This window comes from Staurois parvus, unplaced genomic scaffold (assembly GCF_062004578.1).
Source record: "Staurois parvus isolate SC_StPar_1 unplaced genomic scaffold, SC_StPar_1.0 ptg001506l, whole genome shotgun sequence".
Taxonomy (NCBI): domain Eukaryota; kingdom Metazoa; phylum Chordata; class Amphibia; order Anura; family Ranidae; genus Staurois; species Staurois parvus.
In genome coordinates, this window is record NW_028319302.1 from 727,022 (window position 1) to 799,110 (window position 72,089).

At 43.2% G+C, this 72,089-nt stretch overlaps 1 protein-coding gene across 2 annotated transcripts; it reads left to right on the forward strand.

Moving 5' to 3' along the window:
• Positions 1–12,420: 12,420 nt before the first annotated feature.
• On the forward strand, positions 12,421–44,277 carry ILF3 (interleukin enhancer binding factor 3). 2 transcript variants are annotated; one of them, XM_089662637.1, is made up of 20 exons: positions 12,421–12,577; positions 24,680–24,739; positions 24,832–25,061; positions 25,598–25,778; positions 25,883–26,030; positions 27,304–27,395; positions 27,824–27,919; positions 28,561–28,672; positions 29,437–29,534; positions 29,627–29,744; positions 29,827–29,937; positions 30,593–30,792; positions 30,878–31,015; positions 31,100–31,237; positions 31,342–31,527; positions 31,606–31,747; positions 31,888–31,950; positions 41,077–41,517; positions 42,676–42,801; positions 42,965–44,277. In XM_089662637.1, the coding sequence occupies exons 2-20, from the start codon at positions 24,737–24,739 to the stop codon at positions 43,099–43,101; spliced, it is 2,760 nt and encodes a 919-aa protein (XP_089518763.1). In that variant the 5' UTR covers positions 12,421–12,577; positions 24,680–24,736; the 3' UTR covers positions 43,102–44,277. The 2 variants fall into 2 exon arrangements, with proteins under 2 accessions (XP_089518763.1, XP_089518764.1); XM_089662638.1 differs by lacking the exons at positions 41,077–41,517; positions 42,676–42,801; positions 42,965–44,277 and adding an exon at positions 34,162–34,649.
• The last annotated feature ends 27,812 nt before the right edge of the window (positions 44,278–72,089 follow it).

Genomic DNA, 72,089 nt, shown 5'->3' on the forward strand with positions numbered 1-72,089 from the left:
ATATATCAAATTTCAGCATTTTTGGTTTGATTATATTATTGAATTAAATTTATTATTATATTATTTTTTATAATTATTTATTAAATAACTTATGATTTCATGTTTCAAATTTTATCATACCCGGGATGTTTACTAGACTCTTGTTCGGACAGATTTCAGTGAGTTATGCCTAAAAATTACAGGCCTACAATAAAAAAAATACATATTTCCATGCAAAAAAATGTACCGCTTTCAGCACCAAAAATCTGCAATAATCATACGGCCAGGGAGGTTAAAGCAGTGTTAAACTCAAAATCAAACATTTATTATATTGCAGCTTACCAATTCTTAGATGTGATGGCTGCATTAGCTTCCTTTTTAGGCTTTCTTCTTTTTGGTTTGGGCTTTAATACCACTTTAACATGTTAAACATTATGTAAGATTTTATATCATCATAAAGTACATGCACACCATTGGATGGATGGATGGATGGGAGTACGCATTAAATTTTGTTTTTCTTTCTTTCTATAGATGTATTGTATACAATTCAGGGTAGAAGGGCCATGGAGGTTGGTAAATGAACCCAAGAAGACTTTATGGGATTCGCTAAGTGTTGCATGCACGGTACTCCTCTTGCAAGTCTTACCAACACCCCCCCCCCTTTTAACCACTTGCCCTCCAGAGGATTTACCCCCCTTCCTGACCAGGCCATTTGTTGTGATACGGTACTGCGTTACTTTAACTGACAATTGCGTGGTCATGCAACATTAACTGTCAATTGCGGGGTCATGTTACTTTAACTGACAATTGCACGGTCATGCAACAATGTAAATAAATGAACTTTATGTCCTTTTTTACCACAAATAGAGCTTTCTTCAGTGGTATTTCATCACCTCTGCAGTTTTTATTTTTTTGTGCTATTAACAAAAAAAAACGACAATTTTGAAAAAATATATATATTATTTATTTCAGGTACTTATATAGTGCTGTCAATTTATGCAGCACTTTACATATATATATTTTTGTACATTCACATCAGTCCCTAACCCTCAAGGGGTGTACAATCTAAGGTCGCTAACTTATGTTCATACATACACATAGTAGGGCCAATTTAGACAGGATCCAATTAACCTACCAGCATGTCATTGGAGTGTGGGAGGAAAATGGAGTACCTGGAGGAAACCCATGCAGGCACAGGGAGAACATGCAAACTCCAGACAGGAGGTGCTGTGGCTGGGATTTGATCCAATGACCCTAGTACTGCCAGGTGGAAGCGCTAACCATTTAGCCACTGTGCTGTCCCATATTTTTGACTTTTTGCTTTTAAACACGTCCAGTAAAAAATAAAAAAAAAATTAATTTCTTCATAAATTTAGGCAAAAATGTATTCTGCGACATGTCTTTGCTAAAAAACATCACAACACATGTAAATGACTTGGTTTATGTGAAAGTTATAGCGTCTACAAATGGTGGTGTATATACTGGAATTTGTATTTATGTGTTTATTTGTTTTACTAGTAATGGTGGCGATCAGCGACTTATAGCAGGACGGCAGGACTGCGGCGGGTATTCTGACACTGGGGGGAAACTGACTGTCACTGATATCCCCAGTGACACTAATACAGTGATCAGTACTAATAAAAAGCACTGACACTGGACTAATGACACTGGGCAGGAAGTGGTTAACATCTGGGGAGATCAAAGGGTTAACTGTGTGCTGTTTATGTTTTGCATAGTGTGCTGTGTGTGATTTACTAGGTAGACATGCTGCTTTGTATTGTTCTGCCATGCAGAGCAATACAAAGCAGCCTGTTCATGCTGACAGGGGAGAGATCTGTGTTGTTTACATACAGACCTCTCCCCTGTCAGGTCCACCGACGATCACTGAGTCCTGGCACTGATGATCAGTGCCCAGCAGTGTCACCCACCTGTACCCAGCAATGCCATCCACATGTGCCCATCAGTGCCACCCACTTCCATCAGTGCCACCCACCTCTGTCAGTGCCACCCACCTGTGCCACTCAGCAGTGCCACCCACCTGTGCCACTCAGCAGTGCCAACCACCTGTGTCCAGCAGTGCCACCCATCAGTGCTGCCCATCAGTGCCGCCCATCAGTGCCGCATCATCAGTGCCAGCTCATCAGTGCCGCCTATCCGTGCCCATCAGTGCTGCTTATCAGTGCCCATCAGTGCTGCCTATCAGTACAGCCTCATCAACGCACATCAGTAATGGAGGAAAATTACCTGTTTGCAAAATTTTATAATAGACACAAAGAAAAACATTTTTTTTTCAAAATTTTTGCTCTTTTTTTGTTTATAGCGCAAAAAATAAAATACCCAGAGGTGATTAAATACCACCAAAAGAAAGCTCTTTTTGTGTGAAAAAAAAAGAATAAAAAATTCATATGGTTACAACGTTGCATGACCGCGCAATTGTCATTCAAAGTGTGACAGCGCTGAAAGCTGAAAAATGGCCTGGGCAGGGAGGGGGTATAAGTGCCCGGTAGGCAAGAGGGTAAATGATCTTTGCCCTCTGAATAGCGATCCGCTGTGCATTGGATAGGCAGTACAATAAAAGGGTCTCGTTCAAGGGTGGACTGACCATTTGGAAACTCGGGCACTGCCCGAGGGCCCGGGGTCAGTAGGAGGCCCCATGAGATGCCCCTGTTACCTTTTTCATAGGCTTTTTTGAGTTTGGGCAAGGACACAGGGGCCCCATGATCCCCTATTGCCCAGGGGCCCCATGAGTTGTCAGTTTGCCCCTGGTCTCATTTGACCGACAGTATTGCAATGGGGAGGATAATCTTTGCAGCACCACAATGTGAAGCATCACGGCTACTATCTGCTACCTTTGTAGCGTAAGGAGCAGCTCAGCCTGGTTGCATGTTTTTACCTCCCCCCCAACTGCAATTGTAAACATAGTCTTACTGTCATGCAAGAGCAGACACACTCAGACTGCCAGGGGAGACATTGGGATGAAAAAGACATAAATATACATAATTGTACCAGTCTGGCTGAGAAGGACACAGTGTGAACAGTGCAGGCATTGCAGATACAACAAAGGGCAGAGAGGTGACAGAAGCCCATCTGAATGGAAAATGCCTGGAGACAAAGAACACAATAGACTCTAGGGGAGCACAGAGCACACGCTGCCCCCCCCCAGCATTGTATTACTGCCAGCAGAGAGATCACACAGGCGGAGATGTTGTGCCGAGGATGATTTCTAGTAGTGATGTGCGGACAATCTAACAGTCTTTAGTAATAGCTCAAATATCATTTAAGGAGAACCTTCTGTTCAGTTGTATCAGACTACACATGCTAGATCTCCCCAACCATCCAATGTGCTGAGTGCTGGTAACCCGTGAGACAAGCAGCACTAGCAGGGTCTGCCTCCACCACTTTCCCTATGCCCTATCTATATCAACGTTCCGAGCTGCCAGTGCGGCCTTTGTGTCTCTACAACTTGTAATTGCCAGCTCTTATGCAGGCCATAGACGGATCGAAAACTGGCTGTTTTTAACCTCCCTAGCGGTATTCCCGAGTGTAGCTCGGGGTAAAATGTCAGTACCAAAAGCGGTAACCACGAGCTACACTCGGGCTTACCATGCGGAGCTGCATAGGGAGTCCCTGCAGAGCTTACCTTGTCCTTGTCTCCCGCGATGTGTCCCCTGCAGCGTCCCCGGCCATCTCCTCCGGACGATGCCGGCATCCGCCTCCTGTGTTCCGGTCCCTGTGACGTCGGGACGTACGGGCGGCGCCGGCGGCGGGAGATTTGAAAATTTTAAAAAATGTCATTTTTTTTCAAAACGATTTTACATAGTAAAACATTGCTGTTTCAACCCATTTCACATACATTTTGTCCCGAGTGCTTTGTCCTGTGCCCTGTCTGCATTTTGACTGTTCTTTCTGCCTGGAAACTGAGAAACGTCCATGGCGTCCAAAAAGCATCCCTTTAGGTCAAAAGCGGGTTTAGATCAGCTAGAGAACAGCGATAGTAAATCAGAACCACTTGCAGAATTGAGTGATAATGATTCGTGGGGGAAATTCGTCATCAGACACTGAAAACGATTTTGCGACTTTGCTCAGCGATGTGCGAACTTGGCGCTATATTTCAAATTTCAGTGTTTTTGGTTTGATTATATTATTGAATTAAATGTATGATTTAGACTCTTGTTCGGACAGATTTCAGTGAGTTATTCCTAAAAATTACAGCCTACAATAAAAAAACTACATATTTCCATGCAAAATAATGGTACCGCTTTCAGCACCAAAAATATGAAATAATTATACCACCGAGGAGGTTAAAAAAAAAAAGTTTGGAAGAAGACATTCGTTCCTGTAGTACAGCTATAGTAAGCGTGTCCTCCTGTTCATTCATAGTTCTGGAGTACCCCATCCAGTTCCCTATACCTACCCAAGTTACCCCAAAAACAGTAAATACCTCTAGACTGTTCATTGAGCCAATTGGAGTGACTGTTGCTGTTTGCCTGGCTGCCCCTGCACTAATCTGGAAAGAACCTTAGGACCAAATCAGCGGGCCCTTTAGGGGGTGAGCACTACATCTGCTCATGGATACATCTGCCTATAAGTGAGTCATGTCAACGCTTAAACAGTGTCACTATCGGAAAATTCCCCTTCTGTTCCTGTTCTGGTGACAACTGAAATTTTCTCTCTTTTATTCCTAGTGATATTTATCCTCAGGTTAACTTTTCTAGATACAGAAAGGAAAACGTAGATGACTCATCACATGATACAAAACTAAAGAAAAAAAGGTTTCATTTTTTTTTTTTTTTTTAATATCTTTTATTACATTTTATTTCAATACATAAGTCAGCAATATACAATTATCTAAACTCAAACAATCCAACTAACTTTTTTACCCCTCCTTCCATCCTTCCTTATCCCTCCCTCTCTAATAAATTACCCGTCCAAATACTTCTTTCCATTTCTTTCCTGACCTGTTTACCAATCACAGTCTAAGGCCCCAAGTACACGGGACATTTCTGAATGATTGAAACTGACTGCTGGAAAACGTAGGTTAAAAAACATCTGTTTAGCCGCGTTTTGATAATGCGTTTATGCGCATTTGTGTTTAGAAACGTTTTTTAAAGATAAGCACAAGAGAACCTCCCAAATGCCCAGAATGCACTGAAAAGTGGTAAATTATTAACTATTTCAGACAGTTTCAGAGAAATACAGAGAGTAGAAGCAGAGACAGCAGTATGTGTTGAGATAATTAGGTGTGAGTTACTCAGTAGCCTCCCTGGCGGTATTCCCGAGTGTAGCTCGGGGTAAAGTTTAAGTACCACAAGCGGTAACCCCGAGCTACACTCGGGAATATCATGCAGCGTTGCTCCGGGATCTGTTCTTCTCTTACCTTGTCCTTTGCTCCCGCGATGTCCCTACTGCAGTATCCCCTGTAATGTCCTCCGGCCGATGCCGGCATCTGTCTTCTGGGTTCCGTCCCCTGCTAGTGTCCGGATGTACGGGGGGACGGAACGGCGGGAAATTTGAAAATGACAAAAAGTGACATTCACTAAATTATTAAAATCACATAGTAAAACATTCCTGTATCAACCCATTTCACATACATTTTGTCCCGAGTGCTTTGTCCTGTGCCCTGCCTGCATTTTTACTGTTCTTTCTGCCTGGAAACTGAGAAACGTCCATGGCGTCCAAAAAGCGTCCCTTTAGGTCAAAAGCGGGTTTAGATCAGCTAGAGAACAGCGATAGTAAATCAGAACCACTTGCAGAATTGAGTGATAATGATTCGTGGGGGAAATTCGTCATCAGACACTGAAAACGATTTTGCGACTTTGCTCAGCGATGTGCGAACTTGGCGCTATATTTCAAATTTCAGTGTTTTTGGTTTGATTATATTATTGAATTAAATGTATGATTTAGACTCTTGTTCGGACAGATTTCAGTGAGTTATTCCTAAAAATTACAGCCTACAATAAAAAAACTACATATTTCCATGCAAAATAATGGTACCGCTTTCAGCACCAAAAATATGAAATAATTATACCACCGAGGAGGTTAAAAAAAACAACAAAAAAAAATCAGTCGTTCAATAGGTCGACGTTACCACCAACAGTAAAAAAAAAATCGTCCGATGGCCGGCATTTAATTACTTCTGTCCCTGCAGACAGCTCCACTATTATATTTGACATGAAAAAGTCTTGCGGTTGCAGCAATGTATCTATTTGTATCCATTTCAGATACAGATGGTTTTATTTGGATACAAATAGATACATTGTTGCAACCGCAAGACTTTTTCATGTCAAATATAATAGCGGGCTGGAATTCTTCTTCTTTTTCTTCTTCTTCTTTTTCTTCCTCTTGCAGGTCACTGCTCATGCGCAGATTTTTTATTGGTAAAAAGATTGGCCGATTTGCCCATCATTGCCAGCAAAATCGGGCGATCGGCAAAATCGGCCAATTTTTTTCCAACTTCACCGATAAAAAAAAATGTGCCAAAATCCCATAAAACGGCTAACAGTGTGAAAATCGGCCGATTTTTTTTTCGGCTGAAAAATCGGCCGATTTTCGACCCATCTATTGCCTGCATTAGGCTCCATTCACATCTGAGCGTAGCTTTTTTTGTGGCGCATATTTTACCGTGATATTTGCACATTTATACAGCATTTTTAGCCATGTTTGAGCTTTGGCATTTTTTTTTTAGCCAACAAACAAAAATATCATCTGTCGCATCATTTGTTGCTAGGTTTGTCTGCTTCAGCTTTGCCATCAGCTTTTCTTTCTTTTTCTTTTTTTATTGATATTAGGGTAAGGAGTTAGAATTAAGGTTAGGGTTAGGATTAGGGGTTTGGGTTGGGACTAGTATTTTATTTATTATTTTCTTATTATTTATTTATTGTTAGGGTGATAATAATAATAAATTAATAAATAAATGTAAAATAAATGCACAGGTAAATAAAAATAATCATAAATAAATATGTGTACTATCTCCTGATAAGACATATCGTGTGGAGACACTGCACATGCTCAGTTTGGTGTGTATTGCTAGAGAGGTTTATTTTTTTTTCTCGGGAGAGTGCATGTCATCAGCACAGGACCAATCAGCACTGTCATGAAAGAGGTCATTGGTTCTGCATCCTCCTAGAGCAGAAAGAAAACTCCTCCTGCAAGTTTTAACCAGTGCTCTGTTGGACACTGATAGCAGTCACAAGACTGCTCTAACTGCTGATGGGAAAAGGTATTTAGCAATTTATATTTACTAAAATAATTGCACTTCCATGTTCTGTGTACTGTGGGAGACCAGATATAGTGAATTCAGGGTCCAGGGAGACCAGATATAGTGAATGCAGGGTCTGGGGAGAGCGGATATAGTGAATGCAGGGTCCGGGGAGACCAGATATAGTGAATGCAGGGTCCAGAGAGAGAGGATATAATGAATGTAGGGTCCGGGGAGACCAGATATAGTGAATGCAGGGTCCGTGGAGACCAGATATAGTGAATGCAGGGTCCAGGGAGACCAGATATAGTGAATGCAGGGTCCTGGGAGACCAGATATAGTGAATGCAGGGTCCGGGGAGACCAGATATAGTGAATGCAGGGTCTGGGGAGACCAGATATAGTGAGTGCAGGGTCTGGGGAGAACGGATATAGTGAATGCAGGGTCCTGGGAGACCAGATATAGTGAATGCAGGGTCCGGGGAGACCAGATATAGTGAATGCAGGGTCTGGGGAAACCAGATATAGTGAATGCAGGGGGCGGGGAGACCAGATATAGTGAATGCAGGGTCCGAGGAGACCAGATATAGTGAATGCAGGGTCCTGGGAGACCAGATATAGTGAATGCAGGGTCCGGGGAGACCAGATATTGTGAATGCAGGGTCCGGGGAGACCAGATATAGTGAATGCAGGGTCCGGGGAGACCAGATATAGTGAATGCAGGGTCCTGGGAGATCAGATATAGTGAATGCAGGGTCCTGGGAGACCAAATATAGTGAATGCAGGGTCCGGGGAGACCGGATATAGTGAATGCAGGGTCCGGGGAGACCGGACATAGTGAATGCAGGGTCCTGGGAGACCAGATATAGTGAATGCAGGGTCCGGGGAGACCAGATATAGTGAATGCAGGGTCCTGGGAGACCAGATATAGTGAATGCAGGGTCCGGGGAGACCAGATATAGTGAATGCAGGGTCCTGGGAGACCAGATATAGTGAATGCAGGGTCCTGGGAGACCAGATATAGTGAATGCAGGGTCCTGGGTTTAGTAACACTTTAAAAATTAACAAAATCACAATTACGGTTGGTAGTGCTCAGATGCAGTGAAGTTCCACTTTAAACTACTGGGCCATGGAGCAATAAACAAATCTGCATCTAACACCCCATAATCAACCAAGCTTCCTCCAGAGGTTACTAGAGGTTCCCTCAGCAATCAGCCACTTTCGCCTCTCAGATACGTTCCCACTGACACCATTGATGTTTTACAGTATCTCCCAGAAGTGAGTCCACCCCTCACATTTTTTTGTAAATATTTTATTCCATCTTTTCATGTGACAACGCTGAAGAAATGACACTTTGCTACAATGTGACGTAGTCAGTGTACAGCTTGTATAACATGTAAATTTGCTGTACCTTCAGAATAACTCAACACACAGCCATTAATGTCTAAACCGCTGACAACAAAAATGAGTCCACCCCTAAGTGACAAGGTCCAAATTGGGCCCAATTAGCCATTTTCCCTCCCCAGTGTCATGTGACTCATTAGTGTTACAAGGTCTCAGGTGTGAATGGGGAGCAGGTGTGTTACATTTAGTGTTATAGCTCTCACTCTCTTATACTGGTCACTGGAAGTTCAACATGGCACCTCATGGCAAAGAACTCTCTGAGGATCTGAAAAAAAGAATTGTTGCTCCACATAAAGATGGCCTAGGCTATAAGAAGATTACATGGTACAAGCCTGTTGTGAATAGCCTTGTACCATGTGACCTCTGTGATCATTCACAGATTTCACACGTAGTAAGCAATGATATTAGGAAGTGACATCTTGCTTACTACTGTTCCTGTGATTGGCCAATCTGTGATCACATGAATCGGGACCTCACACAGAGGTCCCGTACAGTGATCGGTGTCTGGACACAGCGGGCACCGGATCGCGGTGCAGCACGTTCCCAGGGAGCGCGCACAGGCAGTGAATGTGTGGACCGTTTACAAACAGCCACCAGCTCCTGCACTGCTCCCATCCGGGCCATTTATGTACATGGGCTGGACGGGAAGTGGTTAATGTATGTTCATATACACATGTGCACTTATTTGTGTGCATATGCGTGTACTGGTGCAAAATACTGACCGGGAACACAGATTTTTTTCTTCTTTTTTTTTTAACTCAAGAAGACGCAGCGCTTATTTATGCGTCTGTGTGTACAGGCACATTGTAAACAATGGCCTGCATTTTATATCAGTAAAAAAACACTGTACTGAGCTTTATTAAGCTGCACTGTGTAAGAGGACTTGGTCATTTTTCACCTAGTGATCTGGCCAGTAACATCCTTCCTATATTAGAGTGCACCAACTCTGGATGAAGGAGCACAGGGGGCACCTTAGGACAGCATCATTGTCAGTCTGGGGGGAGGGGAGTGTTGGATGTACTAGCAGATTTCATGACACTAACAATTTAAAGCCAAACTCCAGCTAATACTTTATAAACAGTTACAGCAGTTTTTTTCTTTATTCTGGGATAATGGCTTTACATAAATGAAAGCTGATCATTGTAAGCACCCCCTGCTAGTGTTAAATGGTTTGTCTCATCTGTGTAACTGATGCATTCTGATGGAGAGATTGTTCTTTTGAAAAACAATTCTCTTTCTTACACAAATGAAATGTATACATTTTTCACACAAATAGAGCTTTCTTTTGGTGGTGTTGGATCACCACTGGTCTTTTTATTTCTTATTATATAAACGAAAAAATACCAAACATTTTGAAACCCCCCCCCCAGTATTTTCTACTTTTTGCTATAAAACATATCCAATCAAAAAAGTGTAAAAAATAAAATTTCTTCATAAATTTAGGGCAAAATGTATTCTGCTACATGTCTTTTGTATTAAAAAAATCCTAGTAAGTGTATATTTGCGTGAAAGTTATAGTGTCTACAAACTATAGTATAGATACTGGAATTTTTAGTTTTTTGTTTTTTTTTAATACTAGTAATGGTGGCGATCAGTGACTTATAGAGAGACTATGATAGTGCGGTGGGGAATCTGACGTTAACTGATGCTGGGGGAGGGGGACTGACTAACTGATACTGACATGCTCAGTGACACTAATACAGTGATCAGTGCTAATAATATACACTGTCACTGTACTGGCTGGGAAGGGGCTAACATTTAGAGGCAATCAGGTGGTTAACTGTGTACCTAACAATGTTTACTAAGCCTGGGTTCACATACATTATATTGCCAAAAGTATTGGTCGGTCGGCCGGCCTTTACACGCACATGAACTTTAATGGCCCCCCAGTCTCAGTCCGTAGGGTTCCATATTGAGTTGGCCCCGCCCTTTGCAGCTATAACAGCTTCAACTCTTCTGGGAAGGCCGTCCACAAGGTTTAGGAGGGTGTCTATGGGAAGGTTGGACCATTCTTCCAGAAGCACATTTGTGAGGTCAGGCACTGATGTCGGGGGAGGAGGTCTGGCTCACAGTCTCCACTCTAATTCATCCCAAAGGTGTTCTATCAGGTTGAGGTCAGGACTCTGTGCAGGCCAGTCAAGTTCCTCCACCCCAAACTGGCTCCTCCATGTCTTTATGGACCTTGCCTTGTGCACTGGTAATTAGTCATGGTGGAACAGGAAGGGGCCATCCCCAAACTGTTCCCTCAAAGTTGGGAGCATGAAATTGTCCAAAATGTCTTGGTATGCTGACACCTTAAGAGTTCCCTTCACTGGAAGTAGGGGTCCAAGCCCAACCCCCGAAAAACAACCCCACACCATAATCCCCCCTCCACCAAACTTTACACTTGGCAGTTGGGCAAGTACTGTTCTCCTGGCAACCGCCAAACCCAGACACATCCATTGGATTGCCAAAGAAGCGTGACTGGTCACTCCAGAGCACACGTCTCCACTGCTTAGAGTCCAGTGGCGGCGTGCTTTACACCACTGCATCCGACGCTTTGCATGGCACTTGGTGATGTAAGGCTTGGATGCAGCTGCTTGTGCTTTGCAGGGAGAAGAAACAAAGAGATCGTTCCCTCTGTACAGAGCTGTCTTGATTGTCAACACAGGCTCTGGGCTGTGATTGGACACAGCCTATCAGCAGGTCCCGGCCACAAATCAACCACCTGCTGGCAAAATCCAGCATGTCTAATCACAGCGGTAGTCATTGGGCGCAAGTGTGCACGTTCACCCTGAACTCAGGAGAGCCCACCGATGTACAGGTAGGTTGCTGTGCCTGTACTGGCCGCAGTACATTGTGGGCGGGTGGTCCTTAACCCCTTGGCGTCGGCGCCTCCCGGCCCTTCAAGGGGTTTAGGGTCATGTGACTGCCATGACATGCTCAGGAAAGGTCCTGATCGAAAGAGGAGATCGGGACCTTTCTGTGAGTACTGGACATGTATACTGGGAGGCTCTCAGCACGTTTTTTTAAAATAGAATGCAAATGTGCGGCCGCTCGGCGTGTAGACCCAGATGCTTGGAGGGCGCACATTTGCGTTTGGCCAGCACCAAGAGGTTAAACAGTTCTGATCGCCCAATTGAAGGATTGGTGATCAGGTGACCACTGTCACATGATGGGAAGCTGGTCCTGCTGCTCCCGATCTTTAGTCTGGACCGAGATCTGGCTATGACAGCTCAGTCTTCGTGCTGGGAGCGCAGTCTCCGCACATAAACATGGGTGCCCCAGCAACACATGTGCAGCGTGAGGACGTTAAAGCCCATGCTGTATATGTTGGCCCACCATACAGGGGTTAGGAAACATTTGGGCAGTATTTTTAGGATCCATGGCATGCTGGCAATATATACGCACCATGGGACGCCATTACATGTCAGTGCCATTTTTTCAATGGTTTTCCACTCGAATTTTGAGAATTTGCCTCCTCCAGTCAGAGACACGTGAAAACCATGGTAACTGACTGACTGCTGGGGGTATAAGCTTTGTGTCGGGCTGACATGCCGGCCTCCTTCTGCCTTTTATTTTGCACCGTCCATGTGGCAGTCCTAACAATTGTGTCATATCCTGTAATAAAACACGCATGGAGCCTACTCTCTCACATTCATTGTTCTCAAGGCATCACTACAACACAGCCGCCATTTTACTCCTCCCCCTTCGCTCTGCGTCGCGAACATTCCCAGCCTATCACAGCCATTCAGCGTTCCACGCCTCGTTTTGCAATCCCCCAGCAGCCAATGACAGCCCGGTACGTTCCAGACGGTAGGCGGATCCCACCGGCTTCTATATAAAGCTCTGCAAGCGGCGACAGCGTTCTATCCCACCTTGCCGGGCGCTTCCATCCTTTTGCGCCGGAGACTCGTACCACGTGAGTGGGAACAGCAAATCAGCTCGCCCCTCCCTCCTTCCTTCCTCTCCTCCATCGAGCTGCGCAGTGAGGTCGCACGTCGTCTGGCGGACGCCGGTAAGTCTACCATTTCGCCGCGTCTTCTATTTTTATTAAGTTCACGCTGCGTTTTCCTGTGAGCGGGATGTAATCAATCACGGCGGGTGACTTAGCGGGGTTCTCGCTGGAGCGTGGTTGCACCTGAGCGCGGCCGCCATTTTCTCTTTTATTAGGCCGCCATTTTGTTGAGCTGCGCGGCTGGTTGTTGCTCTTTGTAGTGTCCGGTGTCGCTTTCTAGGCCGTGTCGCTGCCTCCGTATTTCCTGCGCAACCAAATGACTCTTCTATCCCTCATTTGATTGATTCGGCGGCGTGCTGAAGATGGCGGCTGTGAATGGCGGAGTACGGGGTTTCCCGGGCCAGGCCGCATGGGCTCCATCATGGCCTTTTGTCCTGATGAATGGGGAAGGGGCCTCCTCACCGCTTCGCCTGTTTTTTTTCTATTTACAATTTTCGTTTTTTTTTTCTTGCTATAAACTTTATAACAAAATACATTTTTTTTTCGCTTTTAAATCTTAAAATGGAATTTTTTTTCACAGCAGGTTTGAGAAATGTGGAGAATATTTTTTTGGACTTTTTTTGCCTGTCTATACAGAAGCCTAGTGGTAGGGTTGGGCCTGAGGCTTTGTTTCAAGGTGAGCTGGTTGCTCCTAGCAACCCAAGCATAGCAACTGCCTTGCCATAGCAACCAGGGCTTCTTTGGTTAACCCCCTCCTCCCCACAGGTTGGCTCACACCTGATGCTGGTTTTTTTAGGCCTCGTTCACACTTGCTGAACAAAAGAGTGTAGTTTGATGGGCGCGAGTTACAAATGTTCTGCCCATTAAACACCCTAGAGGCCCATTTTATTTTGGCTGTTGTGAACAAGGCCTAACATGCTGTGAGTGCATCACAAACGTGTGCCGGGTACCAGAGGCTTGAAGGGTCCATGAGATGCGTCGACTCCTAAGGAACCCCACAGGTGGTTTGAAGGGGGCAATGTTGATGCTTCATGGGTTTGATGATGTGAATAGCTCTGTGCTGTCCGTATTCCCAACTGCAGATGGCTTTACTAGAAGAGATGGGCCTAGTTCACACTGGCGTTTGAGGGGTGATTTACGCTCATCTAAAGCCTATGGGAATAATATGGACAACAGGGCTGTTCACATGAGTCCACGTGTGTTCGCTTCAACAGTGAAGCATCACATGGAGTTTGAAGCCTTTCAACGTCTCCTATTCAAGTGCATAATAACGCTCCATGAACATGCTGCCAGGGGTTGCAGCACGTTAGTTCCAAAGGCTCAAGGTTTTTAACCCCTTGCCTACAGGGCACTTATACCCCCCTTTTTTTTTTTTTTTTTTTTTTTTTTTTTACAAGGCCAGTTTTAAGCTTTCAGCGCTGTCGCACTTTGACGATTGCGCGGTCATGCAAGATTGTACCCATATGAAATTTTTATCTTTTTTTTTTTTTTCTCACAAATAGCTTTCCTTGAATGGTATTTAATCGCCGCTGTGCGCTTTACTTTTTGTGCAATAAACAAAAAATGTGGAAAATTCTATTAAAGTTTTTCAAACAGGTAGTTTTTCTCCTTCACTGATGTGCGTTGATGAGGCAGCACTGATCGGCGGCACTGACTGCCACAACTGCTGGGCACTGACTGGCGGCACTGATAGGCAGCACTGACTGCCACAACTGCTGGGCACTGACTGGCAGCATGTCACTGCTGGGCTCAGGTGGGTGGCACTGACTGGCAGCATGTCACTGCTGGGCTCAGGTGGGTGGCAGTGCTGGGCACCAATCAGGGCACAGACCATCAGTGCCCTGATGATCGGTGCCGATCCCTGCTCTGACAGCTGCCGGCTCTCGGCAGTACTTTCCTCACACTTTGACAGCATGAGGAAAGTGCAGCGGAGAACATGCAATTGCGTTTCCCGGTGATCAGTGTGTCATTGGACACGGCTGATCACGTGGAAAAAGGCCGTAGGGCACGGAGATCGCCGGGGGCGCACAGGAGAGCGTGTTCTGGGAAGACTCCATATGACGCCCTCCCAGAACTGGCCGGCCGCAGTGTAGCCATCATTTCGGTTGGCAAGTAGTTAACCTTCGTGTATTATATGCATGAAGATGTGTTTAAAAAAAAAAAGAGAATCTTGTGTGCAGGAGCTGCACTGTGCTCCTCCGATGCAGCAATACTCATCATCCTCTGAGGACTCTTCCTGCTTATTGGCTCCCACTGCTGCCAATCATGGCCATTGAGCATGGTGGGGGAGCTGTTGTGGACACAGAGCAGCGGCTTGGGGACAAGCATGCAGCAGTGCCTCCCAGGGTGAGCAGCTTTCTCTGGAGGCACTGCTTGAGGGGGAGGCAACGGCAGTGCCCGCAGGTACCCAAACAGAGGATCAAGGCTGCTCTCTGCAAAACTGCACAGAGCAGGTAAAGAGACATGTTAAATGCATGTCATGAATGCACAAAGGGCATTTTGGGAGCGTTTTTAATGCACCTAGCAGGGGCGGACTGACAATTTGGAAACTCGGGCACTGCCCGGGGTCAGTAGGGGGCCCATGAGATTTCCTGGTACCTTTTTCATAGGCTTTTTTGATTTTGGGCAAGGACACAGGGGCCCCATGATCCCCCTATTGCCCGGGGGCCCCATGAGTTGTCAGTCCGCCCCTGGCACTTAGTGCACTGTGCATGAAGTCAGCATTTTGCGTCAAGTGTGAACAAGCCTTGAGGGCTCTAACTTTGGGCTTGGACTATTACAGTAGAGTTCCACAAACTGTAGCTGCTGACTTTTAATTAAAATAAAGCCACTTACCTGTCCCTCGGTCCTGCAGTGTCCTCACCACTGCTGGTTTCACTGGCCGTCTTCTCTCCCCAGTGCCAACATCTTCAGTGTGGTCACCTGGATGTGACTGCTTGCAGCTTCACAGCCTGGTGCCCACTGCGCATGCGTGAGAAGCACTGGACTTTGTGAATGGGCCCCATACTCATCTGGGACCTGTGGGAAGGACAACTTGAAATGAAATGGCCTGGAAAGATGTCAGTCACATGTTCAATGGTTGGCCTTGTGGTGTGAGGCAGTGTGTTGCCTCTTACTACACTGATGTATTGTGCCCACATACCGCCACAATGCAGTGCTGGTAACTGGGCACATAGGAAAGCAGGCCTTTTACTTTGTCCATGTGGTGAGACTGACCTGGAATAGCTGCCCAATGCAGTCCTACCTTATCTGGTGTGAATGTACCCTTAATGCAGTGTTCTCCACATATTCCATATTGGTGTGCCATCAATAAAAGTAGCTTTTTTTTTTTTTTTTTCCTCTGGTGTGTAGCAAAACATATGTAACATACCAGAGAATATGTAAACTGAAAAATGATTACCTTAACTCGGAAAAAGGTGTCTTGAACGTCCTATTAAAGAGAAAATAAAGCACTGGAATGCATCTGGAACACAAATTGTCCTTTCAGTGTCAGTTCACATCTGCCCTGCACAGGAACACTGTCTGCCTTCTTATGCAGTTCCTATGTTACCATGCAGTGCAGTTTTGTAGCCTATTCATTTGAATGGGAGGCAAATGGCACCAGAAGGCAGAACAAGGCTGTGCATGCAGATAGTACCATGTGACCTGGTGCCCACAGATGTACTGTTAGCATTACATTGGCGCCTGCAGCAGATCAGTGTTGGCACACGGGAGATGAGGCCCAATGCCCCGTGGTGGATCTGTGCTGGAATAGCAGCCCAACACTTCCACCGCATCTTGTGTGAATAGGCCCTAGAGCAGCCTGCCCATCTTATTGCTGCTGCTTATCAAATGATGGGGGCATGCTACTGTCTTAGGGCTTTACTCCACAATTCCTGCTGTTATCATGGATTTGCAGGGCTTGTTTTGCACATACATGCTTTCACATGAGAATTTTTTTTCTATGCTTGTAAAAGCACTCCAAACTTTTCTTATTAAAACACTCAGTTTTTTTTTTTTCTTCTTTTCTACATAAATTCATTTAGAAGATGTTTGACTGCATCTGGTGTAAACAAGCCCTTTATAGTGGCTTATTGCCCTGTCACATCTAATGAATGTGAATGTCAGTGTCTTTGGCATGTGCCGTTTGCTGCGGCGCAATTTCTGCAGTAAATCTCGCATTACTTTTTTTGCAGTTTTGTTGCAATTACACATACATAGAATATAATGAAAATTGCAAGAAATTGTTAAATCTTCACAAGTAACAGTCTTCAGAAATTGCACCTGAAACTACACGCAAATCGCAGCGCTGTGACTAAATCTGAACAATCCGTATCTGAGTCCACAGTTGCGTAGGACGTTTAGCAAGACAAAGATGGTGTAGATGAGCGACAGCAACTTCACCCAAGCTGATCTATTTCGGTGGAAAGTCAGTTGTACCGGGTTCATTTGTGTTGCACTTTAGTATAGTTCTGTCAATTTACGCAGCACTTTACATATATATTGTACATTCACATCAGTCCTTAACCCTCAAGGGGTGTACAATCTAAGGTCCCTAACTCACATTCATACATACACATACTAGGGACAATTTAGACAGGATCCAATTCACCTACCAGCATGTCTTTGGCGTGTGGGAGGAAACCCACGCAGGGAGTACATGCAAACTCCAGGCTGATAAACACTATGCAAATTGCTTTGTCTGGCACAGCCAACCAATGGTCACTGTTGCTCATTGCTTGACCAAGTCCACTCACTCAAATCAATTTGTTTCATCGGCCATGTATGCTTGTTCACCTTTTACAGAAGAGGTAAACTTGATAGTACAGGCTCTTCCCCCGCCCCTTTGTCCCCGCTTCACTTCCTGGGTTCTGACCTGTCAGTCCCTCCACAGTTGGTCCAGCAATCCTGGGATATGCAGCCCCCGCTCTTCTCTCTCAATCGTGTGGGGTTTTTTTTTCTTTTTTGGCGGGGGGGGGGGGAACAGTGAGTCGCTGTGCTGACACTGACTGAATCTCTCTGATCTGTCCCAGAAGTGCCGCACTGAGTGGGATTTCAGATCTCTGGACAGTTTTGTATGGACACTGACTGCTGTGTCCCCGGAGATAAGTATAGTGGGGACCAGGGGGTGGGGAGGGTGTACGCTGTTCACCTTTATGCCTCCTGGATACTGCCGCTCCTAAACTCCTGTTTTAGGAGCTTTTGGATTTTTTTTTTTTCCTTTTAAGTCAACTCAGATGCCTGTATCTGTGCACACACAGGATTTACCAGAGGAGTTTAGGAGCAGAAACATTCAGAGGCTGTAAAATGCTCCCCTCCCGAATGCAGGAGAATTGTGTTTAAGAGCAGTGTTTTGACTGTTATTGCTAGGTGCGTTTAGGCAGTCTTTTTTTATACATTCTGGCCATTGAAATGGGGAGGTGGGGGGGCCAAGCACCTGAGGGGGTAAATGTACACACTTGCGAGAGTCAAGCGTTTTTTTTTTTTTTTTTTGCCAGAAAGGAACAACTATGGTGGCTGCTGTCAGTGTCCAGTGTGTGAGGCCTTACAGAAAGGTTGAGCTAGTACTTTGATCAAATGTGAAGTGATTGTGTGCAGCACAGATCTGTCTATCGATCTGCTCACTTTTCTGGAGTAATCCGATTTGTTTCAGCCTAACGTGCTGCCGACGGCACCGGATACGACTTTATAAACTATAGTTATGGGGCAGGGTAGGGGAGCAATTCTTTTGCTTTCCCCATCCTCCACATTCTACCAACAATACCCCATAATCCCTCTCTGTTCTGTGGGCCTGGCTGTAAGCAAGAACGGTGGGAAGCAACTGGTAGAATTTCACTGGATGTTGGTATTTACAGGCACGGCTGGTATTTCCTCACCAACAGCTAAGAGGTCCAGTGTGAGCAGCTCATTCAGCTGTGAAAGCAACTCGGCTCTCCCTTGTGCTGTGTGTTTGTTCTGAAGGGTACAGTCGGCTTGTAATGTTTGGATCTCTTGGTGCAGTAAAGAGGTCTGTTTTTATGAGGGGTCCCCCCCCCCCCCGAGCCTCAAGTGACACTTGTTCTCTTGACCCCAGTGTAGCAGATTCCCCTTTATTGTGAGGTTCATGGTACACCACAATGGGAATGGGTAGGTGCTATATGTCCTGAATCTGATCACCCCAAAAATAACCACAGGACAAGCATGCCTAAAGTAGGAATGTACAGTTAGCTGAAGGCTATTTTATATATAGTGTGGAAAAGGATCAACATCTGTCAAGCATCTTGTTTAACACCTGGGTGTTGTGTGAAAGTCATGTTTGAGACCACATTCATACACGGCAAGCAGACATATGGCTTGTGTGTAGAATGCTCAACAAATGCGTAAAGCGCAATGACCAAAACTACATTAGCTACACTGGTACACAAAGTAGATCTAAACTCTTAAAACATCTTGCACCCTACAGTTAGTTTTACAATGTTGGTTTTGTGTTCTTTGTTTGGTTTTTGTTTTGGTTTTTTTTAGGTGAAGAATATTTTCAGTACATAAATTGCCCATTGAGTTTTACCACTTCTGTAAGCTGAGAAGCCATCACAAACATCCTTGGCTTTTCTGTGTACTACTACCCCCACCAATTCACCCTGTAATGGTGCAGGTGAAGTTGGCCTGTGTGACCACAGCTGATCAATACAATGGAGCAGGAAGTGTAGTTGTGAAGGGAAAGTTCCAGTGCTGCAAACAAATGATGGGGATGCCTTAAAAAGAAACTAAAGCAGCTGCTACATCTAAGGACTTATAAACTGCAGTTTAACTTTTTGGGCTTACACATAGAACATGCATGTTAGTCAACCTATTTCAATGGGTATGTTGAAGGGACTTTCAACTGTGTATGACTCTGAACACGCTGGGTAATGGGGGGAAGTCCCCACAGCAGAGTGGGGACTGGAGGACTGTCTGGATGTTGTAAGTCAATACAATAAAACCTTACAGAAGCAAGAGCTTTAAAACTTTTTACTTTTTGCATGAATATTTGGTTAAGATGGCACTGGGGACCTATCTTCTCATGGCAAGGCAGTGCTAAACAAGGGCTGTGAGGCAGATTTATTATAAAATTGTAGCCCATTAGTGACTAATTGTATTGCTGCTTTGAAGTGGTGCTATTCCCCTCTGACTGCTATTTGGTTGTGCATGCATGTGAGTAAAAATGCTCAGGTGACACGAGTAACAACTCTCCAAATTTGCTAATTGAGACATCGCCTGCTTTACCATGATGTCCATTTGCTTGATAGATCTCTTGTGATTTGGTACTAGTACATAGAAGAGCAACTTCATAAGTGAGTTTGGCAGTTGAAAAAAATGGCTAATGCTATCCATACGTGGATGGATTGACAATCAGCCGGTTCCCCATGGTTCACATTAGTGCGGCCTGTGTTTGTGCAGGCACAGCGGCACATTATCATAATTATTGTACAGGATTTATATAGCACAAATAGTTTGCTCAGCGCATTAAAATATATAAAGGGAGACAATACGGCAATAATACAAGAGGGTTAGGAGGGCCCTGCTCCCTGAGAAATCATTGAATGATCCCAGTGGTGGGCATAGAAATGAGTGAAGGAAAGTTGGCCTCCACTCTTCTCTATACCCTTGGACTGGAGCGATGTCACTTCTGGTTCCCATGCCTTGTAAATGAGGCCATTTTTAAAGCACTTGAGTAAGGCTTTTTATCTAATGCTTTACATTGTAGAGGAGAGATGTGGGGTCTTATTGACCCCCATATCTCCATAAAGAGTATCTTCCACCGCTTGCAGTGCATCCAGGAAGGTATTCACAGAGCTTGGCGTTTGCCACATTGTGTTATGTTACAGCCTTATTCCAAAATGGAATAAACTAACTTTTTTTTTTTCCTCAACATTCTACAAATACCCCATAATGACAACATGAAAAGTTTGTTTTGAAATCTTTGCAGTTTATTAAAAATGGAAAAAAAAACATGTACATGAGTATTCACAGCCTTTGCCATGACTCAAAATTGAGCTCTGGTGCATTCTGTTCCTTCTGATCATCCTGGAGATGTTTCCACAACTTGATTGGAGTCCACCTGTGGGGAATTCAGTTGATTGGACATGATTAGGAAAGGCATAAACCTGTTTATATAAGGTCCCATAGTTAACAGTGCATGTCAGAGCACAAACCAAGCCATGAACTCCAAGGAATTGTCTGTAGACCTGAGACAGGATTGTATCAAGGCACAGATCTAGGGAAGGGTGCAGAAACATTTCTGCAGCATTGAAGGTCCCAGTGAGCAAAGTGGCCTCCATCTGTAAATGGAAGAAGATTGAACCACCAGGAATCTTCCTAGAGTGGGCCGCCTGGCCAAAACGAGCAATCGAGGGAGGAGGGCCTTAGCCAGGGAGGTAACCAAGCACCTGATGGTCACTCGGAAAGAGCTCCAGCGTTTCTCTGTGGAGAGAGTAGAACCTTCCAGAACAACAATCTCTACAGCACTCCACCAGTCAGGTCTGTATGGTAGAGTGGCCAGACGGAAGACACTCCTCCGTAAAAGGCAAATGGCAGCCCACCTGGAGTTTGCCAAAAGGCACCAGAGGGACTCAGACCATGGGAAACAAAACTCTTGTCTGATGAAACAGATTGAACTCTTTGGCCTCAATGCTAAGCGTCGTGTCTATAGGAAACCAGGCACAGCTCACCACCTGGCCTATACCATCAGTGAAGCTTGGTGGTGGCAGCATCATGCTGTGGGGATATTTTTCAGTGGCCTTTACTGGGAGACTAGTCGGGATCAATCAAAAGATGAATGCAGCAGTGTAAAGGCATCCTTGTTGAAAACCTGTTCCAGAGCGCTCTGGACCTTAGACTGGGGTGATGGTTCGTCTTTCAACAGGACAATGACCCTAAGCACACCGCCCACATAACAAAGGAGTGGCTACGGGCCAACTCTGTGAATGTCCTGGAGTGGCCCAGACTTGAACCCGACTTTGAACATCTCTGGAGAGATCTGAAAATGGCTGTGCACCGACGCTCCCCATCCAACCTGATGGAGCTTGAGAGGTACTGCAAAGAGGAATGGGAGAAATTGGAGTATGATGCTACAAGCTTGGCACACCTATTTTTGGCCAAACGACTTGAGGCTGTAATTGGTGTTAAAGGGGCTCCAAAGTATTGAGCAAAGCCTGTGAATACTTATGTACATGTGATTTTTCTTATTTGTAATAAATTGCAAAGATTTCAAAACTAACTTCGTCCTTTTGGGGTGTTTGTAGAATGACGAGGGGAAGAAAACAATCCATTTTGGAATAAGGCTGTAACATAACAATGTGGCAAAGCGCTGTGAATACTTTCTGGATGCATTGTATTTCTATCACAAGGGATTCCTGCATTCCTTGTGATGGGGAAGAAAAGTGATTTAAAAACATTCAAGTACTGGCGTGTAGTGGTGAATGCATATGTAGGCCACGCGCACATATGTAAACTGTTCAACCACTCATGAGGTATGCAGTGAACGTTGGCAATAATTCTAGCACTAGACCTCCTAATCTTAAACTGGTAACCTGTAGAAATTTTTGAAGGGTCACCCATGGAGATTAACAATTCGCTGCCCGGCCAATGGCCTTTGGCGGCTTCAGAAGTGCTTCTGCATTCTGGGTGCACGCCATTTGGCGTGCAACCGCACATGCGCAGTTTGCGACCCTGCAGAGCCGCGCAGCGGGGCGATCTGTCACTGGCCGCGTACCTCGGACACAGCCGATGACAGATCTGAGTACCAGCCCCTGTAGCTGGTACCATGTGACCTGCTGTGACCAATCACAGCAGGTCACATGACAGTTGTATACAATGGATGGCTTCATTCATGCCATCCATTGTATACTACTGCCTAGCTGTGAATGGTCACAGCTAATCACATGCACGTCATGTGATTAGCTGTGACCAAATCACAGCTAAGCACAAAAAAACCTGAATGATTTCATTCAGATAAATGATTGCTTATAGCAAAGTAATTCTTTGCTATAAGCAAATTGTGTAAAAAAAAAAAAAAAAAAAAAAAAAAAAAACCTGATCACTTCCCCAAAGTAGTACAATGTTACTATGGTAACATTGTACTACTTTGGTCATAGTAAAATATGAAAAAAAAAAAATGTAATTAAAAATATTAAAAAAAATATTTTTTTTTCATACGGTCACCAGTCAGTGTCCCTGATCACCGCCATGCCAGTTATATGATAACGCTGTACTGCACTGGTGACAGTATGTAAAAAAAAAAAAGTGAAATAATTTTTTTTTAATTTTCAAAAAAATTATGACAAAAAATACAACTTCAAAAAACTCGCCATGCCTCTTATGAAGTACGTCGGACTGTCTACTCTGCAAAAAGGGGTCATTTGGGATATCTGTACTATTCTGACATTCTTGGACCTCAAGAAATTAGATTGGCTGTCAGTACTTCAGGATTGATCAATATTCAGATCTATACCATAGTTTGTGAACTCTATAACTTTCCTACAAACTAAATAATACGTCCTAATTTGGGTTATTTTCACCAAAGACATGTAGCAGAATACATCTTGGCCTAAATTTATGAAGAACAATTATTTATTTGTAAACTTATAACAAAAACAAACGCGTTTTTGTTCTTTTTTTTCAAAATTTTTGGTCTTTTTTTTTTTAGCAAAAAATAACCCCAGCAGTGATTAAATACCAGCAAAAGAAAGCTCTAGTTGTGTGAAGAAAATGATAAAATTTTAGTTTGGGTATAATGTTGTATGACCGCGCAATTGTCATTCAAAATGTGAGCGCTGAAACCTGAAAAATGGCCTGGGAGGGAAGGGGGTAAAAGTGCCCGGTATGGAAATGGATAAGTACCGTAGTTTGACACATCCCACAAGTGTGCTACATTTTAAAGCATGACCTGTTGAGAATCTAATTTATGCAGTAGAACACCTTTTTAATGATAAAAACAAACTATATACCCCAATTATTTTACAAAACATGAGTTTTTCCACATTGTGTTTGAGAAATATACATTTTTTTTTTTTTTTTTTATAACTATCCATTTCGGTTTTTGGCCAAATGCATCCTGAAATTTTGGTTTCAACACCACAATTTTTCATTTTGGTGCAGCACTAGTTTTATGGGTGGAGCTGGAACGTTGGATCAATTTCTCCTTATTACCTAGTAGTCACTTGCAGTCTGCATACTTGAGCTTTTCCTGCTTGGTCTTAGATGTCAAGTCTACATTCCTGTTCTTTCAAGACTGAAATGTTAATTCTTTGAGTTTAATACTGCTTTCAGTTAAACACTTGTACTGTTTTGGGTTGCTGCATCTTCCCCTTTTTTATATAAACCTAAAACCCCCAATCTGTTCTCCTGGTTTTGCAGGCTTGTGCTAGGACTTTGGTTTATCAGCTAAGCTTAGGTATTGAGTCTTGTTCTATATATAGTACTCTGTAAGTCTCCTAGATTAGCTTCTAAATGTATAAAATGTTTTCTTATGTAAGCTGCAACAGATGTGGATGAATTTGTATGGCTTGGAATGGTCCTGGCTAATGAGGTTTTGCCTTGCTCAGCTATAGGATATGTTTGGGATGGAAAGCATTCCTTGCAGGTTAGAATTACAAACTAAGGAACAGTTAGTCCATATTGACTAGTTAGAAACCAGCTGGGTTTTTTTGGGGGGAGGGGGGGTTGTTTTTGTGGGTTTTTTTTTTTTTTTTTTTTCTTCCAAACTCCCCATCAATCTGACCTAAATATGGCTGAGGATTCAGATATAAATGACTAAATTCTGTCTACTTCTGTGTCAGTGATGTGATCTCCGTTCCCTGTGCAGTTATCCCCTTCCAGGTTTGGGGGTCATCTGCCATCTTGATTGGTCAGTGTGGGATCACAACACCCAAGTATATGCATGGGAGTGAGTGTGGTAGATTTTGTGATGGTACACTTAAGCTTTGGAAACACAGTTCTGTATAAATAGGTGGGGGGAGAATGGTAAGAAGCCTTGATTGCAAAATTTTAGTCTCCCTCACATTTTCATGAAGACTGCTCCATCTGATACAGCCTGGTGCAGGCATTCACGTGCGTATGGGTCCTGGCAAGCTCTTGCACGTGAATGCTATCTCCCCCCCCCCCCCCCCCGGTGTGCTGCTGTTTCTGATAACTGTGTGCTAATGGTTTTTTGTTTTGTTTTTCCAGATCATTTTACCCCTGGGGAACAATTCAATTGAGTGTTACAACATTTAAAAGACCATAATGGTGAGTTGACATGAATGGTGAGTTAGGAATATTTTGCTAGGTGTACTGTCTTCTACTGAAGATATTTGACCTAACTTCTCCCTTTTTTTTAGCGTCCAATGCGCATGTTCGCAAATGATGACCGCCATGTTATGGCAAAGCACTCCGTGGTGTATCCAACTCAAGAGGAGCTTGAAGCTGTCCAGAACATGGTGTCGCACACAGAAAGGGCCTTGAAAGCTGTGTCTGACTGGATTGACCAGCAAGAGAAGGTCCAAACTGGAGAAACTGAACTACCGGACATTGAGACCCCAGAAGAGACTACAGAAGAGGGAAAGGACGGGTAAAACGTTAAAGCAGACTTCATTTTAATCCTTTTGTTTGACAGGCCGCATCTGTAGCACTTGGCATTCAGGCCTTTTGTGAAGGCATAGTATAGTAACTCAACAAATCTGCACCTTAAGTCAGCTGCATTTCTGATAGTTGCACCTCACCTTGTACATGAAGGGTTTTTAGTGTGGCTTGTTTGGTATTGCCTGTTCACCTGGTTGAATCCTAACCAGGAGTATGATTGCACTGAAAATGTAATGCTTGAGTCTTAGAATGAATAAACTGTAGTTATATTATCAATTTTTCATTTTAAAGTGATTCTTGTCCTCCAAACAAGGTAATAGTTACATCACAAACATTATGAAGTTAGTTACAGCCAGGATTATCTAAACCCTGAGTTTTCATTCTCAGTTTATGTTTGAAAGAATCACTTCTCCACTTCATGTTTTTACATGTCTGTGGACATTAAATGTTCAGTCATGGGAATCTTGCTTTGCATTGTCTGGAGAGTGGACTGTATCACTTAACTGCCTCTTGACCTGTTTTCAGTGAAGCAAAGGCTGGAGCGAACTCAACCAGGACACTTCGTGGTGTGATGAGGGTTGGCCTTGTTGCCAAGGGACTTCTCTTGAAAGGGGATTTGGATCTTGAACTAGTTCTTCTGTGCAAAGACAAGCCCACAATCTCGCTTCTGAAGAAGGTGTCTGATAACCTTATTGTGCAGTTTGCGGTAAGTTGTTGTTTTTTTTTTTTTTTTAAAAAAAAAAAAAAACAAAACAAAAAACGTGGCTGATGTGAGCTTATAAATGGCTAACTGTCTGACTTTGATTGCAGACTGTGTCTGAGGAGAAGTATGAAGTCCTACCTAATATCAGAGAGGCCACAATTGTAATTAAAAACACAAAGGAGCCCCAACTTACACTTAACATTCGTCTGACCTCCACTCTGGTTCGGGAGGAGGTTGAAAAGATGAGTTCTGGAGGTACGGAAGGCAGAAAACGGCCGATAAGTAACACTGACCCCCCTTGAAACCCTCTTCATTATTTCCCCCATTTCCTCTTCCTTTACTGTTGTAGGCTTCCTAATAACACGTCTGCTCCCTGTCTGATTTTATAATACACTATCAGCATTGGCTAATCAGTAAATACTGCAATTCCCCACCTTCTAGGCTTTACTGCCAACTATATTAAATTGTGTAAATTAGCGACCCCATCTGTGGATATTAGTCTTGTTATACAGTGTTACAGGGGCCTGCTAAGCGCTTACCAATTGCAGGCCCCTGTGATGCTGTATCACATTAGATGTTAGATACATGGTGTTGTTTTGCATGTATTTGATGGGCAGTGTGTGTTGCAGCAAGAATGACAGCCCCTGCCCTTATTGGAAAGGGACTAGTCAGCATGTGAAGCACCAGGAAACAGTGCAATGTTTTGGATAAAGTTAGACTGGCTCTTAGACGACAATTTGTCAAATTTCTAAATTTTGTCCTTATCACCTTGCCATAGGTAGACTAGCCTTATCTAAAACCCTGGGCATGAGACATGGTCTTGCTGCAGCATAGACTCGCTCTTGATCTGTTGTGCTGCTCTGAATATTTTGCAATATGGTTCTGACAACTGATCTCGTATCAAGACTTCTAGTTTGTCGATTTTTAGGGACGCTGGACCTTTGACCAACAGGACTCTCTCTGTCATGGGCTGTGGCCAGGGCAGTCGAGCTGGGTGGAAGGTTTAGTGCAGAACTGTAGGCTAAGTTGATAGCTGCAGCTCATCTGTCTTTTGCTTTTTTTTTTTTTTTTTTTTTTATTTCCTCTTGGGTCTCACATGTGACTTTAAAGCAGCATTCTGTCATATTTGTCTCTATATTTAATGATAAAACTTGTGCATTGCATGAAATTTTTTAATGCGAGGTCTGGACTGACCAAAATTATCTCTATCTAGATATACATATTTTGCCTTCAGTTTCTTGTTATGCAGACTGCTGCTTTATTTTATTTTTTTTCATGTCAGCATAGGCTATGTATATAGTAGAGGTTTTAAAGGTTGTGTTTTTAAGTGATTTGGGGATGGGGGAGCTGAGGATTATTTTATAAATGTATTGTAGTTGTTGTCTTAGAGCAGTTTAGCAGATTCCAGGGTAATATGTGAGTGGTAGTACAAGAAGCCCCACTGCCCTCTGGAAGCTGCCTCATCCCCTGTCCACCTGACAGACAACCCCTTGGTCAAACCGTGCCTTGTCTTCTTATCCATGAATAGAAACGCTATCAGTCAGCGATCCACCGGACGTTCTGGACAGGCACAAATGCCTTGCTGCATTGGCGTCGCTCCGACACGCCAAGTGGTTCCAGGTTTGCATTTTATTATTTCTGTCTTAAGTAGTAAATGCCATTTTTGTAATTTTTCTTTTGTACATCCACTTTAAATTAACACAGTCCACATGACTTAAGATATTTTAAGCAAACACGAGCAGTAGCTGTGCTGATCTAGCTCCTGTCGCTCCCACAGGCAGCTGAGGAAGCACACATTGAAAATGCACCTTTTCAAAAGGTGCTATTATGCTTAGTTCATAGTTGCTGCTTTGTTTTAAGAGTAATTCTGCCTCTGCTCTACAGTAATTGCTAATGTAACATAAGGCTTATCCTTAAACATAGTTCACATGTTTACCCTTGACAAAGTAGCACTACAAAATATGGCTTCTGTTTTTTAATTTCCTTTCTTTTTTTCCGGCTTGTGTTGGGGTAACATTGAAAACTAACAGAATTTTCCATTGTCTCAGGCTAGGGCTAATGGTCTGAAGTCATGTGTTATTGTCATCCGTGTCTTGCGTGATCTTTGCACTCGTGTGCCTACATGGGAACCCTTAAGAGGATGGGTAAGTGCCATGTGTGGGTTTTTCCCCTTCCAATAACTTTCTATTTAGTTTTTGTAGTTTGGAAAAAAAAGTTAGACGAATCAAAGCAAATCACAATATATGGCAAGTACTGCAGTCCCGTAGTACAAGTATATAGTGTAGCAATCTCTGCACAAAAACCCCATGCTTGAAAAACTGGCTGGTTATCAGTAACCTTTTAAAACAAGGGTTCTTTCTTGACCTTGATGCACATTCAACACTATTCAAATCCCTCTGAGCTGAGAAGCACAAGGGGGCGCATTAAGACTAATTGTCCCAACACAAGGGAGTAGAGAAGTACCCTGTGCAAGGAACAATGGATATAGAATGTCTGCCTTGGCCACATAGTGTTGCCATATGCATTAATGCCTCCAAATCACAAACTTTCTTATGGTCTGGCTTTTAATGAAATCACAAGTGACAAAACAAGTTCAGTCTGTATAATTTGCTTGTTCCATGCAATGCTCTCTGCTATTCCTTTAGAGTGGCTCTTGGATGTACTCAACATGCTACTTGCAATTCAATTGCCCCTTTGGTGGGGCTGTAGTGAAATCTTGTCAGATTTTTTTCCAAGATTTAGAAGAGAACTAAGTTTGCTTCTAACACTAAACTTCCTTCCGCAGCCTCTTGAGTTGCTTTGTGAGAAAGCCATTGGAACAGCAAACAGGCCCATGGGAGCTGGTGAAGCCTTCAGAAGAGTTCTTGAATGCCTTAGCTCTGGAATACTTATGCCAGGTACATGTCTGACTGCTTTTAACACTTTCACTGCTGCTTCTGCTATACTGCGTTCAAGGACCCAGATGACCTGTAGCTGTGCCGTCACTATTCCTTTAGGAAAGTTAAAGGAATTTGCGCATCTTAAAAGGACATGCAGTATTGCTAAATGCAGTGGGCAGGCAACATTTTATAGCTTGGTTAGTAACAAGTGTCCTTATTTTTGGGATGCAGTGCTAGGATTTTGAGGTTGTCATGCAGTTTGTTCTTCAGCTGTAACTTGTTCTGTTGGATTAGCTTTAAGTGTAACGAAAGCAAAACTTTGACATTTTGGTCAGTGGAGATGGGATTGGAACACCTGGCAGGCTTTTATTGCTACTTCTGCCCGTTTGGGAGATTCACCCTCTTTGTCCAGTTTACCCTTACTGAATGTTGAAACTCCCAATAATGGTGGTCTTCATATGGGGGGGGGGGGGGGGTTTCTAGTGTCCTAGGGCCCTTGCTGGCAATAGCTGGCATTTTGTTCTAACACCTTTCCATGTCCACAACATACAAATTTTGCCTTTTAGTCAACTTTTCGGCAGATAGGTAATTGTGTGGAGTTATTTGGTTTCTGGGCAGCTCTGGTGTAAACGTGTACTGCTCTTGTAGACTATTCAGAGTGATCAGGGCTGTGCCCCATGTCCCCTTTTTTTTGGAAGTAAAAAAATGTCTGCTGCACTTGGCAAGCCATTGAAGCTCATTCTTCAGTGATCTATGAACTGTCTTGAATCTTGTTTTTATAGATGGTCCTGGCTTGTATGATCCATGTGAAAAAGAAGCCACTGATGCCCTTGGTCACCTTGAAAGACAGCAGCGTGAAGATATTACCCACAGTGCACAGGTATTGTTGCTGTGTAATTTGAACAAAACCACTGAAGTCTCCTAGTGACAAAGGAACTACAATGGGTACTGAGGGATTTCTTTCTTTTTCAGCATGCTCTTAGATTGGCAGCATTTGGCCAGCTTCACAAAGTATTGGGCATGGATCCCCTGCCTCTGCCCACAAAGTTGCCAAAGAAGACCAAACCTGACCCACCCATTGATTACACAGGTATATATTCTTGAAGTAGATTCTGTTAAGAGCTGTACTTTTGTAAAAATTCTTATTCTTGCTGGTTTTTGTTTTTTTACAGTCCAGATTCCTCCCAGCACCACCTATGTTATGCCAGCTCTGAAGCGCCCCATTGAGGAGGATGGAGAAGACAAATCGCCAAGTAAGAAGAAAAAGAAGATTCAGAAGAAAGGTATTTGAGGGCCATTAGGCAAGGTGTAACTTTGTGCCAATGTACAATTCATACCACCTTTCATTGTGGGACTGTTTGGTTATCGTCACTGCCAATGTTGCAGTCAGATCCAGAAGGTACAATGCTGTTCCCCTGGTATATATTGGCTCTCAACTGCTACAGGCGCTATTGCTACCACAATCTTTGTACAGTGTTTGACAAGGGAATTTAGATGGGTAAGACTTTTTTTTTTTTTTTTTTTTTTTTTTTTTGTTAAGAACTAATATTTTGACTCAAACAAACAACAAATGGATCTAGCTTTTTGCCAATTATTTCATGAAATGGCTTAGTTACAGCAACTGAAGTGTATGAACTTTAAAAACACAAAAATCGATTCTTTTGGCGTTCCAAAATCTTAGTCCTCAAAGGGTTAAACTAGTGCAGGGTATATCTGCTTTAATGCTGTATCCTCACACTCTTCTCACCTGCCCAGGGATTTAAGGTGTTATGACGTAGGGAGTATTTAAAGATGTGCTCTATAGGTCGATGAATCTATTTAAAATCAAACTAACTTGATATCTCGGGAAAGGACATTTGGTCTCCATTTTGTTCAGTAACATGTATTTTGAGTATTAAACCAAGATTATGTTCAGTGGTAATGATTGACCCTTTGCAGATGACAAGTCTGAACCACCTCAAGCTATGAATGCCCTAATGAAATTGAACCAGCTGAAGCCAGGCCTCCAGTACAAACTGATATCCCAGACTGGACCAGTTCATGCTCCCATCTTTACAATGTCTGTGGAAGTGGATGAAAAGAGCTTTGAAGCCTCTGGGCCCTCAAAGAAGACTGCAAAGCTTCATGTTGCTGTTAAGGTGAAAAAAACCAAAATAATAAGGCAGTTTGGTTTGCCCAACTAATTTTTTATTTGCCGAAAACTTACTTGGTTTTTAATGGCAGGTCTTGCAAGATATGGGCATTCCTACTGGAATGGAAGAGAAGGAAGAAGCTGCTGAGGAGACTGAACAGAAGCCTGTGGTCCAGACTCAGTCTCAGCCAGAATCTGCACAGGGTGATTCTGCCACTGGAGAGGCAGAGGTGAGTGACAAGTGGAGCTGAGATCTTGTGCATGTGTACAGTGCTGGGTGTTGCATTATAACACTGGGGGTGTCTTGTTTCTAGAGTGCTAAGCAGCAAGGACCTATTCTCACCAAGCATGGAAAGAACCCAGTTATGGAGCTTAATGAAAAAAGGCGAGGACTGAAATATGAGCTTATATCTGAAACTGGTGGCAGTCACGATAAGAGATTTGTAATGGAGGTATGTCAGACTGACAAGTGGTCTCTAACATGGCCTGTGTTGCCCTAATCCGTAAAACTTTATCCTTTTGAGTCTGAATTTGATAAGGTTTCCTTCACTTGTAGGTCGAAGTGGACAATCAGAAATTTCAAGGTTCTGGCTCTAATAAGAAGGTTGCCAAGGCTTATGCTGCACTTGCTGCCTTAGAAAAACTCTTCCCGGACTACAACATGTACTCTGAGGCCCCCAAGAAAAAAAGACCACCAATGATGCCCAGGGGTGGTCCCAGAGGTGGAAAAGCTGGCTATGACGTAATTGACTTACTATCTTTTATCTTTTATTTTTCTTGGTTTGGTTATCCCTTACTGACAGTGTGACCTTCTCTGCAGCATAACCAAGGCTTTGGCATGATGTACAATGAAGCTCCTCCACCACAACCCATGCGTGGACGTGGAGGCAGAGGAGGAATGAACCGCGGCAGAGGACGGGGTCGAGGTTTTGGTGGCGGCAACCATGGTTACATGAACTCAGGTATAGGCTTTAACATTTTGCTATTTTACCCCCCCCCCCCCATGGTCAGTCTAATTCCATTAAATCTGAAGAAAAAACTTGGCATTTGTAAATTTAAAGATTTTGTGTGGATGGATTTCTAAAAGTTTTTGTTCATCCAGGTGGCTATGGAGGAGGCTATGGTGGAAACTATAATTACCAGACTTCAGCGACAGCTGGATACAGTAAGTAAATTGAGCTACATATTACGTGGGTGTATGTGGTCAAAGTAAGACCCTATTATGTCCAACTTGTTACAAAGTGTAGTCCCTATCTCACACACGAGTGAGCTCATTTAAAGTGTTACTAAACCCACAACAGTAAGGCCAGTCTGTATATGCAGTAAAGCATGCTAGTTACTCTGTGGAATCTAAGGGGTTAATCCTCTGCATTCTGTAAAGGCTTTTTTGATCCTGACTTCTCTGATCCTTCCCCTCTTATCTCCTGATAAGATATTGTGTGGAGTCACTCTGCACCTGCTTAGTTTTGTGTATTGCTAGGAATTTTTTTTTTTGTTTTTTTTTCTTGGGAGTTGTGATCAGCATTGTCCAGAGGTCAGGGGTTCCTCATCCTCCTAGAGCAAAATGAAAACTCCTACTAGTTTTTTTTAACCAGTGCTTGGCTGGACACTGATAAATCACAAGACTGCTATATACTTCTGATAAAGGTATTTAGCAGTTTATTGTTACTAAAATTGCATTTCCATGTACCGTGGGAGACCGGATATAGTGAATGCAGGGTCCTGGGTTTAGTAGCACTTTAGGGTGTGGGCTTCTTTTTTTCTCTTTTTTTCTCTTTTTTTTTTTTTTTTTTTTTTTTTTTTATAAAATGTAGTTGGTACATCTGCTTGCTATAGAACGATCACAAATGGTCAAATTGCTGGTATAGTATTTTGCAATCTAGCTCAATCGTCTGGTCATCGTATAAATGCCTCCTGCAGGCAATTTTTTGTGGCTTCACAATTGCAATTAACCAGGAAAAACAAAGATAGGAATGTCTGGTAACAGAATCTTAATCTGTAAATACTTGTTTAAGCTGTGATACATTGTACTGCCACTGCTATGCACTAAAGGTTTCCTATGAACGGTCAGGTATTTGTATGTGCGTGTGCCGTGGCCTGATTAGAATTCTAATCTTTACTTGACTGCCTAATTACAAGTGTTCTGCCTTCTGATCACCATGCACTCCAGCTGCACACTCCTCAGTATACCATCTTGCTGAAACAATACAGGATCCTGATGAGGATGCTTCCTAAATGTAATACCCACTTTTTCCTCCTGCAAGAGGATGGGAATCCTTCTGGAAAGGCCACTTGAATAGAGGACCACCGCTACCTTTTTTGCCCAGAAAGTGGACGTGTTACTGCACCTTATTACAGCAAATGTTCATGCATCACTATTTAAACTCTTTTCCTTTGCATGTTGCCGTAATGGCCCACTGTGCAAACTGAAACCAGTTTAATGTTGACCAGCTAAAATAGGCTGCTTTTCTGAGAACACTGAGCGACTCTCTCCAAACATGTCTTAAATGTGGTGGTATGTAAGGGCCATCTTCCAATGCAGATCATTCTCTCTGCACTAACTTGGTGCATAGAAATTGACCATTGAAGCGCCATAGCCATCCTCACCTGTGACTTCTTGCTTACTGGCATCGGTCCTCTCAGTTTAAAGCAGTATGTAATTTTAGCTGGCTTTTATGAAGTGTACCACTTGCCTATACATAGTGGAGGCAGTCATTTTATGACTTGGAATATTCATCCTATTCACTAGGAACTGGGCTCTCCCCACTCATCCTTGTGAATTGATCGGCTGCCTCGCCTATTTGTAGGTATTGGTACATCTTAAGGATCGCTCCATCCAAATGTGTTAACTTGGTTCTGAGTGGTGACTAGGTGACTCCTTCATGAAGTTCTCTCCATGGCTCTGACTAATGTTGATTGAAGTTCACCAGCCAGCATTATGTTGCTGCTTTGCTGTCATCGGTGCCATTAAATTGGGTTGTCTGACACCTGACAGCAAATGGCTGAACTTCAGTTGATTTCAGGCCAGAGCTCATTTGGGAGATGTAAGGAGGGTTCATTATTCACCTTCATCCAGAGCCAACTTGCTAGACTTGGGTGGCATTCCTTGAATTGATAAAGTAATAATGTGCGTTAATTCTGTCAGTCATTTTACATTTCTCTGCTTTAGTTGTGAGGAAACGACTCACACCTCCAATTTTTCACTCGGCTTTCCCCCAATTCCCCTGTCACCACCAGGAAGATCTCAACAAACTTTTTGTTGTGGGGAGACAGGAGCAGAGAAATCTAAAAGAAATCTAAACCGATCTGTGGCACAATGGCCATTCTACAGAGGATTCTAATTTTATTTCTCTCTGCTGTCTCCCCCTTTTTGTAGGTGACTTTTTCACAGACTGCTACGGTTATCATGATTTTGCCTCTGCTTAGAACATCTCTAGCGTATTGCACCCCACCCACTCAAAACCCACAATCAGCTCTTTACTCCTGTCTGTCTTAAGCTCTGCAAGACGAACAATTCTTCATTTTTGTTTTCCACATGCATTTTTTTGGACTGTTCACTTCAAGCTTTCAGACTGTAGCCTGCGGCAATGTATTGTGGAAGTGTCAACCTTCCTCAGGATTCTTGATGATCACAAGTGGAACTTTATGGTTAAACTCTACAGTTGATTTTATCTTTTTCATTTGGACAATTTTTCTGTCCCTGAACAGTGGAGGCTGCCCTGGCAGTAAAGACTTTGTGGGCAAAGATCTTCTTTTTTTTTTTTTCTTTGTTTTGTTTTTTTTACCTAGTGTTTTTATTGTTGCAATTTTTTTGCATTTTACTTTGCGTGATCCTGTTTTAATAAATCTTGTATAAACCATTAATGTTCTGGAAGTCATTGAAACATTGCAGAAAATCCTCTGGACTTGGTAAGGAAAAGCAAGTTGGCAGTGTTGGTCAGAAGTCCTTTCAGGTGGATGCCACCTACAGGTTGTGTGCTATCTGCAGTTGAACGACCCTATTGGACAACGTACATCAAAACGGTGGTACTTACTCAAAGTATTAGAGGAACTTGGGCAAATCAGATGACTTCTACTTGGGCCCAACACATTGCTTGCTATTCAGTGGTCAAAGTTAAGTGAGCTGTGAGGGGCTGAAGGCATGGTCCCAAGCCCTTTCCCTTAGTGAGCAGAGAACCCCCTCCCCTCAAGCTTCCTCTGTGTAAAGTTCTTGTGAATGTACATGCGAGCACTTGGTGTCTGTGCTGACACTGTAACTTCAGCTTTATAGATTTTCCAGCAAATGAACATGAAGAGCTTTGCTGGGTGTTCAGCCACTGGCACATTTCACACTGCTTTGTATGGCTGTTCTGCTACACAAATCCAAGGATGCTAGTGCAGCTTGCCACAGACTTGGGATGCCCGTCTGCATAGTGTTTGTGAGGAAAAAGTAGGACAATGGGAACCTTGGATCTTGCAGAACCTGTCCAGTAAAAACAAACTCAGTGGTGTCTTGGGAAGAGGAACACTGGATGATCGTGCAACTAAAATAGCTGGTAAAGGGTTGGTTACCTTTTTACAGAATATAAAGGTGACCCAACACCAGACACTCCTTACTGTACTTGCCCCCTAGCCATCCTGAGCTGTCGGGGGGGCAGAGGGCTAGTCCAGGATTTGAAATGCCCATTGTTCTCCCTCTTCATCAGTGCATCAAAGATATTACATTCTGATTGGTCCGCAGCCTCATGTTGGAATCCATCTTGTCTGTCCTAGAAGCACTGATGGAGAAGAGGGAGAAGCAGGCATTTCAAATCGTGGAATGGCTATGGGGCCCCTGACAGATCAGGATTCAGGAATGTACAGAGGGGGATCTGGAAGGACTTGAGTTCCACTTTAATTGCCCTCCAGTATTTTCATGCCTCTTCATTAGAGGTCCCTGACACAATAATGGTGCAGACACCTGGCCAGCATACTGCCATTTTAGCAACTCTTAAGATGAAAGCCAAAAGGGAGTCTTCCTTGCAGCATGCAACTAGCCTTTTTAGAATGAAAGGTCAAATGGTAGCCTCACTACAGTAGGCATGTCAGATTTGACAGGATGAATAGAAGCACATACATGGATACATAACAGTTCTGTCTGTTGCTTGCTATAGTGTTATCCTTTTTGCTATACTGATAGTCAAACTGGAGTCGTTTTTTTTTGTTTTTTTTTTTCTTTTTTCTTTTTTCTTTTTTTCCCTTTTCCTCTATAGGGCCCCAGTAAGGTCCATGCCACAATAGAAGTCCTGTTGCTTGCAGCAAGAGTACTACTACAGCAATGCTTTTGTTGGCTGTTAGGCTATGTTCACACTAGCATTGTCAGCAGGTGTTTGGGGAGCGCTTTTAACACTTCTCAAACGCCTCTGAAAATTCTGCACATGGCAGCACACAGTGCTGTTCACATGGAAGCGTTGGCATCGTGGCAAAACTGACTCCTCCAGTCAAGTCAGGAGTTGAAGCCTCCCATTCAAGTCTATGGTGCCGCACCGCAAACACCTGGCCAGCTTTTGCGAGGTGTTTGCGGAGCGTTAATACCATTTAAACTTCATTATAGGAGTTTGTGGTGCGGTTTTAACATTTGGCAAATGCCTATCAACTGCCTCAAAACCAAGAATAGGGCGTTTTGGGAGCATTTGCGGAGCGTTTAAAAACACTTCACAAACGCTATAGGGGCGTTTACCAAGAGTTAGAAATAAAGTCAAGTGTGAACGAGCTCTAAATGTTGCTTTCTTGCTGTGGTTTGCTCTACAGGAGTGGATGGGTAGTCTCAGATCTTGCTAGTGTGACGGTCCATTGAAGATCCTCAGTGGTGCACGTTTCTGAAGCATTTTGGGGGATATTTCAATACTACAGCTACATGTGAATGCTAACAAGAACTGACAGCCATTCTTTTACAGATGGGTATATTGGTAGCAAAACTAGAATGAAGTCCTGGCAAAAACAAAGCACAGTTGATACAGGAAGGTACAACAGCAGCTTGCCTTGAGAATCACTCTGGTGTAACTGTCCAAATGTCTTCCTGGAGCTGCACTGAGTGTTCTAGAACAAAACTCCCTTCTCCAAGCTAAAACTTGCTGCTTTGTAAGCTCGAAGGTGCCAGATGCCATTGGCTTCCTCTAGGCTATGCCAGACCATTCTAAATGTAGACAATGGGTGAGTAGAGGACAATGCTTAGGAGAAGGTGGGTTACATTTAACAGAAGCCTTGTACAGGCATATCAAGCTTATTACAGGTACTTGTACAGCGCTATCAATTTACAGCGCTTTACATATATAGTACATTCACAGCAGTCCCTCGCTTTCAAGGGGCGTACAAGCAAAGTCCCTAACTTTCATTCATACATACTAGGGCAAATTTAGACCGGAGCCAATTGACCTACCAGCATGTCTTTGGCGTGTGCGAGGAAAGAGTACCCAGAGGAAACCCACGCAGGCACAGGGAGAACCTGTATTATGAACTGGATGCAGCCCTCTTGTTGTGACCCTCAGTGGGTTTAAGAATAAAAGATTGAATGTTCTAATTTGAATGCTTCCATAAGCATGCAGATAGACTTGGGACCCTTTTTGTCTTGGTATAGCTTGCTTTAATTTTCAAGTGCAGTCTGTCTTAAAATTGGGTAGGTGCAGCCCCTTGAACATTTGGTGCTCTATGCAGCCTACTGTCAAGTTTGATATGCCTATTGTAGTGAGACAGACTGGCAGTTCTGACCTTTTCATTCTGAAAAGGATAGTTGCATGCTGCAAGGAAGACTCCTTTTGACTTTCATTTTAAGAGTAGCTAAAATGGAAGTATGCTGGTCAGGAAGTCTGCACTGTCAGGGACCTCTAATGAAGAGGCATGACAATATTGGCAGGCAAAGAACACTTGTTACCAAGCTTTCAACTGCCATTTCTAGTGTCTATGGTTAGAAAATGGACTGATTACTTAGGTTTTCATATATTCTACCCAGAGCTTTCCCACCGTAAAGGAACATCAGAGGTCCTCAGCATAGATCTTTCTAAAAGTGCCAAGAGGCATGAAGGTCTCCTATTAACCCCTTGCCCTCAAATATCCCCCCTGACCAGGCCACTTTTTGCGATACAGAGCTGCTTTACTTAACAAATTACTTAGTCATTAAGTTTTTGTTCCCCAACCTGCCCCCGGTTTGGTGGTATCTGATCACCTCTCCAGTTTTTAGTTTGCTGTGTTTTTTTTTTTTTTTGTTTTGTTTTTTTCTATTTGTTTTTTTTTAAATAGAAAAGTGAATTTTTGGAAAACTTTCTACATCCAATTTATCAAATTTCTTATCTCGTAAAGGTTCCATAGTTGTAGATGCCAATTTTTTTTTTTTTCTTTTTTTTTTTTCAACATTCTACTAATGGTGATCAGCGACTTTTATAGTGGGACTGTGATGCGGCAGACACTTTTACACTGACTGTGGGAACGAGTGACACAAATACCGCGATTGATGCTAAAAATGTGCACTGATCACTACTGACAGTGGTTGGAAGGGGATTAACCTCTAGGGCAATCAAAAGGTTAACTGTACCTAGCTATGTGCTTAATGTACTAAGGGAAGTGATGGATTATGTTCCCAGCTTTGCAGGGACACAATCTTTCACTTTCCTCTGTCCAAACAGAGCTCTGCCTTGTTTACATAGGCAGAGCTATTTTCTGTCCTGCCTGATTGGCTGGTGCCAGCAAACAGGACTTGCAGATAAGCTTCTGCTGTAATTGTTTTCCCAGCATTAGCGAGCTGCGGGCAGCACCCTTGCGTTCCTATGGTAGAAGTGCAAAATCAGATATTGTACAGGACTGCCTTGTAGCAGTAAAATTGTTTTAACATTTAATTTAAAAAAAAAAAAAAAAAAATTTTGTAGCATGGGGGGACCACCAGTCTTAAAACTGCAAAGAGGTGAAGAAATCTGTGTGGGCATAAATACAGGCAAATGGCTGTTTACAGCATCCTGGAGTTCTGTTTTGGCATGTTTGTCCATATGTATTACATGGTGTATCTGTAATCTCATGTTGGTGCTTCATGGACATTCTCCCAAAGTGGCGCAGTGTATCTTGTAAGTGTGTGTATATATTGAAGGCAGCTGGGTCTCATGAGCTTTATAGGTACTTGTCTGACCCCTTCTGCAGTGCTTGGAATGACATTACATTCCCTGGGATGTTCCTGGAAGCATGACAGAGTAGCAAGATATCAGATACTATTTTGTAGAATCCTGAAAAATCAGTCTAATTTTCCTCTTTAAAACAAACTCAATGCCCACAAACCTACAGTGAAGGAAATATGTATTTGATCCCCTGCTGATTTTGAATGTTAGCCCACTCACAAAGATCAGTCTAAAAATCAAATGGTAGGTGTATTGTAACAGACAGAATAGCAACAAAAAATTCAGCAGAAATGCATGTCTAACAAATGACTGATTTGCATGTTCATGAGGGAAATAAGTATTTGATCCCCTTCACAAAACATGACTTGGTACTGTACTTGGTGGCAAATCCCTTGTTGGCAGTCAGAGGTCAGATGTTTCCTGTAGTTGGCCATCAGGTTGGCACACATCTCTGGAGGGATTTTGGCCCACTGCTCTTGGCAGATCCTCTCCAAGTCATTAAGGTTTGGTGGCTGACGTTTGAAAATCTGTGGAGGGAGCTGAAAGTTAAGGTTGCCAATCTGATTAAGGTCTGGAGACTGGCTAGGCCACTCCAGGACCTTCATGTGCTTCTTCTTGAGCCACTCCTTGCCTTGGCTGTGTTTTGGGTCATTGTCATGCTGGAATACCCATCCACGACCCATTTCAATGCCCTGGCTGAGGAAGAAGGTTCTCGCCCAAGATTTGACGGTACATTGCCCTGTCCATCAGCCTTTTGATGCGGTGCAGTTGTCCTGTCCCCTTAGCAGAAAAACACCCCCAAAGCAGAATGTTTCTACCACCATGTTTGACAGTTTGGAGGAGGAATGCTGCCTATGACCCCAAGAACACCATCCCAACACTGCAAGTTGAGTTGATGCCAAAGAGCTGGATTTTGGTCTCATCTGACCAGAACACTTTCAACCAGTCCTCTGCATCATTCAGATGTTCAGTGGCAAACTTCAGACGGGCCTGAACATGTGCTTTCTTGAGCAGAGGGACCTTGTGGGCACTGCAGAATTTCAATCCTTGTCGGCGTAGTGTTACCAATTGTTTTCTTGGTGACTGTGGTCCCAGCTGCCTGGAGATCATTGACAAGATCCTCACGTGTAGTTCTGGGGTGATTCCTCACGATCATTGACACTCCACGAGGTGAGATCTTGCATGGTGCACCAGACCTAGGGAGACTGACGGTTGTCTTGTGTGTCTTCCATTTGTGAATGATTGCACCAACTGTTGTCACCTTCTCACCAAGCTGCTTGGCGATAGTTTGGTAGCCCAGTCCAGCCTTGTGTAGGTCTACAATCTTGTCCCTGACATCCTTGGACAGCTCTTTGGTGTTTGCCATGGTGGAGAGTTTGGAATCTGATTGCTCCTGTGGACAGGTGTCTTCTATACAGGTAACAAAATGGGATTGGCAGCACTCCCTTTAAGAGTGCTTCTAATCTCAGCTTGTTACCTGTATGAAAGACACCTGGTAGCCACATCCTGCTGAATGATAGGGGATCAAATACTTATTTCCCTCATGAACATGCAAATCAGTGCATCATTTGTTAGACATGCATTTCTTTTGAGTTTTTTGTTGCTATTCTATCTCTCAGTGTTACAATACACCTACCATTCGATTTTTAGACAGATCATTTCTTTGTGAGTGGGCGAACGTTCAAAATCAGCAGGGGATCAAATACTTATTTCCTTCACTGTATTATGGTGGTTACAAAATCAAATGGTTTACTGGGGTGTTTACCTTCATTTCCTGTATTAAAGGTAAACATCCCAGTAACTTTTCACTAATCCCCAGTCCTTAAAGTACACTCTGTTCTGGCTGCTGCACCGCTCTCCTCTACTGGTCTCAGCAGAAACTGAGGGCACTGGGAGCTGGCTAATGGGGCACCTGAAGGAAGGTGCAGATGGTCCTGGCAGGGGACTTCAAAAGAGGTGGCGAGGGACTGCTTTGCACAATTCTGCAGAGCAGCAAAAAAGTAATCACTTTAAGCTTCTTGAGGACTAGTTAAGACAATGTGTAGCTTTGTATTTTCCATATTACTGCCAAAGCATCTGGACACTTGATTAAAGGTAATTACAATGCTCCAGACTAATGTAATTGATCAAATTGGTAGTGATGTGCATTTAACCCTCGTCTAATTTATTTACAGGTCAATTCTACAGCAATGGCGGTGGCTCTGGCAATTCAGGTGGAGGCTCTGGTTCTGGTGGTTATGGCTCTGGTGGCTACAGCTCTTACTATCAAGAAAGCTATCCTGCGCAAACACCCCCTAAACCATTTGTAAACAAGAAGCCTCCCCAACAGCAGCAGCAACAGCAACAACAAACACAACAGCAGCAGCAACAGCAGGCCCCAGTCCAGCAGCATTCGCAACAGTCTAAACCTTCCTACAACCAGGGCTACCAGTCACACCAATCCCAGCAACAGCAGAGCTACAACCAAAACCAGTACAGTAACTATGGACCACCACAGAAGCAGAAGGGAGGCTACAACCAGGGAAACCAGGGAGGCGGTGGTGGCGGCAGCGGAGGTGGCTCTTATTCTTACTCCAACACATACTCTAACACTTACAACAGTGGGGCTTCCTCAGGTGAGACTGGACTAGACTTGGGTGTGGTGTGGGACTGACATTACATGCCTGCAGCTTATAAATGGTTTTTTGAATGCAATACAATTTTTTTTTATTTATTTTGTTTATATACTCCTTGGCACCGGCACCTTTTTCCTTTAAGGGTTTCAGAAGCCAGGGAGTGGGGTTTAGGGTCATGTGACTGCCATGACACGCCGTCACAGCGGTCATGATTGGGAAAGGTCCCAATCAAAAAAGGAGATCTGGGACCTTTCCGTGAGTACTGGATGTGTGCTAGGAGCGTGCAGGGCACACGCTCTCGGCACATGTGGTTGTGTTTTTTTTTTTTTTTTTGTTTTTGTTTTTGTTTTTTTTTTTTTTGTCTGACCACATGTGCGGCCGCTCGGCATCTAGGCCCAGACACCGGGAGGCTGCACATTAACCTCTTGGCACTGGCCAAATGCAAATCACCTTTCAAGATGGACTCACGTGCTATCTAGTTGCATTTATTCTTGTATATTGAACTGAAGTATTTTTGTCTTGCCAATCGACAGCCCAAAATCTTTTTACACCAAATGGGAAAAAGTTGGAGTTGCTTTGCAGCATCAACAAAATTGGGAACTCAATCAGCAGGATGGATTTACATGGGGGATTTACTCCATTGGACAGTGGTCTTATGAGCTGTCCTGTGGGTGTGGCCTTCTGACAATTCAGATCTGCTAACCTAAAGGAGATTTAGGCTCCGTGATGAGCAGCACCTTCACCCTTTCCGCCTCATTTCTTTCCTGTTTTTAGAATGACCTGTATGAGCATACAAAATCTAGCTTGGGCTCATCACACTAGCAGTTTTTGTAGCGGCTGCAGAATTGCTTTACTTGTAAGTAGCAAAAATGAATTTCCTGAATGAGTTCTGGATACAGATGTTACTAGGCAGTTTGACTTGGCTATAGAATTGCTAGCCTCAGTAGTGACTCCTGGTAAATGCAGCTGCTGACAACCATGCTGCACTGTTTAGCTGCATACTGAAGAATTCTAGTCATCTACATATTGCCAGGAAAAGAGAGGTTGATGGCAAGTGTAAAGCCTCCATGGTGATATGGCCCTTTGTTCGTCTTCCGTGGCTGCATAGTTGTCTAGGAAAGTCTGTGCAAGGTAATAGCTGCCTTGTTGTTTCTGCAGGATATAACTCTGAAGGACCAGGCGGGCGAGGTGGCAATTCATACACACCAGCTAACACTGGCTACAGCTCCGGCACAAACTATAGTGGTGGTGGAGGTGGTGCTGCCAACAATACCTCATACCAAGGTAAGGACAGTTCACTACCTGTGTTTTTTTTTTTTTTTCATGACATCAAATATGGTCCACATTTCTGACATTACATATGCCATTTCTATTTGTCGACTTTGAATATTTGATGGTAAACGGTCTTGCAGTAGATTTGAGAACTTTATTTTTTTTTTTTTTTTAGGATACTCACAAACGGGCTACAATCAAGGTCCTGCACAAAACTACAACCAAGCTCCCGCCTCTTACCAGGCAGCTCAAGGAGGAACTGGCAATTATGGCAGAACTGCAGATCACAGCATGAATTACCAGTACAGATAGACTTGATGCCCCAGGTTCCCCTTCATTCCCCTCTTGTCCCTCCTTCCCCCTCCCTCTCAAGAAGGACCCCAAACTTTACCACTTGATGGTTTTACAGCAGCTATGGGTAAAGGTTATTTGCCTCCCACCCTCTGACATTGCAGTGCTTTTAGGTCATAACATTACCCGCCCCCCTATATGTGGAAACTGTTTCATACTGGGTCCCAGTGTTGTATCTGTACCACCCTTTGCTATAGCCGAAGGCCTGTTCATATTTTTCCATAAAGGCTTATGTTTTTGTTTTTTTTAAACTTCAGCTCTGGCATATAAGTTCACTAGAAATTGGTGTCACTTCTGTATTTGGGTCTTGTCATGACTTACAGCATTGTAGTGTAACGGTTTTGTCACAGATGTAATGGTCACGTAACACTCTGCTTGTTGTGGTGCAGTGAAAAATGTTCTGCTGAAACTTCGGTCCTGTCGGCCTGCAAACTGGGCCTTAATCACCACAATCTGACCTGGGCTTGGCCCATCAACCATATTCCTCCTTTCATTTTTAGTGCATCATGGATACATGCAAAAGGAATATTTGGTTGTTTAACAAATGTAGCTTGTTTTTATTATTTTTTTCCTTTTTGACCAGGCCAAGAGCGTTTTTATTTTCTAAAGTTAGATCTTCAGACCTGCAGCTGTCAATAACCACATGACCAGGCTTTTTGATAAAGGTGTCATGTTTACAAGCTATGGCCTATAGCAAATGTTTTTGTGAGCATCTATTCCATATTTAGACTACAGATGGCAGTGTTGCATTAAAGCAAAGATTTGCATCCACAAAGTTCCTTTTGGGTGGTACTTCATCTATGTATGCAGCCAACCCACTTAAAGCCTCCTGTATAATTTCAAGGCAGATGTTGGTTTGTAAAGTTCAAGACCAGTGCATAGTCATCCACACCTGTTTTTTCCTTGTTAAATGATTCTGTGAAGTGACTTAACAAGCTTTATGTAATTTTAATGCATTAGTGTTTTGAGATTTGTTTTTTGTTTTTCCTTTTTTTGCTATTTTTGTTCTTGTTTTTTAAGTGAAGATATTATTTTAAGACAGTGGGTCGTGTCAAGGGTTTTTTTCAGTATGTCTCGTTTCATTCAGGCAGTATCTGGAGTGAGCCGAAACATAGATAAATAAACATTTAAACAAAACATCTTGTCTGATTTTGTAGTAGTTTTTTTATATATAGATGTCAGAACTTCAGCACTTTAAAACAAAAAAAGGTATATAATTTATGAAAACAGGCAGGGATCTGGAATTAAGAGGATTCCCTTCTGATATTTATAAATCAACTGATAATCTGAGTTCATTACCAATTTTTCCAAGACTAAATTTAAAAAGCAATAATATGCAAAAATATACTAATGGGTCCAACTGTCTAAAAATGCAGCGCAGGAAACTTGGCTATGCAAATTGACCACGTGATCTTTCTACAACCAGTTGCGCAGTCTACTGTTGCGCATGATCTAAGGATACCATGCGCAAGACTAAGCTTAGATCTAAGGTGAAGAACAAAGGTTCACAAAGTTGTCTACTTTGTCATATATGCCCAACTAAGCCATTGACTGACTAGAAGCTGAAATCTGCTTTGGGAATATTCCAAAGAGAATCCTCCCCCAGAGACTTGAAATTAAGATTGTGTGACATCTGTTCTGATTAGCACCGAACTGTTTATCTGGAGCGCAAATTGCCTGCAGAATGAGTTCTTGGTTACCAATATAGATTCTATGGTATCAGTGATGTCCGCTCACGTCTGTCAGTCTGTCCTCTCCAGTCCCTTTTTAACATCACCCCAAACAACCTAGGTGGGCAAAGCTCTCCTAATGTCATTCAAGGTGCCATGTTCCTTACTAAATGATCCCAATTACCTGAAGGGAGCAGTATAGGATTAGAAATAACTTTTGGCTTTTTCCTACAAACGCCTGTACCATGTCAAGAGTTGACCTTGTTGGAATGCAATAAACGTAAAGCAGAGTTCCAGTCATTTTTTGTATTTTTTCTTAAGTCAGCAGCTATGAAAACTTGCCCTCGCCGTTCCTTCTATGCCTCTTCTCTCCCTGGTGCCGGTATCAAAACTGTAAGCTCTAGGCTGTGACATCTTGTAGCTTCACAGCCAGGTGCCCACTACACGTGCGAGTTCAGGCTGCACATACTGATTTGGTCCGGGCAGTCTGCCTGGATCCATGAGGGTTCCCAGGAAACTGGGAGGAAGGAGACTAACTTCTAACTCACTTTGCTGCAGCAAACTGAGCTGGGAGTGAGTACCTATCAAAAACTGGTATCTGCTCCCCCCTCCAAATATGGCAGTGGATAGATAGGAGGAAAACAAAGCAGAGTTCAACTCAAAAGTGGAAGCTCTGCTTAAGAGGTAGTTGCTCTTTTTGACAACTGGTTAGATGAACTGGGAACAGTGTCACTTTGAATTTTTCTTTTCATAATCAACACATTTTATCTACACATCTTAGACATTTGCTGAGGTCATTTGTACTGAGATTTCTTCCCTTCTGTAGCATACAGACATTTTAATATCGATATAAATTATTTATAGTATATTTTAGCAATACATATTGGTATACAGTCAGGTCCATAAATATTGGGACGTTGACACAATTCTAACATTTTTGGCTCTATACACCACCACAATGGATTTGAAATGAAAAGAACAAGATGTGCTTTAACTGCAGACAGTCAACTTTAATTTTAAGGTATTTACATCCAAATCAGGTGAACGGTGTAGGAATTACAACAGTTTGCATATGTGCCTCCCACTTGTTAAGGGACCAAAAGTAATGGGACAGAATAATCATAAATCAAACCTTCACTTTTTAATACTTGGTTGCAAATCCTTTGCATTCAATTACAGCCTGAAGTCTGGAACGCATAGACATCACCAGACGCTGGGTTTTATCCCTGGTGATGCTCTGCCAGGCCTCTACTGCAACGGTCTTCAGTTCCTGCTTGTTCTTGGGGCATTTTCCCTTCAGTTTTGTCTTCAGCAAGTGAAATGCATGCTCAACCGGATTCAGGTCAGGTGATTGACTTGGCCATTGCATAACATTCCACTTCTTTCCCTTAAACTCTTTGGTTGCTTTTGCAGTATGCTTTGGGTCATTGTCCATCTGCACTGTGAAGCGGCGTCCAATGAGTTCTGAAACATTTGGCTGAATATGAGCAGATAATATTGCCCGAAACACTTCAGAATTCATCCTGCTGCTTTTGTCAGCAGTCACATCATCAATAAATACAAGAGAACCAGTTCCATTGGCAGCCATACATGCCCACGCCATGACACTACCACCACCATGCTTCACTGATGAGGTGGTATGCTTAGGATCATGAGCAGTTCCTTTCCTTCTCCATACTCTTCTCTTCCCATCACTCTGGTACAAGTTGATCTCGGTCTCATCTGTCCATAGGATGTTCCAGAACTATGAAGGCTTTTTTAGATGTCATTTGGCAAACTCTAATCTGGCCTTTCTGTTTTTGAGGCTCACCAATGGTTTACATCTTGTGGTGAACCCTCTGTATTCACTCTGGTGAAGTCTTCTCTTGATTGTTGACTTTGACACACATACACCTACCTCCTGGAGAGTGTTCTTGATCTGGCCAACTGTTGTGAAGGGTGTTTTCTTCACCAGGGAAAGAATTTTTCGGTCATCCACCACCGTTTTCCGTGGTCTTCTGGGTCTTTTGGTGTTGCTGAGCTCACCGGTGCGTTCCTTCTTTTTAAGAATGTTCCAAACAGTTGTTTTGTTTTTGCTATCTGATGGGTTTGTTTTGTTTTTTCAGCCTAATGATGTCTTGCTTCACTGATTGTGACAGCTCTTTGGATCTCATCAAGAGTTGACAGCAACAGATTCCAAATGCAAATAGCACACTTGAAATGAACAACTGAGACGCCAATTGTCCCATTTACTTTTGGTCCCTTAACAAGTGGGAGGCACATATGCAAACTGTTGTAATTCCTACACCGTTCACCTGATTTGGATGTAAATACCCTCAAATTAAAGCTGACCGTCTGCTGTTAAAGCACATCTTGTTTGTTTCATTTCAAATCCATTGTGGTGGTGTATAGAGCCAAAAATTTTAGAATTGTCTGTCCCAATATTTATGGACCTGACTATATTTTGGATGTTTAATAGATACAATATGGAGATAAAATGTAATAAAACCCTAATTACGTAGGCAAGTATTCACTTCATATAATAAGTGGCATTTTTTTAAATTAAAATCCTGCCATTTGATCATAACCATGTAACCTTTTCCAGATGTTCATGGGCGGGGGAAAAAAAGCATTGTGAACAGTTCAATTGAGACATGGATGCCTCAATTCGTGCAAATTGGTACCATGATCAGGCCTTATCTCGTGGCTGTCTGGTACCACCATACCCTTCTAAATTTACAACCTGGGAAAGTATGCTTTAAGTGTCTCTGATAATGTCTTTGTTCAGAAACCTTGAAGCTAGAATATAAAGAATAAAAATGACTTCCAGCGTGCCCATGTTACATTATGTAGAGAATTTCAGGCATTCCGGTGTAACCCCTTCCCGCTGGCACCTCCCACCCCTTTAGGAGTTTCAGAAGCTTTGATGGGCAGGGTTTAGGGATCATGTGACCGTCGTGACGTGTCATCACGGCGGTCACATGATCGGGAAAGGTCTCAATCGACAGAGCAGACGGGACTTTTCCGTGAGTACCGGACGTGTGCTGGGGAGCGCGCAGGGTGCGCACTCTCAGCACATGTTTTTTTAATTGCATGCAAATGTGCGGCCGCTTGGCGTATAGGCCAGGCGTGAAGAGGTTAATTATCTGAGCACAGTAAATGAGTGGGGTTTTTTTTGTACTATTAGACTAGTATTTCTTTAAAAGTGCCCATAAAAACACATTCCAGCTTTCAAATTATTTCATCAGCTATGGGCAACAGAGACATGGGCTACTTCAACACTGCTCTGTTATAAAAATGCATATGTGTTTCTGCTGTAGTTCCAGCACTGTTTGCAAGTGTGAAAAATGGATATGTGACTTGAAGGCACCCAAAATGCATCTGCGAGTGAGTATTCCATTCATTTCAGTGGGGGATTGTGTGTTTATAGAAAATACAGCTTGCTTTGAAAAATGCAGCTGGCCAGTATGCAGAGTTTTGTAGGAATTTAATGGTGAAAGCAGCCAATCTTGCCAGGTTGACTCACTAGCACTTCCACATTTTCTTGTCCACTGAAGGACCCTTTTTCAGGTTATACTATGGCCTACAGGAGGATTGGACATTAGCAAACAAAACTAGGCTAGCCCAGAATAAACTGCAGCAGGCCACTGGTGTGAGTGTCTCTGACCAATCAGACTTTATGAGGGTGGTCTGAAGGCCTGATGTTGTCTAGTGGGTGGGTGCTGTGCTCGCTGCCTGGCACTTAGAGCTTGATTGGCATTTGCCATTGAATACCAGAATTGGCTTGTCCACCAATGGCACCCTGTGCTTTTTACAGATGAGAGCAGGTTCACTCTGAGCACATGACGCATAAAAGGATCTGGAGAAGCTGTAGAGAACGTTATGTTGCCTGTAACACAGTACAGCATGACTGTTTTGGTGGTGGGTCAGTGATGGTCTGGGGAGGCATATCCATGGAGGGATGCGCAGACCTCTACAGGCTAAACAATGGCACCCTGACTGCCATTAGGTATTGGGATGAAATCATTGGACCTATTGTCAGACCCTACACTGGTGCAGTGGGTCCTGGGTTCCTCCTGGTGCACAGCAATGCCTGGCCTCGTGGTGAGAGTATGCAGGTAGTTCCTGGAGGATGAAGGAATTGATACCATTGAATGGCCCCCACGCTCACCTGACCTAAATCCAATAGAACACCTCTGGGATATCATGTTTTGGTCCAACTGACGCCGCCAGGTTGCACCTCCGTACAGGAGCTCATTGATGGCCTGGTCCAGATCTGGGAGGAAATACCCCAGGACACCATCTGTTGTCTCGTTAGGAGCATGCCCCAATTTTGTCAGGCATGCATACAAGCACGTGGGGGCCATACAAACTGAGGACCCTTTTGAGTTGCTGCAATGAAAATTCAGCAAAATGAACTAACCTACAGCATTTTTTTTTTTTCTTCACTTTGATTTTTGAGGTGTCTTCGAATTTATTCCTCTGTAGACTGATTTTAATTTCCATCAAACGATGGGGTATCCTTACATTCCTAACACATTACCCATCCATATCAGTATAGATATCCAGCATGAGATTTTCCCCATTGAGATCTGATGTGTTTTCAAAGTGTTCCTTTAATATTTTCGAGCCGTGTATATTGTACTTTCACTTCAGTCCCTAATGCATGTTCATACATACACATACAAGGGCCAATTTAGACAGGAACCAATTAACCTTCCAGCATGTCTGGAGTGTGAGAGGAAACCCCCACACAGGGAGACTCCAGGAAAACTCCAGGCAGGTGGTGGCATGGTTTGTATTTGAACCAACAACCCTAGTACTGCCAGGTGGAAGTGCTAACCATTTAGGTACTGTGCTGCTTACCAGTGGTGTTAAACCCAAAAGTAACCTATTGCAGCTTAACAATCGTGTGGTGGACATGTTGGGTTTTTTTAGTCTTGTTCCCTGGTTTCACCTGATCTGGCCAGTAACATACTGCCGGTAATGATTTTCCCTCCTCGGGATGGAGCACAGCCACCTTTTGACCAGCAAGCATGGTCATCCTGGGGAAGAGGTGAGTGGATATACTAGTAGCTTTAAATATTCAAATAAATTGAAGCCAAATTCTATCTAACACTTTATATAAGTTTACAGCAACTTTTTTTTTTTTTGGTGGGTAGGTAAGGGTGTGATATAAAAACTGATAATTGTAAGCACCACTGTCGGTGATAAATGGTTTCTCATCCCTCTGACCACTACATCTGCAGGGGAGCTTGTTTTGTTGAAAAACAACACTTACTGGCCAGATCACCAGGTGAACAAGGAAATTGCCTAAAACAAATAAAAATACCGCCATTACATCCAAGAATTGGTAAGCTGCAATAGGCTTGCTTTTGGGCTTAAAGGATAAGTTCACCTACTAAAAAAAAAATAATATATGCTTTTTACAGGTAAAAGTACATTTACCATTTTTTTTTTTTTTTGCTTAGGAGTCTAGAAGGCCTTGCACCAGGGTTCATCTGCACCATGGTAGTTCATCACACTACAAGCAGGCAGCTGCAAAGGCTGTATATTCTGCACACCCCTGCTGGGTAAGGGCAAAAGCTTCACCTGGGTCAGTCGTCTGGGACCAAAACAGACACCTTGGGAGGCGCCAAATGGCAGCTTTCCTGGTTAGGGAACTACAGTGGGGCAAAAAAGTATTTAGTCAGCTACCAATTGTGCAAGTTCTCCCACTTAAAAAGATGAGGGAGGCCTGTAATTGGCATCATAGGTAGACCTCAACTATGAGAAAAAAAATCCAGACAATCACATTGGCTGATTTGTAAAGAATTTATTTGCAAATTATGGTGGAAAATAAGTATTTGGTCACCTACAAACAAGCAAGATTTCTGGCTCTCACAGACCTGTACCTTTTTCTTTAAGAGGCTCCTCTGTCCTGCACTCATTACCTGTATCAATGGCACCTGTTTGAACTTGTTATCAGTATAAAAGACACCTGTCCACAACCTCAACAGTCACACTCCAAACTCCACTATGGTGAAGACCAAAGAGCTGTCGAAGGACACCAGAAACAAAATTGTAGACCTGCACCAGGCTGGGAAGACTGAATCTGCAATAGGCAAGCAGCTTGGTGTGAACAAATCAACTGTGGGAGCAATAATTAGAAAATGGAAGACATACAAGACCACTGATAATCTCCCTTGATCCGGGGCTCCACGCAGGATCTCACCCCGTGGGGTCAAAATGATCACAAGAACGGTGAGCAAAAATCCCAGGACCACACGGGGGGACCTAGTGAATGACCTGCAGAGAGCTGGGACCAATGTAACAAAGGCTACCATCAGTAACACACTACGCCGCCAGGGACTCAGATCCTGCAGTGCCAGACGTGTCCCCCTGCTTAAGCCAGTACATGTCCGGGCCCGTCTGAAGTTTGCTAGAGAGCATTTGGATGATCCAGAAGAGGATTGGGAGAATGTCATATGGTCAGATGAAACCAAAATAGAACTGTTTGGTAGAAACACAACTTGTGTTTGGAGGAGAGAGAATGCTGAGTTGCATCCAAAGAACACCATACCTACTGTGAAGCATGGGGGTGGCAACATCATGCTTTGGGGCTGTTTCTCCGCAAAGGGACCAGGACGACTGATCCATGTACAGGACAGAATGAATGGGGCCATGTATCATGAGATTTTGAGTGCAAACCTCCTTCCATCAGCAAGGGCATTGAAGATGAAACGTGGCTGGGTCTTCCAACATGACAATGATCCCAAACATACTGCCCGGGCAACGAAGGAGTGGCTTCATAAGAAGCATTTCAAGGTCCTGGAGTGGCCTAGCCAGTCTCCACATCTCAACCCCATAGAAAACCTTTGTAGGGAGTTGAAAGTCCGTGTTGCCCAGCGACAGCCCCAAAACATCACTGCTCTAGAGGAGATCTGCATGGAGGAATGGGCCAACATACCAGCAACAGTGTGTGCCAACATTGTGAAGACTTACAGGAAACGTTTGACCTCTGTCATTGCCAACAAAGGATATATAACAAAGTATTGAGATGAACTTTTGATATTGACCAAATACTTATTTTCCCGAGTCATCTTCTAGGACAGCTCACTTGAGAGATAGGGCTCCTCCCAGGAAACACCCGCTCCACCTTTTTTTCCCCTTATAGGCGTCCTCTCTCCCATTGGCCCCCAGTTTTAGTGTTTCCTCCGGCCAGGAAGGAGCTACGCCCGTTTTTTATTTTTTATCTGGGCTCTCTGGCGGAGTACAGAGGGTCCCTGGCTGGGGCCCCCCCCTTCCTCCAAGCAAGGCAGGGGCCTTGTGAGGGGGGGGACCTTTCAGCCAGTTTCACTCGGGATGCCCGTTGTGGGGTGGGGGCGTCGGCCCCAGATGGTCCCAGCGGGGCTCTCCAGGGGGGTAGAGCCCGCTCCGCCGACCGAGGCATTGGTGCCTTTCCCTGCGGGGTTTCAGGTAAGTCTTACCTGCTCCTGGATCCCGGCAGCATGGCCAGGAGGCTCGGCTGCGGAGGGTCTGGACGCTGCGATCGCGTCACTTCCGGGCGCCGGGTGTCGTCACTTCCGGCGCAGGAGCAGGGAACGGCCGCCGCCATCTTGGAAATGGGCGGCGGGCCGTGGAAGGAACCTGTGCCACGGCCGCTTCTCCACCGGCGGCTGTGAGAGGGGGGTCGGCGAGGGGGGATCGCAGGGGGGGGGCGGAGCCCACCAGCCCCTGAAAAACCATCGCACCGAGGCAGAGTCTGCGGCGGCATGGAGGCAGATCTGTCAGGAGCGGGGGAGGCCTGCAGTAAGGTAAGGGCCTTTGTTTGGCAACTTTCTTTTGTTTTTACCCCCCTCCTCCCCCCCCCCCCCTCCCCGGGATGATTGGGTACCCCCCACGCACACACAGCCCCCCTCTCCCCCCCCCAGGCCCACGGCTGGAGCTTTCACAGTGGCACAGGGGGGGAGGCGTTGCTGTTACAGACACATGAACGCGTGTATCTCCTTGTCCCCAGATGGGCCCACAGGAGGAGGATAGAGGGGAGAAAGAAGCTCCTTGTGAGCAGAAAAAGAAGTGTGCCACTTGTAGGAAGAAACTGGCGAGCTCCTGGAGGAAGCAGCTCTGCCAGGGGTGCATAGACAAGCTCATCAAGAAGGAGTCTGGATCTCTTTTTAAAGACTTCCTACAGAATATGACACAAGAGATGTCCAAGACATTTCAAAGCTTCAGAGAACAGAAGCCGGGACCGGCCCAGGATGAGCCCCAACCGGGCACTTCTGGCACCCAAGGGGGGAAAAAGAGGAAGCTGGTAGCGCCGGTAAGGGACTGGGAGGAGGACGAACAGTCGGACACCTCAGACTCGGAGGAGGGTGAGATTGAGGCTCAGGGCCCAAAGGCAGACAGGTTCCTTTTTCAGGTGGAAGACACGGAGGACCTGTTAAAGGTGATCTATGAGACCCTGGATCTGGAGGAAGAACAGCAGGACCTCTCTCTCCACGACCAACTGTACGCAGGGCTACAGGCAAAAAGCAGCCGTACATTCCCAGTACACCCTGCCCTATGGTCCACGATCAGGAGAGAATGGGAAGAGCCAGAGAAGAAGGCTTTCCTTCCCAAGAACCTCAAGAGACGTTTCCCCTTTAAGGAGGAAGATGCCTCAGTTTGGGAGACTTGCCCAAAGCCAGACGCCCCTCTCTCGAGGATCTCGAAGGACACGGATCTGTCCTTTGAAGACGGTGGGTCCCTAAAAGACCCGATGGATCGGAAAGCGGATGCCTTCCTGAAGAGGGCATGGGAAGCGTCCGCAGTGAATTTTAAACCTGCAGTGGCAACGACCTGTGTGTCCAGAACCCTGGATGTGTGGTTGGGGCAGCTCCGTTCGCATCTGGAACAAGGCACTCCGGGGGAAGAGATTCTGAAGTCCCTTCCGGTGCTGGAGAAAGCGGTAGCCTTCATCGCGGACGCATCAGCAGAGACCATCAGACTCTCTGCTAGATCTACAGCGCTCATAAACACGGCAAGGAGGGCTATCTGGCTGAAATCGTGGCAGGGGGATCTGGCCTCCAAATCTAAACTCTGTGGCCTGCCATTTGAAGGTAAACTCCTTTTCGGCCCGGAGCTGAATTCAGTCCAGGAAAGGTCAGCCGACAGGAAAAAGAGCTTCCCGGTCCCCAGCAGGCAGGTTGGACGGAAGGGGTTTCGCCCATCCAGGCGATACGCGTCGAGGGAAGCTAGGTTCCAAACCCAGCGCCCAGGCTGGGGCGCAAGAAGAGGCAGGAACGAGCCGAGAGGCAGGGGAGGTTTCCTTTTCAACCCCAGCCAGAATAGACCCAAAACCCAGCCGAAGTGACTGGAGAGGCCAGGTGGGAGCGAGGCTGGGGCGCTTCCACGCACAATGGCTAAGGATAACCCAGAACACCTACATTCTGGAGGCCATCCACAGGGGGTACAGAATAGAGTTCACAAGGGCCCCCCCTCAGAGATTCTTTGCAACACCCCTGCCAAAGGACAGGGCTATGGCGGATGCGCTGGTGGACCTCCTACAAGATATGCTCAGTCAGAACGTTATCTGCCAGTTGAGAGAAGAGGAAAGGGGAAGTGGATTCTTCTCCCATTTCTTTCTAAGGAAAAAACCGTCAGGTACTTACAGGATGATATTGAATCTGCGGAAGGTGAACGAGTTCGTGAGGCACAGCAAATTCCGTATGGAATCCATATACACGGTGAAGGAACTCCTTTCACCTGGGGTGTTCATGGCCTCGATAGATCTGCAAGATGCATACCTGCATGTCCCGATAAGAGAAGATTCCAGGAGATTCCTGAGGTTTGCGCTGGAAGGAGAAAAGGGTCCGGTGCTATTTCAGTTCAACACACTCCCCTTCGGCCTGTCGTCGGCCCCGAGGATATTCACCAAGATTTTAGCGGAGCCTTTAAGAGTTTTGAGACTGGAAGGGATAAACATCATCCCCTATTTGGACGACCTGCTTTTATTTGCGGACACAGAGGGAGGCCTGAGATCGCACATCGAACGTACGATATCTTTTCTGGAAAGTTTGGGGTGGCTTATCAACAAGGAGAAGTCACAGCTAACCCCCTCCAAGAGGATTACGTACTTGGGGTACGTCCTGGACTCCGCACAGGCCCGATCGTACCTAACATCAGAAAAAGCCCTCAACCTGCGGCAGGACACAAGGGCCCTCCGGAGGATGTCGACCTGCACGGTCAGGACCGCGATGAGAATAATCGGGCGGATGACAGCGGCAATACCAGGGGTGCAATGGGCGCAACTTCACTCCAGGGTTCTGCAAAATCACACCCTTTCCCACTGGGATGGCAGCCGAGCAGGTCTGAGTTCCAGGATCCGCATCACGCACGAAGTGAAGGAATCGCTAAGGTGGTGGGGAAGCATCCTCACCTTGGAACGAGGAAGAAGTTGGAGGCTGGCCAACCCACTGCGGATCACCACGGATGCAAGCATGACTGGTTGGGGCGCCCATATGGAAGACGGCCTGGCCCAGGGCACGTGGGGTGCAGTAGACTCCAGCAGGTCGTCAAATTACAGGGAGCTGTTGGCAGTTTTCAAGGCACTTACGACCTTTCAGGAAAAGATAAGGGGGAGAGGTGTCCAGATTCTCTCCGACAATACCACTGCAGTGGCGTATTTGAACAGGCAGGGGGGCACAAATGGTGCCTCAGCCAGTCAGCGTTCGATCAGATTTGCGCCAGGTGGGGCTCCCCCTCTATCGATCTATTTGCCAACGGCCAGAACACAAAGCGGGAAAGGTACTTCTGCCTGCAGAAGGACCCCAAAAGCGAGGGGATAGATGCGCTAGCCCAGCAGTGGGGAGGAGACCTCCTTTATCCCTTCCCTCCATTCAGACTACTGCCGAAGGTGATACAGAAGATCCAGTTGTCTCATGCCAAAGTTATTCTGATCGCGCCATTCTGGCCCAAGAGATCTTGGTTCTCCCGGTTGAAGGAGCTCAGTTTAGCAGACCCTTGGATGATACCACCCACACGCGATTTACTCACCCAAGGAAGGGTGATGCATCCTCATCCAGAAAGGCTGTCCTTAGCGGCGTGGCTTCTGAGCGGGACAGGCTAGCGGAAAAGGGGCTCTCAGCAAGAGTGGTCGCCACCCTCTTGGATGGCCGGAAGAGGTCGACGAACGCCTTGTACGACAAGGTCTGGAAGAAGTTTTCCGCCTGGAAGGTCAGAAACGAAGCACCGGGCACGCCCATTTTGCATACAGTTCTTGAATTCCTTCAAGCCGGGGCGGATAAGAGTCTGGCCGCCAATACCCTCAAAGTACAGGTAGCGGCTCTGTCGAACTTTCTCGAGCTGAGGTTGGCGGCAGACCCATTAGTAATCAGATTCCTGAGGGCTATCTCCAGGCGCCGTGCCCTGTCCTTGCCAAAACTTCCAACATGGGACCTGGGCACAGTCCTGAAGAGCTTTCAGCGGGGGCCTTTCGAACCGCTGGATGAATGTTCGCTCAGATCTTTGACTCTTAAAACCATCCTCCTCACGGCACTAGTTTCTGCCCCGCAGGGTCAGCGAGTTGCATGCCCTTTCAGTGATCGAGCCGTACTGCACCATCTTATTGGATAGAATCATCCTCCGCACGGACGCGGCCTTCCTACCTAAGGTCGCGTCACACTTCCATAGATCTCAGGAAATAGTAATACCTTCCCTGGAGGCCGATCCGGGCAGCGCGGAGGACTGTAGCAGGTTAGACGTAAGACGGTGTTTGATCACGTACATCGAACGCACAAAGACATGGAGACACTCGTCCCGGCTTTTCGTCCTATTCCAGGGGCCAAGGAAGGGGGACGGTGCCTCCAAGGGCACCATCGCCAGATGGATCAGGGAGGCAGTTTCGGAAGGTTACAAGTCGGCAGGCCTGTCACCACCGCCCGGCCTAAAAGCCCACTCCACAAGGGCCACTGCGGCCTCCTGGGCGGAAAAAGGGGGGGCCTCCCCCGGACATATCTGCAGAGCCGCAACGTGGTCCAGTTTCGCCACCTTCACTAAGTATTACAGGCTGGATCTGATCAGCAGCAAGGACCAGGCATTTGGCAGGAAGGTCCTACAAGCAGGGTGCCCGCCCTAATGTACGTATTTCTATTCTACTCCTCTCAAGTGAGCTGTCCTAGAAGATGACTCGGGAAAACGCAGTTATTTACCTGTTAACTGTATTTCCAGGAATCTTCTAGGACAGCGTAACTCCCCCCCGATTACTGTTTGATCACACAATTATGTGCAGGTATGTTGCGAACCTATGGGGGATGTCTTTATTACTGGTTTTCTTCTTTGTTTTCTCCTAGGCCTTCGGTCATATTCTTATACTGGGGGCCAATGGGAGAGAGGACGCCTATAAGGGGAAAAAAAGGTGGAGCGGGTGTTTCCTGGGAGGAGCCCTATCTCTCAAGTGAGCTGTCCTAGAAGATTCCTGGAAATACAGTTAACAGGTAAATAACTGCGTTTTCCACCATAATTTGCAAATAAATTCTTTCCAAATCAGCCAATGTGATTGTCTGTATTTTGTTTCTCATTTTGTCTCTCATAGTTGAGGTCTACCTATGATGCCAATTACAGGCCTCTCTCATCTTTTTAAGTGGGAGAACTTGCACAATTGGTGGCTGACTAAATACTTTTTTGCCCCACTGCATGTTGGTCTCAAAGAATCTTATGGCTCAAATGCTGGTCAACAAGTTTTCTGCAAGAGCCAAATTGTGGTGATGCTTATTTGGACTGTCCTATGACATATCTAGAAGGTGGTGGTTAAATACATGCTCTCACCTGTAAAGGTATTGGGTCAAATAGGTGTGGTCTCTGGCATCCAAGAAGTGGAAGCAGAAGTCTGTTTCAGTTCTTTAAGTCTTGACAACTGGGTCTGCAACGTAGTGTCAGCAGGATACAAGCTGATTTCACTTATCCCGCTGCATGCTTTGTGCTCAAGGGTATCTTTGGAGCTGTAAAAAAAAAAGTGTTCTTATATTTCTATAGGCGTGTAGGCGAAATATTTCACTTGTATGTTGATGTACCAACATCCCCTCTTTGGGCCTCATGTGCCCACAAGGTGTTTGCATTTCTTCTGATTGCCTTTTATGGCAAAAAGAATCTTAATTGTATGCTGTAATGAGCAGAGTCCTCTAAATCCTCCTGTATGGTTACTATGCTGTGTGCTCTCATGTTGTAAAGCACTGTGCTATATTCAGTGGGTAAAAGATGGTTAGCACTTCCACCTGGCAGTACTAGGGTCGTTGGTTTTAATCCCAGCCACGGCACCACCTGCCTGGAGTTTGCATGTTCTCCCTGTGCCTGTGTGGGTTTCCTTGGGTACTCCGGTTTCCTCCCACATTCCTAAAGACATGCTGGTAGGTTAATTGGATCCTGTCTAAATTGGCCCTAATATGTGTATGTATGAATGTGAGTTAGGGACCTTAGATTGTACACCCCTTGAGGGTTAGGGACTGATGTGAATGTACAATATATATGTGTAAAGCGCTGCGTAAATTGACGGCTCTATATGAGTACCTGAAATAAAAAAATAAAATAAGTATGGAACACATCACCATTTTTCTCAGTTAATACCTTGACCTTGCTATTGACATGCAATCCATACATACAAAGAAACCAAAACAAATAAGTTCAGAAATTAAGTTACGTGTAATAAAATGGAATGACACAGAGATAAAGTAATGAACACCTGAAGAAAGTGAGGTGCAAAAAGGCATGGAAAGCCAAGACACCAGCTGAAATCTATCAGTTATTAAAGAGCAATCCTGCCCATTGTCAGTGCAAATTAATATCAGCTGGTTCAGTCTCAACTGAAGGACTATAAATGTGTCTCATTACCAAGGTGTGACACAAGACACATCTCATGATGGGTAAAAGCAAAGAGCTCTTTTGAGACCTTTGCAACCTTATTGTTGCAAAACATACTGATGGCATTGGTTACAGAAGGTTTTCTAAACGTTCTAGTGAGCTTTGATGAGGCCATAATCTGGAAGTGGAAAGATCATCATTTCACCATAAACCGGCCACAACCAGTTCTCACAAGATTTCTGACAGAGGAGTGAAAAGAACTATCAGAAGAGTTGTCCAAGAGCCAAGGACCACTTGTGGAGAGCTTCAGAAAGACCTGGAATTAGCAGGTACAATTGTTTTAAAGAAAACAATAAGTAATACACTCAACCACCATGCCATGTAAGCACATTACCACGCAAGACTCCATTGCTGAAGAAATAGCATATTGAAGCTTGTTTAAAGTTTGTTGCACAGGATTTAGACAATCTTGTGAAATAATGGGAGAACATAGTCTGGTCAGATGAGACCAAAATTGAACTCTTTGGATGCCATAATACACACCATGTTTGGAGGTCAAATGGCACCAATAAACACCATACCACCAGTGAAGTTTGGAGGTGGGAACATCATGGTGTGGGGCTGTTTTTCAGCATACGGTACTGGCAAACGTCATGTCATTGAAGGAAGGATGAATGAAAAAATGTACAAAGACAGTCTTCATAAAAATCTGCCATCTACTAGGATGATGAAGATGAGGCAAGGGTGGACATTTCAGCAAGACAATGATCCCAAACACAAAGCCAAGGAAACTCTCAAATGTTTTCAAAGAAAATAAAGCTGCTAGACCCAGCCAATCACCTGACTTGAATCCAATAGAAAAGCTGTGGAAAGAGTCCATAGAAGAGGCCCATGGAACCTTCATGATTTGAAGTGTGGAAGAATGGGCCAAAATCACACCTGAGCAATGCATGCAACCAGTTTCTCCATACAGGAGGAATCTGAAAGCTGTCATTACCAGCAAAGGATTTTGAACACAATATTAAATTTCAGTTAGCATGTTCAATACTTTTCCCCTTTTATTACACATAACTTAATTTCTGAACTTATTTGTTTTGGTTTCTTTGTATGTATGGATTGCATGGATTGTTACCGACATGTGAAAATTTCATATCAATCACACCTTTAGAAATATATTTACAGAGAAAAATGGTGACGTGTTCAATACTTGTTTTACCCGCTGTATATACTGTATAATTGGTTTGGGTCTTTGGCTGTACTACATACATCCAAATAGTAAACTGATAATCACATGTCTGTTTTTGTTCAGCAGGTTCCTGGCTTGAAAATGATGTAACGACTATACAGTAACAATCTCTTTCATAGAGCGGGCACCGTGGTGTCCTCTTCATATATGGGCTTCTGTTGTCTACAAGACATACATTGAAGTTGGGAAAAGAAAATACTAATTTTGACCAAACAAATATCTAAAAGAAACGAGCGCTAGATCTGTGTAGTGGAGCAGCTTAGCAAAAAAAGGTAAAACCTCAGAAAACCTCTTAGGATGACATCTATATATAAAACAAACATGCAGCGCTCCTATCAATGATATAAAACAAATAAAATGAAGACATATGTATATTACTCCAAAAATGACATATAGGCTTATATGTGTGCAAAATAGTGTATAATGCACACAGCTATGAGTCACCGTGCATAGATAAGTTCATGCATACATTTCCAAAATTGAAACGTGAAGATGGGTGACAGTCTATTTGTAGCAAACGAACAATATTCATGACATCAATGGTGAGGAAATGAGAATCGTATGCACTAACCAGATAGCGCTATATAAAACGCATGTAGATGATGAGATCATCTAGGTGTGAGCATCTGGACCCAGGTGTTCTGACTAGTGGCAACATCTATCACAGCATTTCAACAGGGTTTCCAAATGGCAGAGCTCTGATTGTAGACCACCAGAGGGAGCCAGCAACCAGGATCTCTTCAGACCAGGTATCCCAAGGCGTATGATGTGTTCACCGACCACCAGAGGGAGAAAGAGCTCAGGGGAATATCCAATGATTTCCTTAGGGAAAATTGGCTCAAGCAAAAAAGAGCCAAAGAACAAAAATATCTAAGTGCAGCATTGCTTCATTCAAATGCAAAGAAATGGTAAAAATACAACTCATATGATATGCAAAAAGGCCAGTTGGCCAGACAGAAGAGGTCCACGTGGATAGAAAGTCACTGAGGGCAGCTTTCTGACATGTTTTGTGCCAAGCACGTTCTCAAAGAAAGCTGCCCCCCTCAGTGACTGCTTAGGCATATATATGGGAACACATTCCCTTCAATTGATTCATAATTGGCGTTCCCGCCCTTCACGTATGCGCAGATGGCGCTTGCCGGTTCGCGCATGCGCAGTTCGCACCGGCGGCGGCCATTTTCTTGAAGCTCAATGTATATCGTGGCTTCTTATTGCAGACATAGGAAGTAATCAGCAAGAGTGTATGGATAGTCACTCTACTTCTGCTTCTCTCCCATACTGGAAACGTTATATTACAGTGCCAATAAGCATTAACAATGTACAGATTTTGGGACAAAAGGCAGTATATAAATCCTAAAAGTGAGTGATTGGGGAAATATGGACTTATAACAGGGATCTTGCTTAAAGTAATCTCCTGTTTGTTCAATATAAGGATCTGTTTGTTTAGCAATCCTGTAGAACTACAGGTGCCAGAGTTTTCTTCCCAAACATGTATATACCCCTGCCTATAATCAATATTAAACACCACAGTAATATAAAACTTGTTAAAAAAACATGCCAAATACATAATAATATAGAGTTAAAAATGTGGACCAAAGATTATAATTTATAAATCACATGTATGATATGAACATAAAATTATTAAAAAACAATCATAAAAATATAAAATTAAATCCATAAAAATAAGTTCACAAGAATAAATTAAGTGCTTCAATCTGAAAGGTCCTGATGGAATAGTATACATAAAAATAATAATAAAGAGTATCAAGCAACAAAGAGGACCTGTCATAACTAAGTCCTGGCTGTGCCCGCGTTTCATTACTACTCAATAGTGGATATATGATATGATAATTAGCCTCCAGTGTTCACCCCTAGAGTTCAAATTGGGCATCCCACTCCATTATTGCTGTTCAAAATGTATTGTCAAAAACGGCAATAAATAAAGTGCTATAATAAAATGTTCATTAAAACTGTATGTCGTGGATCTATATTGGATCCTGTGTGATACCTTTCTTCTCAGCTAGTGTCTATAAAGCAGTTGATATCCCATTCTATGTTGAGGCCGGATGGTGCTGAGGTCCGCAGTAGGTATATCCATTTTGTTTCTAACCTAGATACTGCTCGTCTTTTAACTAATTTTGACCACCTTAAACTTCAATATCACATTCACCGAATTGTATTGTTTATCTCAACCTTCACACCAAAGTGTGAAACTGCTTTGCTAGAATAGAAGCAGAAATGGAAGTTCAAAACAAACCTTTTCAGGCAAAGGAAGCAGTATAAGTTCAATTTAGGCAGTTGCCTTGACAAAGTCAAAAGTTGCTGAATACGATATGGGAGAAAAAGACAATCCTGGATAATTTTATCCTTGCAGAACTAGAAGATTTGGCTGAATGCATTAGTGAATATATCCTAAAGTATAATTATTGCAATGCTACAATGCTATGTCTTATACCTTCTGCTAGCAGCACTGTTCTATCGTTCAGTACCAAGACCTCCAAGCTCCAAGATACCACCTACTACCATTAACATTGACTGCCAGTGACAAGACACAGCCAAGCCCACAGCTTAATACTCTTTCAATGTTGCTTTATTCTGGCATACAGTACTGTGCAAAAATTTTTGCAGGAGTGACCATAGTTTACATAATCTGGCTGAAAAAAAGACAAAAGTCCATCTAGTTCAATCATAAAAATATATATATGTAGCTATAATCATATAATGCTATTAAAAAAGTTATAATCCTATACCCACAGTTGCTCAGAGGAAGGCAAAAAAACCCAGCAAAGCATGATCCAATTTGCTCCTGCAGGGGAACAAAATTCCTTCCTGATATTCCTTGGATCAACTTTACCTATAAATGTTATATCCAGTTATATTCTGTGTATCCAAGAAAGATTTTTAAAGCAATCCACTGAGCTGGCCAGAACCAACTCTTGAGGGAGTCTATTCCAAACCTTTCCGTATTTGAAGATGAAATCTCTTTTCCTCCAGACATACAGAGTGTCCCCTTGTCCTCTGTGATGACCTCAGGGTGAATAACTCTACACCGAGTTCACTATATGAACCACTGATGTATTTATACATGGAGATCATATCCCCCCTTATGTATTATACATGGAGATCATATCCCCCCTTATGTATTATACATGGACATCATATCCCCCCTTATGTATTATACATGGAGATCATATCCCCCCTTATGTATTATACATGGAGATCATATCCCCCTTATGTATTATACATGGAGATCATATCCCCCCTTATGTATTATACATGGAGATCATATCCCCCCTTATGTTTTATACATGGAGATCATATCCCCTCTTATGTATTATACATGGAGATCATATCCCCCTTATGTATTATACATGGAGATCATATCCCCCTTATGTATTATACATGGAGATCATATCCCCCCTTATGTATTATACATGGAGATCATATCCCCCCTTATGTATTATACATGGAGATCATATCCCCCCTTATGTATTATACATGGTGATCATATCCCCCCTTATGTATTATACATGGAGATCATATCCCCCCTTATGTATTATACATGGTGATCATATCCCCCCCTTATGTATTATACAGGGAGATCATATCCCCCCTTATGTATTATACATGGTGATCATATCCCCCCCTTATGTATTATACATGGAGATCATATCCCCCCTTATGTATTATACATGGAGATCATATCCCCCCTTATGTATTATACATGGAGATCATATCCCCCTTATGTATTATACATGGTGATCATTTCCCCTTATGTATTATACATGGAGATCATATCCCCCCTTATGTATTATACATGGAGATCATATCCCCCCTTATGTATTATACATGGTGATCATATCAGCCCTTATGTATTATACATGGAGATCATATCCCCCCTTATGTATTATACATGGTGATCATATACCCCATTATGTATTATACATGGAGATCATATCCCCCCTTATGTATTATACATGGAGATCATATCCCCCCTTATGTATTATACATGGAGATCATATCCCCCTTATGTATTATACATGGTGATCATATCCCCCCTTATGTATTATACATGGAGATCATATCCCCTCTTATGTATTATACATGGTGATCATATCCCCCTTATGTATTATACATGGTGATCATATCCCCCCTTATGTATTATACATGGAGATCATATCCCCCCTTATGTATTATACATGGAGATCATATCCCCCCCCTTATGTATTATACATGGAGATCATATCCCCCTTATGTATTATACATGGAGATCATATCCCCCCTTATGTATTATACATGGAGATCATATCCCCCCTTATGTATTATACATGGAGATCATATCCCCCCTTATATATTATACATGGAGATCATATCCCCCTTATGTATTATACATGGAGATCATATCCCCCCTTATGTATTATACATGGAGATCATATCCCCCTTATGTATTATACATGGAGATCATATCCCCCTTATGTATTATACATGGTGATCATATCCCCCTTATGTATTATACATGGAGATCATATCCCCCCCTTATGTATTATACATGGTGATCATTTCCCCCTATGTATTATACATGGAGATCATATCCCCCCTTATGTATTATACATGGAGATCATATCCCCCCCTTATGTATTATACATGGTGATCATATCCCCCCTTATGTATTATACATGGAGATCATATCCCCCCTTATGTATTATACATGGAGATCATATCCCCCCTTATGTATTATACATGGAGATCATATCCCCCTTATGTATTATACATGGTGATCATATCCCCCCTTATGTATTATACATGGAGATCATATCCCCTCTTATGTATTATACATGGTGATCATATCCCCCCTTATGTATTATACATGGAGATCATATCCCCCCTTATGTATTATACATGGAGATCATATCCCCCCTTATGTATTATACATGGAGATCATATCCCCCCTTATATATTATACATGGAGATCATATCCCCCTTATGTATTATACATGGAGATCATATCCCCCCTTATGTATTATACATGGAGATCATATCCCCCTTATGTATTATACATGGAGATCATATCCCCCTTATGTATTATACATGGTGATCATATCCCCCTTATGTATTATACATGGAGATCATATCCCCCCCTTATGTATTATACATGGAGATCATATCCCCCTTATGTATTATACATGGAGATCATATCCCCCCTTATGTATTATACATGGAGATCATATCCCCCCTTATGTATTATACATGGAGATCATATCCCCCCTTATGTATTATACATGGAGATCATATCCCCCCCTTATGTATTATACATGGAGATCATATCCCCCTTATGTATTATACATGGAGATCATATCCCCCCTTATGTATTATACATGGAGATCATATCCCCCCTTATGTATTATACATGGAGATCATATCCCCCCTTAATCTCCTCTTCTCAAGAGAGAATAAATTCAGTTCCTCTAATCATTCCTCATAGCTGAGCTCCTCCATGCCTCTTATCAGTTTGGTTGCCCTTCTCTGTACTTTCTCCAGTTCCCCAATGTTCTTTTTGTGAATTGGGTGTCCAAAACTGAACTGCATATTCCAGATGATGTCTTACTAATGATTTGTACCGGGGGAAATGATATCTCTCTCTCTGGAGTCTATACATCTTTTAATACAAGAGAGGATTTTGCTCGCTTTAGAAACCGCAGCTTGGCATTGCATGCCATTATTAAGTTTGTGATCTACCAGAACTTCCAGATCCTTCTCCACCATTGATTCCCCCAGTTGTACCCCCCTAGTATGTATGATGCATGCATATTCTTAGCCCCCAAGTGCAGAACCTTACATTTATCAACATTAAACCTCATTTGCCACATAGTTGCCCAATTGAACAGTACATTGAGGTTGGCTTGTAAATTGGAGACATCCTGTAAGGACGTTATTCCACGGCACAGCTTGGTGTCATCTGCAAAGAATGAAATGAGATTTTTAATCCCAGACCCTATATTGTTTATAAATATATTAAACGTAAGGGGCCCAACACTGAACCCTGGGGTACACCACTGACACCCCTAGACCATTCAGAGTATGAATCATTAACCACCACTCTCTGAATGCCATCTTTTAGCCAGTTTTCTATCCATTTACATACAGATTTTTCCAAGCCCGTAGACTTTACCTTACACATTACCCATGTGTGGGGAACTGTGTCAAATGCTTTTTCAAAATCCAAGTATACCACGTCCACCGCCACCCCTCTGTCCAAGTATACGATGTCCACCGCCACCCCTCTGTCCAAGTACACCACGTCCACCGCCACCCCTCTGTCCAAGCACACCACATCCACCGCCACCCCTCTGTCCAAGTATACTACATCCACCACCACCCCTCTGTCCAAGTACACCACATCCACCGCCACCCCTCTGTCCAAGTATACCACGTCCACCGCCACCCCTCTGTCCAAGCACACCACATCCACCGCCACCCCTCTGTCCAAGTATACTACATCCACCACCACCCCTCTGTCCAAGTACACCACATCCACCGCCACCCCTCTGTCCAAGTATACCACGTCCACCGCCACCCCTCTGTCCAAGTATACCACGTCCACCGCCACCCCTCTGTCCAAGTATACTACATCCACCACCACCCCTCTGTCCAAGTACCCCACATCCACCGCCACCCCTCTGTCCAAGTATACCACGTCCACCGCCACCCCTCTGTCCAAGTATACCACGTCCACCACCACCCCTCTGTCCAAGTACACCACGTCCACCACCACCCCTCTGTCCAAGTATACCACGTCCACCGCCACCACTCTGTCCAAGGTTTTGCTCACCTCATCAAAAGAAATCAGATTTGTTTGACAACTTCTGTCTTTCATGAATCCATGCTGTCTGTTGCTTAAAATATTTTCATTCCAGCAAGAACTCATCTATGTGGTCTTTTATTAAACTCTCCAGTATCTTCCCAACTATAGAAGTTAAACTAACAGGTCTATAATTATTTGGTAAAGATTTTGACCCCTTTTTAAATATTGGCACCACATTGGCCTTACACCAATCCAGTGTTACTGTGCCAGTCATTAACCCCTTGACACCGATGTCACACAAATATGTGGCCTCACAGAACTGGGCTTTTTTCTGTGGGGCTGCATATTTGCGTACCTGTCTTTGTGCTGGGAACGCACCTCTCAGAGCGCTCCAAGCACAGAGACCGTGGTATCACTGAGAGCCCCTGGTCCCATTCTAACGATCGGGACCTGGGACTCCCAATTCCAGGTCACATGATCGCTATGATAGCCTCTGATTGGCTATCACCGTGATCAGTCACTGTACAGCTGGCCCCCTTGTTTTTTTTCTCTCTCTATGAATGGAGAAGAGAAATACATTGTATCTCTCTAACTCCTCGCATAGAGAGAAAAAAAAATGTTTGTAATAAAAAAAACAACTGAAATAAATAAATATTAAAAAATAAAATAAAAATACCTAGATCAAGGTTTGATCTAGTTCAGTGCCAGGGTTAGTGTTTGGGTCAAAGTCAGGATTTAAAAAAAAAAATGGTATCAGTGTCAGTTAGTGTTAATGTCAGTGTCAGTGTGTTTTAGGTAAAAAAAAAAAAAGACAAAAACAAAATGCACACTATTGTTTCTGGCTGTACTACGGGTAAAAACAACAAATAACACACACATATAGGGTATCGCTGCAATCATCAAGAGCTGGAGAATTTATTTTGGGTTGTTCTTTGGTGGTAGGTTATGGTCGTGACAAAAAACATACAGCTAAATAAAATTAAAAAAAATGATTTTCTTTTACTATTTTGGGCCAATTTTTCTTTGATAATAAAAAAAAATCAGGAGCTATCCATTACCATTTACCACCAAATGAAAGCCCAATTTGTCCTGAAAAAAATCAAGGTATATAGCACCTGGATGTACAAAGTAGTTGTGGTGATATGTGTATTTTACTAACACATGTCAACGTTGCAGAATTGTGCTTAGGCATTTAGATTTGTTTTACCCTTAGGGATGAAGGGGTTAAAGAGTCCCTAAAAATTAGACCAAATGCTGTAAAGTAAGAATGGATTCAAGGATATATGTTTTAATAGGTTTTTAGCAATTTACAAAATGCAACATGAGCAAACAGAATATAAATCTAAATGAAATTGATATTTGGTGTGACTACCCTTTGGCTTCAAACCAGCATCACTTCTTACACTTGCACGAAGTCAAGGATTTTGTAGGATTCGAATCAGATGTATGATTAACCAAATATAACAAGCTGGGGTGTCCTGCCTCCAGCAGGAAGGAAAAAATGTCACCAGCACACCAAGGATCACCAATATGGGTCCAAAAGTTTTAATAAACCATCACATAGTTACAGCAAGGCAACGTTTCGGAGTCTCGCAGGACCCCTTCATCAGGCATGTGACAAATTGTGATAGAAACTGGAGAACTATTTAAGAAAACCATCCACCAATCAGAGTGAAGTGAAATGAGCTTGGCCCCACCCCATGATGTCATGTTCCCTTCAAAAATGTATTCAAATAAATGTAAACAGAAATAATACAAACTGCAAAAATAAATTAAACAATAATCAGATGTACATAAACTGCTTTCCCGGGGATATAAACATTGTGGTCACATGTGTATCATGGTACTCCCCGGATTGTAATCAAGTGTCAGCTGAAAGCAGCGCTGGGTTCTGGAAACAACGACCAGCAGCATATATGTTCCTGACAGAAGATAAGACTGTTACCTAGAAATATAGGAGGGTTGTCTCCGATTCCCAAGTGAGCTGCAATGGGGACACACCTGCCTCCAGCAGGGGAATATACAGTATTACAAAACCAGTGTATGGTGTTGCACTGCTCAAGCTACATCCTAATCCACTGTAGTGAAAACCAAACTGTTTGTATAAAACATATACAGTTGTGTTCAAAATAATAGCAGTCAGACATCACTGACCGGATCAATCACTGTTTTTGGTAGAAATCATATTTCTACATGGCAAATAATTTACTATCAGGTGTAGTAGAGTAATAGAAATCCAACAGACCCAACAGTCATGACATGCATGCTGCTGATTCTGTGTAATTGAATCACTCATTGAAAGGGGCATGTTCAAAATAATAGCAGTGTGGAGTTCTATTAGTGAGGTCATTCATTCTTTGAAAAACAGGTGGCAATTATTGCCCTTATTTAACCGCTAGCCTACCGGGCACTTATACCCCCTTCCTGCCCAGGCCAATTTCCAGCTTTCAGCGTTGTCGCACTTTGAATGACAATTGTGCGGTCAGACAACACTGTACCCATATGAAATTTTTATCATTTTTTGTGACAGATAGAGCTTTATTTTGGTGGTATTTAATCACTTCTGGGTTTTTTGAAGTTTTAATGAAGGGATTTATAAGCATACCAATTTAAGAAATAAGTCTGTATTCAACCCAAAGGTGGGGAATAATTGTTGTGTAGATGCATTTAAGAAGATGGTAGAATATGACTTGGAGTTATTATCTTTCCCTAATAAAAGGCATAAGTATGATTTAGTTACAAGAATTCAACAATTAGAAAAAAATAATAATATTGTAATAAGAGCAGCGGAAAAAGGGGGTGGTGTTGTAGTGTTGAATAAGAGAGATTACTATGAGGAACTCAATAGATTGGTGGATGATAAGAGTACTTATGAGATATTGAGGGGTAACCCTATAAAAAGTTATAAAAATAAACTTGTGAAATTAGTAAAAAAAGGTGAAAGAGAAGGTTTTCTAAATAAAAAAAAGGCCAGATATCTGGTACCGAAAGCACCTGTTACACCAGTTATTTACCAACTACCTAACATTCACAAAATTCTATTAAAGCCACCGGGAAGACCCATAATCAATGGGATTAACTCACTTTTTTCTAGATTAGGAGAGTATGTGGATACATTTCTGCAACCCTTGGTTTCAGTTTTTCCATCTTTTTTGAAGGATAGTGGTGATCTGATTTCAGTTTTGAAAAAAATAAGAATGGAAGGTAACTGCGTCATGGCAAGTGTTGATGTTAATTCATTATACACTAACATCAGACATAATGATGCTTTAGGAGCGGTAAAGTGGTCATTAGACAAAGAATCGGGGTTAAGAGCTGAACAAATTGATTTTGTGCTTGATTGTCTTGATTTAGCAATGTCGAATAATTATTTTTGGCATTCTAATAACTATTATAGGCAGTGCAAGGGGGTTGCAATGGGAGCAAAGTATGCTCCATCAGTAGCTAATCTTTTTATGAGCATGTGGGAAAATGAAGCGGTTTTTGAAAGGAAAAGCCAGAATCTATTACTTTACAAAGGGTTTATAGATGACATAGTAATAATTTGGAAGGGTACAAAGGAAGAACTAGAGGAATACATCCGTGGAATGGGGTGTAATCCCTATAATATAACATTCACAAATCCCATTAGTACTGAAGCAATAAATTTTTTGGATTTAACCATCAATAAACAAGGAGATTATCTTTATACAAAAACACATTTTAAAGAAGTGGATAGGAATGCATATATTCCAATCCACAGTTGTCATCATAGAAACTGGTTAAGATCTATTCCAAAAAGCCAATTGATAAGACTCAAACGTAATTGTGATGATGAAAATACATTTCAAGAGCAAGTAGATATCTTGTTAGAAAGATTTAGGGAGAAAGGATATAAAGAGGAGGTATTAACAGGTGCAGTAGATCAGGTTAGTAAGATTAGGAGAGAAGAATTATTAATTAGGAAAAAGAAAAATAACAGGACAAGTGAATTAGCCTTTATTACGGGTTATTCGAACCAACATAAGGCTATTGAAAACATAATAAGAAAACACGGGCAGATTTTAAAAAGGGATGAAGTTCTTCATGATTTATTACCCAGAAAACCGTCATTTATTTATAGGAAACCGCCTACACTTAGAATAAAGTTAGCAAAAAATGTCCCAGATATTCCAAAGAAAAAGGCGACTTTTCTTGATAGTGTGGGGTTTTTTAAATGTAAAAGGTGTTTGGTATGCAGAACTATGAAAGGAGATAATAATAGGAGGTATGACACGTTTTACACATGCTCTAATGGTTCCTCTTATAAGATTAAGAATTTTATATCCTGTGATAGTTCCTTTGTGACATATTTGTTAGAATGTTCATGTCATCTTCAATATGTAGGTAGAACATCTAGAAAATTGTCAGTGAGATTGGGGAAACATATTAGGAACATTAAAAAAGGATATAAATACCATAGTCTTTCTTACCATTTTAGAATGCATCATAATAGGGATCCATCGTGTTTAAAATTCTGTGGCATAGATCGAGTTTTTGCTCCCTGGAGAGGAGGAGATATGGTGAAGAGTATCTCGCAGAATGAAACAAAATGGATCTTTCAATGGGGTTCTTTGTACCCCAAAGGGTTGAATTCAGACATAGATATTAATTGTTTTCTGTCTGATTGGTAAAAGCAGAATTATGTATACACATATATAGATGTATTAATATATTTTATATGTGTAATTTTTAAATATTAAATTTCTAATTTTTCATATTTCTGATAGGAGGGTGGGTTTATTTTTATTTTAATTTTATTTATTTTCATTTTTATTTAATTTTTATTTATATATTTTTTTTATTTTTATTTCTATTTTTTAAATTTTATTTTTATTTATTATTATATATTTAAAATAATAAAGTTCATTGTTTATTTATTTATGTTTTTGAACCCTTTATTGAATGATATCCATATATGTATATATATTACCTAATGGGATTAATTAAATGAGAATTAATGTTGGTTATGAAGTTTTGTAGGTAAGCACTTCTGTTGTAAAGGACTCTCACGTCAAGCAATAGGAGGAGCGGTGTTTAGTATTTCTTGGGAGGTGTTTTGACCAATAGCAACTGAGGGGCGGGTTCCTTCCGAGTATTTAAGGGAGTGATGACAGGAAATGGACGTCTTGAGAACGCCCGATGGGAGGGGTGAAACGCGCTGACGCATTTCCGGTCCATACTCCGTACGTCTGACGTCACTTCCGGTGAGTGGAGCGCACGCTGAGCGGTGCGTTCCAGTGGCCATCTTTGGGAGCTGTGTTGGTCTGTTTTGTGGATTCTCTGCTTTATCCTGTGGCTGATGTGAGATTCCTGAAAGAGGAGGCTGTAAAATGCTCGTGTTCCATCTGGAAGCTATTGTACTCAATAAATGTGCCTTTTAAAAGTTGCTGACATGTGAGTGGCCTTAATCTTTGCT

Excerpts from the sequence above, each read along its gene's own strand:
- ILF3 (XM_089662637.1), top strand. Across the intron at positions 25,779-25,882 it reads ACCTTATTGTGCAGTTTGCG|ACTGTGTCTGAGGAGAAGTA; the intron begins GTAAGTTGTTGT and ends CTTTGATTGCAG. Across the intron at positions 31,016-31,099 it reads CTGCCACTGGAGAGGCAGAG|AGTGCTAAGCAGCAAGGACC; the intron begins GTGAGTGACAAG and ends TCTTGTTTCTAG.